The 55350-nt window shown below is 41.6% G+C and overlaps 2 protein-coding genes across 6 annotated transcripts; one reads left to right on the top strand and one right to left on the bottom strand.

The window, feature by feature from the left end:
* Window positions 1–564: 564 nt before the first annotated feature.
* On the bottom strand, window positions 565–35418 carry psd2 (pleckstrin and Sec7 domain containing 2). 3 transcript variants are annotated; one of them, XM_041047617.1, is made up of 15 exons: window positions 34769–35418; window positions 26274–26818; window positions 24379–25149; window positions 10290–10487; window positions 9898–9978; window positions 9039–9151; window positions 8064–8122; window positions 6340–6429; window positions 6132–6175; window positions 5821–6011; window positions 5622–5692; window positions 4962–5119; window positions 4593–4737; window positions 4096–4239; window positions 565–3637 (listed from the first exon to the last, which is right to left on the bottom strand). In XM_041047617.1, the coding sequence occupies exons 2-15, from the start codon at window positions 26735–26737 to the stop codon at window positions 3407–3409; spliced, it is 2760 nt and encodes a 919-aa protein (XP_040903551.1). In that variant the 5' UTR covers window positions 26738–26818; window positions 34769–35418; the 3' UTR covers window positions 565–3406. The 3 variants fall into 3 exon arrangements, with proteins under 3 accessions (XP_040903551.1, XP_040903549.1, XP_040903552.1); XM_041047615.1 differs by having other exon boundaries at window positions 9000–9151; XM_041047618.1 differs by having other exon boundaries at window positions 3406–3637; window positions 4103–4239; window positions 9000–9151.
* A 10717-nt stretch (window positions 35419–46135) lies between these two features.
* On the top strand, window positions 46136–55136 carry zgc:92242 (uncharacterized protein LOC436899 homolog). Of its 3 annotated transcripts, none has more exons than XM_041047621.1 (6): window positions 46136–46296; window positions 48060–48516; window positions 50654–50771; window positions 51553–51658; window positions 51762–51993; window positions 52659–55136. In XM_041047621.1, the coding sequence occupies exons 2-6, from the start codon at window positions 48336–48338 to the stop codon at window positions 52823–52825; spliced, it is 804 nt and encodes a 267-aa protein (XP_040903555.1). In that variant the 5' UTR covers window positions 46136–46296; window positions 48060–48335; the 3' UTR covers window positions 52826–55136. The 3 variants fall into 3 exon arrangements, with proteins under 3 accessions (XP_040903555.1, XP_040903553.1, XP_040903554.1); XM_041047619.1 differs by having other exon boundaries at window positions 46140–46296; window positions 51553–51664; XM_041047620.1 differs by having other exon boundaries at window positions 46140–46296; window positions 48063–48516; window positions 51553–51664.
* Window positions 55137–55350: the final 214 nt, after the last annotated feature.

A 55350-nucleotide genomic window follows, 5' to 3' on the forward strand; every position in this document is an offset into this window, starting at 1 on the left:
AGGCTGTGGGATGCATCAGCAGTCAGTATCATGACATAAGTTTACAAACGCAATCAGCATTTCTCAGATGCAGTTGCTCAACTTCTGCAACGTTTACTGATGCAGGGGAAACACTGGAAGACACCTGAGGGCAAGATTTCAGTGGTAGAGCAGGCAGTGCCTTTAAAATTTAGATTTGATCAATGGGGCAATAAAACAGCCCTGTGTTACACTATAATGCTGCTCAATCCACTGTTTTGCAAAATAAACGAATGCTATACCAATAAATATATATTTATAGCACTTTAGGAGTCTGGTATAATATCACAACATGTAGAGTTTTGTATAATGTGTCACAGAGCAGACCCTCATGCAGTATTTAGGAGTTAATATAGTTGATGATCAGTTATCATAAAAGACCTGTTTTGCGAATCCTGCTTCCTGGCTTGGATTGCAGCTGCCTGCTGGCTTACATACGGTAAAGGTGAACTATATAAGAACAATATAATCTACACATTATCAGAGATGTCATTGACACCCAGATTTTTTTTAGTTGACATTCTTAATAAATCACAACCACAGTCATCTGTATAAAAGCTTACTTTATGAAGCACAGACTAAATATTCAGTAAATATGTCCTTTACATAGTATGAGCATCCTGTCAAAAAACAGTTCAGATATACAAACAAAAAGATCCATTGCTGACATCAAAGTGCCGAAGTTGTCATTTTTTAAATAAAACATAACAATCAACAATTTTTTTTTTTTTGTCACAATCCTATATTACAGCACAGGCCTACCCTAGGACATTGGGAAACTATGGTTAGCACAACAGCCAAAGTGACTATAAGGGGAAGTCTCCCTGTAAGAAAGCAGTTTTATCCTATCAATACAGCTTTATAAAATGGTACTTCCTCTCTCAAAACTCAGCTCTGTTTCAGCATTTTGGTCTGTACAAGGATCCAGTTCCAGGATTCCAGCTGTGATTCCAGGTTCCCAGCCAAGTCTCAAAAGGATCTCAGATCCCATCAGTCACTATTGACATACAGTACGAAGCAGCAGAAGCGCTGTGCCCAGAGCCGAAGATATGATTATTCTTACTGTCGATCCGCAGCTCCGCTTATGTCAACATGCTTCTGAGCCACACTGAGGCTGAGTGAGGGGGGTCACTAAGCTCACTGATCTACAGTTGTGTCATAAGCAAATTATGTAGAAAGAGGAAAGTTGTGTGTGTGTGCGTGTGTGTGTGTGTTTGGGCAGGTAAGGATCAATTAAGGTGCTCACAAATAGCAGTACCACCACCCCTCCCACCACATCCCCATTTCCTCAGAACATTACACAAGTCCTCCTTCCATGATAAACAGGCTTAATATATTGTGTTCCTCTGTTTGGAAAAATGTGTGCTGGATGTCCGTGTTACCTGTTCTTGGCTGGCAGAGACGGTCTTACTTAGAAAACCAAACCAGTCTCTTCTTCTTAGAAAACAAGTCTCCCCTCCTCCTCCTCCACCATGTGGAGGGTGTTTTGATGGCTACTCTGCTGGTGCAGTTGTTTTGCTGCTGCTCCCCTCTCCTTTCCACTACGCTGACAGGTTTCTTGACTTTAGTACACTAAGCCTGAGCAGTCCTGCTGCTACACTGTCCAATCAGCCAGTCTCTGTCTAAGATTGGCCAGGGCCTGGTTTCCCAAAAACATCTCCATTTGATGGGAATGACTGCAGCACAAGGAATACACTAGCACTGGTAAAAGCCCAACACAAGGCCAGACAAGCTATAATAGGTCCATGTAACATGTTTTAAAGGAGAGAAGGGATCAGTTAGACTTTCTGTTTAAGAGGTGAATGTAGAGCTGATGCTGATGATGCCTTTGAGAGATCCAGGCCTGATTGTGATGGCAGTCTTATTCAGCAGAAGGCCATTGGATTGTTTCTCACCAAACATGCTCAATAAATTCTTCATACAAAGACATGACCCTGCTATATTTACTTCTTCCTGTTGCCTACAGCTTCTACATCTCAACTGGAACCACTTTAAAAAGCATACTGCTGCACGCACACAGTCACACACACACAAATGCATGTGCACACATGCATACCAGCTGACCCACTCATCCTGTATACCTCCCACCCACACCTTCCTGTTCTGCCCTTCATTTCAATCTTCAGAAACCTCACATCCAACCATATACTGTTACGATTCAGCTCTATCAGCGCAGCGCACTCTGTCATGACACAAGAAGAGTAGTTTGTGGGATAAATGGCACAGTGCTTTCATTCAGTCACATACTGTTATCCTTGTTTTTTTTGTTGTTGTTTTTTTTGTTTTTGTTTTAGCTGTTAAAAACGAACAGAATAATTGAATACATGTCAGTATTTGGAGAAGCGGCAGCTCAAAATTCACAGACGCAGACTTGTGATCTCTCTGACGAGTGAGTGTTAAACACTCTCAAAATCCCTCAACAGCTAGTGTTGAGGTGCCCTTGAGTAAGGCACTCAACCTCCAGTTTCTCTGGCGGAGCAGCTCAGTTAACAGTTAAAACCATGGTTCCACTTGGCAGCTCCTTTATGCATGGGAATACAATATGTGTAACTGTATGAATGTCAAGAAGGAAATTGCTGAAAAAGAGCATGTCCACTCTGGGTAAAGCCTCCCTGGGGCGAATACAGGATAATTAAATAAATAAATAAATATGCTATACATGGCAGGGACTTGATCCTTCTGAGAAGTTCTGTTGAGAGTTTCTGTAACTCCAGGACAGATATGTTGTATCTTCAAACTCCATCCACACTGTAGGTCCATACACATGCCTGTGAGCGGCTGGGTGTGTTCGTGTGAGTGGAAAAAAATAAAAAATAAAAAAATAGGCCATAATGCTACAGTAGTACCATCTCCACCGTGTCCACCTCAGTCGCTGTCCGGCAAAGACAGGACAGAGAGGACAAAGGCAAAGCAGCCTGTGTCTCTTTCTTTGTTCTCTTTCTGGCCTTAAACTAATACATTATAAGTTACTCAAACTTCGTAACTTCGTAACTCAAAACAATTTTCAACTAAAGACAACTGCATTGCTCTGAGTTTTCAAAATAATACTGATGATGTCGTGATCACAGTTATGATCATTTTAATGTGCAATAATAAAAGTTCAAAGAACTGAGGTTTGGGTATCAAGGGCGGGCTCTTCATCCTTTTCATCTATTGCTCAAGGACAGAAACTTATCACCAGGGATGATAAATTCTGGGAAGGATAGTGATGAACATTTCTCCTGTTGCTGCCTAGTCTCTTACTGTAAGTACAACAGGAGGAATGGAGGAGCCCAAAACACAAAACACTAACAAAAAAAAAAAAAAAAACCCAGTAAGGAGTTGGAGGATTAAGCTAGTTTGGCTAGGAGGGATGTTGCTTTGTGGGCTGTGGTGTCTGGCCCTCCCCTCAGCTCCTCTGTCCTGGGGCAGTGCATTCAGCGGCCCTCCCGTTCAGCCCGCCGTGAGCCTGGCTGATGGACGGGGAGGACTGTGTCTTGCGGAGGTGGCACTCGCGGCCGGCCAGTCCTCCCTCCATTATCAGGCCACCCATCACGCTCGCCTCAATCTTCTCAAGGTCGTCCGTCTCAGCACGGATTTTGGCCTGCAGGAGGCTGATGTACGTCTCATACCTGGTCTTCTGCTCAGAGAGGGACAGACAAGGCAGAAATGGGGGTGTTGAGACAAAAAGACTAAAAGAAGGTGAATCAAGAGTCAGAACAAGGAGAGCAGTGGCCTGATCTGAACTGGTTAATATGCTGTTATATACTTTGTTTAACTGAGGTATTTATATAAAGACTGACAGTTTCAGAGACTTAAAAACATAAGGCGCATCTATTATGATGCTGCGAATAATGAAATGTTCACATTCATGTGATTTTAAGTTTCACACTAGATTTTAAATCTAATTTTTCTACATTTCTACACATCTAGTTTAAGAAAATAATACTAAAACAGAATATATGCGTGTACAAAAGAACATATATGAAGAGAAAACAGCGTACACAGGCCACTGGTCATGATTCCTGGTCTCTTAGCTGATTTCTGCTTAAAAAAAAATAAATAAAAAGAACATAAAAATGTGTTCAAAGCTTGTACCTCGTACGTTAGGTAGTGCTCTTTGAGCCGGTACTCCTCCCACTCGCGGCTTTTGGGGTCGACTGAGGGCGGGTTTTTCCGGTGCTCCTCCAGCTCCAGGCTCATCTGCTTCAGCTTGCTCTCGTGACTCAGCAGCTGCTCCTCCTGCACCAATCACAGCACCGACAAAAACCGGAAGACCACCAAAACAGCCAATCAGATACGAGCAGACACAAATAGAATATGTAAAATTCGAGGTCGTACTGCGTAGAGGCTTTTAATGCAGAGGGAATGTGCATGCTGCTGTGATATACTCTATGCCGGGGAGACACACAATCCAAAACATAATTTGTAATTAGATATTGATTGTAGTATTGATAATAATATAGTTCTCGAGGCCAGCAAAATATAAACAAGAAGAGTGTGATAGCTGCTCTTAGTCCTAATGTAAATCCTCATTTGTCTGTGTGTGTGTGTGTTGTGTATGTGTGTGTGTGTGTGTGTGCGTGTGTGTGAACCTGGTTGAGCCTGGTGGATGAGGATGGCAGGATGGGCCGACAGAATTTCTTCATGGAACCGATGGCAGCGGGGAAGGCCGGGGCTGAGAACAGCGCCGCCACCAGGTTTATTCGGAAGATCCAAGACATCATCTCCTCCTCACTCCTGGAGGGAGAGGGGGAGAGGGAGAGAAGAATGAGAGGCAGGTAAACGGAGGAGCTGAGATCAGAGGATGGCAATCACTTGAGTGCAGTTTCTTTTTCCTGTAGTTTTGCCGCACTCACACAGGTTCTGGACATTGTGTGGTAGTGATATTCAGAAGTATCTGTCTATAGTCCTACAACTCTGAGTTGTAATATTTTTCAGTGTGATGGACCGGAGCCACTCACGGGGCTTGCAGCAGATAGACTCGCCAGTCTGAGGTTTTGAGCTTCAGTACATTGGCTCTCTTGCTGTAGTCGGTGGCACGAGTGGCTAAAGCGTGGTGGATCCGCACTGCATTTTTCAGGTCCACCTCTGAAATGTCAGCGTCGGGCTTGTACTCATCCTAGGTGAGCAATAAAAAAAAAATATATAACAAGAAAACAGCTGTAGGTCATACATTTTGGAACCTGCACATGTAATGATTCAGTTTTTATTTAGAAGACTGGCTTTTATTTGGAGTGTACCTACAAATGTCTGAATTCAGGTTAATAAAAAATGTAAAGTAAAAATGTTGTAGTGCTGGACACAGAAATAGAAGTTAATTCATTTAATACAGGTTGAACACTTCACAACCTAGCATGTGGTCAGTACAGGCTTCCTTCCAGGAGGGGGAGACAAACACACACTAGAGCAAGCATGCCTCATTTCCTCTCTTAATGCTCTCTATATCTCACTCCCTCTCAAACACAGACATGCACGCACACACACACACATGCACCCACACACACACACACACGCACACACATAAATACAGAGCAGAGCAGCTAGCAGCATCCACCACTGCTGTCACTGCGGTGGTGGATGTGTGTTTCTATGGTAACAGAGCAGAGGACGAGATGCGGTACCTTCTGGAGATACAAGATCATCCCCTTCAGAACCGCATAGAACTTCTTCCAACCGCGACGACCCCTCGGGGCTGGGACAGAGGAAAAAGCGAAGAGAAAAAACTTTTCTGTATATTTATTTTTTTAACAACAACTTTATTGGGAATTTGGAGACTAAAGTCAACCATGTGGATGTGAGTGTGTTTGTACACAAACTCACTGCGTTTGCCGTCCATGTCGGCATGGCTCTTGCGGGTCAGCACTCCGTGTTTGTAGGTGACGGCATTTAAGAGAATAGGAATTGCGATGAAAGGGTTACTGCCATCCGTTACCCTGGCAACACGTTTACTCCCGCCCTCACATTGCTCCTCCACCAGCTCTGACAGACTCTTCCTCAGCTCCTCCTCCTCACTGCAAACACACAAATACCCATTCAGATAAACCTAAGTAGCACGTATTCAAGGGTACTCACTTCTAAAACCTTGCATACCTCAAATATTTTTCCTTTTGATAAAGAAAATGCATACTCACACTGCCCACTCCAGCTTCTCGTTCTTGATAGAGTTATACAAGACCTGTGTGGGCAAGAAAAAAAAGGAGAGAAACTGTGAATTTTATTTCTTTTCTTTTTTTTTGACTATGTAAAGACAAACTTCATTCTATGGCTGAGGAAAAAAAACACAAAGTTCAAGGTGACAGATTTTGCTCCAGCTGTACGCTCTCAGGAAGAGATCAGTACCTTTAATAAGTCTTTGGGAAAGTCTTTGCCATTGTTGAGGCCATCTAGATTACTGATAAACTGCTGACAAGACATCTTCTTTCCAATGTTCTGAGGAGAGGACAAACCAACACACAGACACAGACAGAAATAAATAAATTAAACAATCAGTTCGAGTTTAAGATGAAATTTCACCCATATTAAAACGTTTAGCCTTGATTTTATTGTATGTGTGTGTGTGGAGCCAGATTGATTGATTTTGCTTGGCTCAGTATTCACAGAGGTTGACAGATTCACAAGCAGTTGATGATTTTAACCCACTTGTCTGCTCTAACATGGATGCAGTTTTGCAACCATCCACTGAGTGGCGCTGTTATGTTGCTGGAGGTCTACTATTAGCTGTGGTGAGTGAGGTTCTACCTCAAGTGTGAGAGTGAGTGAGTAGAGGCCAACCACACCTTTCAATGTGTTGTAATCTCTATAATACATCATTAGAGGATGAAAACGAACAAGTAGTTTATTTATTACTGCCTCTTTCTGCATGAGTCAGCTGTGTAACATAAACAAATACAGATGTGTAACAAATTGTTTTGACTCAATGCTGTTACAATTTTGTTTTTGTTTTTTTTTGTGTGTGTGGCTTTTTATTCTCTTTTTACTGAGAAGGCCACAAAACAGAGAAGACAACCATGTTCTCTTTTCTAGGACGAGAACAAAAACAATCAGGATGGATTTAACATGCATCACAAGATGTTTTATGCTCCATTTATTCATAACATCCGCTTTATCACCACAAACAGGTGACATGATGTAGTTCACAGCCTCAGCCTCAACTATGCAGTTATACAAATGAATTTATACTTTCAAGCAGAGGTTGAAGGACAGTGTACTCTTATTGTATCAAAGCCTCATGTTGTAAAGGAGTAAAATAACTCATCATAAAATGATGATCACTTTGTTTTCATTTTAACTTTTATTTAGATTCCAATAATTAATTTAATTTTAATTAGAATAATATCAGCTGACTCAGCTACCCACCATTAAACAATATTTAAAAACCAAAATATATGTGACACTGAATGGTTGAAAATTAATTCAGGTTTATCCTATATTATGACATCAATTTTAAAAGTACTATTAGTTGACAAGCGGAGAAACAGATGTCCACGAGGACAGTGTTAGTACTATAAGCATACTTACCACCTGCAGGGGCAGAGACAGACCAGGGGACCAGATTTGGTTAGCGGGGGAAGGATATGAAAAGGAGGAAAAGGAAATTGAAAAGAGAGAAGGATATTAGTTAGAGGAGGGACATTCACTAGAAGTACTATTAGCAGGGACTCAGTCGAGTTGAGCAGGAGGGTTGAGGAAGAGCAAAAGCACATGACCTATGATACTGAAGTGTTATGTTGCCCACACCACAGTGCTCCAGTTTAAAAGTGAACAGATGAGACTATTCGAGGAGAGGAGAGACAGAAACAGGTCAGAAAGTAGGGCGTGGATGGGGGGGAGAGAGAGAGAGAGAGAGAGAGAGAGAGAGAGAGAGAGAAAGAGAGAGAGAGAGAGAGAGAGAGAGAAGGGTAGACAGAAAGGCCGGGAAAGAACAGGGAATATATACAGAAAAGAAGGTGTGAATGGAGACATGCCATTTCTGACGAAGAACTGTGTTTATACGTTGTTTTGCAGGAAGATTACAGGACTGGGAATCCTGCTGCATCAGTAAGATTAAGAACCTCAGTACGTACATGTCCGTGTAGATCGGTGTTGAGCAGCATGAGAGCGCAGGTCAATGTGTGGGCTCCATCTGCAACAGGACAATACACATGGCTGAGGTCAGCTAAATGTCATACTGCTCCTCTACACAGACACACACACACACACATATTCACAGGACTGCAATACCACACATTCCTTTATGGTAAATACAGACACAAATCACACACACACACACATCTGCAGAGCTGCATAGAACATCAGTGTTTCCCCTAAAAGTATTCAGCATGAAATTTCATGTACATATTTCACATATTCACAACTAAAGGTACAACACAGCTGCCGGGGGCTTTCATTAAACAAAGAAGACCACACTACACACACTCACAAACAAATACAGACACGCACAGTTGATGACACCGTTTAGCAGTTCAACATGAGCGAGTGTGTGTGCTGCAGCTGGTCGAATCACTAGGCAGTAGCGGCAAATGGCAACGAGGTAGAGCTACGTACCTGTCCGAACACCTTTTACTTAGCTAACTTAACTAATGTAGCTTCTTAAAGTAGCAGGAAGTCCGGCCATCTGAGCCTCCAGGGCTGTTCAGTTTCACAAGCTTGGTAAATTAACACACATGACAAGGCGGACATGAACAACCCTAACTATAATGATTCTAAGGTCTTTTTAAGCTATTAGTTAACCAGCGCACATAAATATGGGTCCAGCGTTGTGCACTCATGAACGCAAGCTGAAAAATATCCTGGAGGAAACACTGAACATGAAGTCTGTGTCATCACTAACACCCTACACGCTAAAACTAAAGCTGGTGCTGTAATTTGAAGTGATTCAGCATTTGCATTTCTATCAGTTACATTTTAAGGTATAGCTTCAAGTTTAGCATTGCAACATAGATAGCATATGGTGTAACTTTATACAACTGTTACAACTTTATAATGTTGTGCCTCTTTACCATCTTTGTGATCACCATCACCACCCTCACGGCTCTGACCTTCAGAGGTGAGTGTCTGTGGGTTGCAGTGGCAGAAGCGTCTGGAGAAATGGACCAGGACCCTCTCTCTCTCCTGGGTCTCTCCCATCAGTGGAAAAGCCTTTAAGAAGTTCCTGTCACACATAAACAACACCAAAAGGTCAACGGGTGATCGAATGTCTCCCAGTAATGCATCTCTGAAAAACATACGATTTAATCTGGCAGCAAAACAGGATTTGTGGAGGAATGCATCTAACAGCTGTGTTGGACAGCTTTTTGTGTGACATGTGACATGTGAATATGTGACCTTGGATTCTTAGAAACTGTGGTTTTTCACATTTTTTTCATTTTTATAACATTTCACAGACTAAACTGTTAATTGAATAATCAACAAAGAATCTTCAGGAACATTAAAACTCCCTCTACCAATTTTAAAATTAAGTTGAAGAAACAAACACTGATTGAAAGAGTTCATCTGCAGTCAGATTAATGCAGGAAACTACAGTAACTTCATTACACTGTTTAGACGTACAACCGTCTAAACAGTAACAAAACGTAAGATTAAAACAATACCCAAATACATGCAGGACCTTAAGTATGCTAGATGTTACTTTTCAACAACAGCATGCTAATCAAGCCCAGCCTTAGCTGAGGAGCCTGCACTGAAGGCAGCAGTTTGAGACAGCAACATGTCAGGTACAAGGCAGTGATTTACTCCGCAGCTGTCAGCTACACTGGCTAACTGTGCTCACCACGACAGCTTGATTAGCACAAAGTTAATTCCTTGTGAAGAGGGAAAGTGAAGTGCGCTCATACGCACGCATGTGTATGGATGTCTACATCACACACTCATCGCTTCCAAGTGCTGACTGTGCATTACCTCAGGGCTCGATCCAACGACAGGCCGGAGAAATCAAAGAAACTCAGGTACTCTGATGCCACCAGCTGGCTGAACTCGTTACTGCAAGGAGAGAGAGAGAGAGAGAGAGAGAGAGAGACAGAAAGAGAGCATCAGCACATCAACGTGGCACTGAGGAGGAATGAATGTGTTACATAAATGTTTTCTTGACACCGTGGTATTAGAGAATGCTTTTCTCTTCATAGTTCAACCATATGCTGACCGTGTGCTTATACATCAATCATCTGTCAGTGTACATGGGATCAATGCATACCTATTGTCTTTGTGTGTCATACATGAACAATGTAAACACGTTTTCCTGTTTCAGGTGAATTATCGTTCCATTAGCAGCGTGTGTGTGTGTGCTTGCTCACTTCTTGCCCAGGTGTCTGGCCACATCACAGCGTTTGAAGCCCTCGAGGTGATAGAGGCGCTTGGCCAGCCTCTTGGCGGCCTCACAGTCGGCTCGGCAGCCATTGGCCAGAGTGTCGGTGCTGCCGCGCTCCAAACGCTCCAGACTGCCCAAATCACACTCCTCTGAGTCAGACAGCACGTCTGTGAGGTTGGCATCGCTGGGGAGGGGAACATACGCACACGCACATGTGCACACAAACATACAAACACACATACACACACACACAAGCAGGTGCCCACATTAATGAATGGAGCACATGTCTGTAGTCGCTCGCCCACTCACTAAAAACTAGACAGAGGAAACCGAACTGCTGAGCATGAAACTCAATTACATAAACATATGTTCACATACACACAAACAAAAGTCAAATGAGGTTTAAACGACTTGTTTTGACACTGACCCACTTTCACTGTCACTTAATGTCCTACTTTAATGCAGTGGATCTGAAGGCTGATTATAAAGCTGCAGCAGATTTCACCTGCCCCAATCTCTTCTAAAAAGCTCCACTAATCTCAGACTGTTAACCTCTAACATAATTTGAATCAAAGTACTGTGAAATAAAAACTAATAGCTTCATTCTGCTCTTCTCCTACTTCAGATAAATGTCGCTGAGAAGTTAGTTAGAAAAGTGAGTTTTTCATTTTTAAGGTCCCTAAAGAGATAGTGAGCAGGTAATCCTCTCTCTCTGGCCTCATACGCTCCATACATTTGCCCCTGAGCAAAGCAGCCAATCCTCAACAGAGCCTGTAAACTGTCCATCTCATGCTCACTGTCTATCACTAGACAGTCTGTCCCAGCTGTGAATGGGTGTATCTGTGTGAGTATGAAGAAGGGTGTTTCTCTAGAAGACTGAATGTATTCACCCCACAGGAGTAGTCAGGGTTGAGAAAAAAAATAAACTAAGTTGCCAGAGAGTTGAAGACACGAGAGTGAACACGCAGCTTCCATTACCAAGTAATGACTTGCACAGTCTGCATAAATGACAGATGTTCTCGAACACTTCATGCCTTGTTTGAAGTTATAATGCCTCACTTTGACGGTATGACAGTTCTCATAGCAATGACTCAAGCTGAAATACATTAAATAAGCTGTTTAAATACACTTAAGTAAAAGCTATTTGTGATGATTATGAAAACAGCTTCCATTCAGGCTCTTTTCTGCTTGACTAGATTTTCACTAGCTGCTATACATTTTGTTTAAAAGCACTTTTTAACACCAGCAGAAAATCATTTGTATCCACTTGCAATATTACTGAGTGAGAATAATGCTGACTTGAAGTGGTACTGCAGCGATTTAGAAAATGGATCTTCACTAAATTGGGGGACTAAAAAGAGACAGGTGAAAAAAACTGAAGCAGCAGAGGCTGACGTGTTCTCACTTTTAGTTCCTAGTATGGGTCACACCTCAAAAAAATACTGGAGCCTACATTTCCCATAACTCTTGGCCATCTTTTGTTATGACCCTACCTCACTAGAAAATGCCAACATCTTTTAAATCCTGAGCTCATAGTTTGTAACACAAGCTTTCTGTTGTAAATTTGAAGCCTCAAGTTTCCGAGTCTGAGTTTAAGCCTGCTGATATCTTCAGGGTTAAACTCAGACTCAGTGCGGAGCCACTGAATGCATTATACAGCTGTTTTCACTGGCTGAGCAGTACTTCTCCTGGCAAGTATACTAATCTTCATGTTAAAATTGGTGAAGTGGCCCTTTGGTGTAGAAAGATAAGGCCATCACTGCAGACTAGTGTCACTTAAGGACACAGTTTGATGAACTGTAACCTCACACTCCCCGTAACAGTTTAAGTGCCATCAACAGAAGAGAGAGAGTAAATGTAGAGTATTAATTAGTGCCCTACTTATTTATTTATCAGGTAGTTTGATTAAGATATTGAGCTGTACCCACTGCACTGCACTGCACTGCATGCTCTGAAAATTGCTACACACCAGAGTCAATCAGTGGGAAGTTAATTAGCCTTTTTATTGGACTTTTAATGCCCAGCGCAGATGGTTTGTTTTTAATTACAAGTGTAAATTATGTTTTGTGACTTTTATTGCTTCACTTTCTTGTGAAACATGCCACTTTTTTATGCTACACTGATCAATGGTATTTTTGATTTAAATATCCTCGTAACAGTGTCCATAACACATTCATCCCAGTCAATCCCTGGAGAAAACAAACAGTTAATAATGTCCAGTTCTGTAAAAAAACAAAAACTGTTTGCATGCTATTCTTGTGCATATTTGCAAATGAATGCGCTTTCTCTGGAAAGCACATTCTCATTTACCTCCATCAGGCTAAAGGGCATTTCTCCATTTCCTGTCTTGTGTGCGCATCTGCATGGCAACGTCAGCGTTCTCAGCAGATGATTCAGATGTTTTTTTGCATAATCTGATCAGCCCAATTGCATTACCCTCACAAATTCAATACATTACGGGCTGTTGTTATAAGTGATTTGGTGGTTACCATGGACACAGCGGAAGCCAAGTGTCCTGTGCTGCAAGAAGAAGAATGATAGTAAACGACCTTAAGGCTGCCTATTACGGACTGATATAAAAAAAACAAAAGCTGCAAATACACAAAAACACAATGAACGGCCAGTTTTCGTTGCCAGGAGTCAGTCCCCTGCCTTCACATGCTGAATGGCTGACTATGCACTACACCCCTACAGCTGACCTCTCCAAAGGGCCCCTGATTTTCCTGCTCCAGGCAAGGTTACTTTCCTGTCTCAGCTGATTCATTAGGCTCTTAGAACGGCTCTTCATCTGGCCCCTGACCTTGGAACAATTTGCCCTGGGAGACCCTACAACGAGCTACTGCCCTCAACAACACAGTTCCCAGGGTCACAGAGACACATAAACCCCTCAACCGTGATAAGGTTAGTCAGGCAAACTCCTCCACTTTATTGTGGCGGAGTAGCACTACCAAGAATGACAACGAGACTGAAGTTACAGTCGAGTGAAAGTTGTTTCATTCACAGTGTGCCCCAGCTTATCCTTAGGGACAGGGTGGGGGGCTTGCATATCCGGAAAGAGTAAAATCACTGATCTTTCATGTGGAGAAGTAGCCAACTGAGATGGTTTGAACATCTGATTAGATGCTTCCTGTGCAGCTCCCTCCAGAGGTATTCTGGACACGTCCAACAGGGAGGAGAAGCCTGGGCAGACTCAATATATGCTTAGTGGACTACATATGCCACCTAATCCAGGAAAATCGCAGGATCCCCTTTGAGACTCAGACAAGTGGTTGAAAAATGAAAGAACTGATAGATAGGAATATATTTATATATATATATATAACACACATTAACACAAATGCATATTGAGTCACACGAAATAAAACGAGTCTGTTAAACCATCAAAACAATATCTAGCTGTGTATTTGCAGTGAAATTGCTCTCGCTTGTCTGACCATATTAATTCACTAGACTCAGAGACACCTCATAAATCATTCAAAGCTTGTATCAGTCATGAGGCTAAAATGATGCCGGGCTCCCTGAGCGAAATACTGTCTGGCAATAACAAAACAAACACACACACCCACCCAAACACACAAACGCAAAATAATTGTATGAGAGACACAATACGAAGTGTCAGATATCCAGTGCAGGCCTTTTGAGACACTTGGCGTTACTGAGGGCCAAGTGGCACACAGTAAACCTATTTGTCTATCCAAAGGCACAACTCTGTATCCTCAGGCCACACATACTGGCTCACTCACTGTGACCCGCCACTCAGTCTGCGTGTGCGAGTGTGTCAGAGATAGGAAGCATGATGGTGCATGCCAGTGACTCACATGCTAATCTTTTTGGCTGTTCCCTGCCCACACCTACAAGGTGTGCCCGCATGAAAAGTGTGTGGGACAAGGGGAGGGTCTTAATGACATCTTCTGTGAGGGTAATCAACAATTATGGGATTAACTGGATGATGAAATTCTGTTATTTCACAGACATTTCCTTTATTTTCTTATATATCCGTAGCTAAGCAAGTTACAGTGCACATTCTTTAGAAACACATGCACAGAGGAGCTATGTGTGCATTTGTATGTCAGTCATGTTATCTGCTGGGGCTTGTAGATAGAATCTCTGCAAAAGAAAAAAAAAAAAGAAAAGCCTGTTGCAACACTGAACTTATGAAAAACAAGCAATTCAGTGTTTGTTGACCATCAGTGAAAGCCACAAAAACTGACGCTTTAACTGAAGGTCAACAAACACTGAATCCAACAAAGTCAACTAAAGTCATGATGAGTAAATTGCTGTCTCATACTGCTGGCCAGTTCAAAATACAAGTCAATTATGAAAACAACAGCTTGGAGAGACTAGGCATCTTTTCAGTTGAGTATTGCTACAAAGCCTTATTTAATACCTCTATTAGAGTTCAAACAGTAATTGACAAATAGATTAGCTGCTCAACAGAAGATTAATCAGGAATTATTCTGATTTCAATTTCAATCGATTAATCATTTGAGTCATTTGTCAAGCAGAGCTGACCAAAAGAAAAAAAAAATATCCCTGGATTCAGGTTTGTTTATACTTTTCTCCACTTTATGTCATCATAAGCTGAATGTCTTTGCTTGTTGGAGGACAGTTGGTCAGACATAAGCCATTTAAAGACATGTCCTTGCGCTCTGGAGACTTGTGATGGACATTTATCACTATTATATGATATCACTATCATATAGACATTTTATGAGCTGATTAATCAAAAGAAATAATTTAGTGACAATGAAAATAATGGTTAGTTGCAGTCCTAACCTCTGTCTCAAATTCTGAATCACTGAAGGGAGTGATGGCTGATTCTTGAAAAATAACAATCCCATAACTCATTATCACATGCAATCCCTGATTAAGATGTGATGGACATTTATAGTAAAATTCTTTTAAATTCTCTTGAAATCCACAACAGTGATTACCAAGCACTTTCAGTCCTTACTGGGATATGTCACATAAGATTTACAAAAAAAAACAAACAAACAAACAAACAAAAAAAAAACAGTTTAACTTACTTTTATCCAAATTTTACCACCATAGATAAGTCCCTACAGGAATATTATAGAAGTACTACAGTGATTTTGGACAGGGTAAAGTTACACTTCAGCTACCTCACTATTTCCACTTTGCCACGCAGCATTACATTTAAGTTCCCACCCATTTGGAAGTAAAAGCTTAAATCAAGCTCTGGTCTAAAGAAATGTTAAACTTACAGGAGATGCAGCAAAAAGTCGAAGTGAACATCATATTCCTCTTTCCACATCGTCTCTCGGATCTTGGAAATCAGCGGTTAAAGGCGCGCTAAGGTCCGACCGCCTCATCATCCAGCAGTCGGTAAAATCTGCATCGGTCCGGTTTGTTGTTTAACTTCCAGCCAAATCTTATTCCTTCGAAGCGGAACTCAGCTGATTTATAATTACAGCCTATACGGTTGGATAAATCCGAGTGTTGTGTTATTCCACCATGGTGTCAAGACGCAGGGAGTGTGTTTAGAGTTTTTTTTTTCCTTGAAGTTCTCGGCCGTCTGAACGCTCCACAGAGGAGAGGATGTTGGGGGCGGAGCAAACGACTAGGCAGACTTTTCCTGATGAATTAGACTGTTCCTAGTGGTGGCTTTACAATGGCCCTGTGTGTCCCAGCCAACACAACTTCCTGTGCATTAAAGCGAAGGGCTGTGAGCCAGCAGATCAGTTCAATATCAGCAGGACGTCCTGTATTTGGACTCTTCAAGATCACTAAGCAGGCTGATTTCCATTATGTAGCCACTGCATGTTATTGATGTACATTCCTCTAATGTATTGCTTCAATATGACCCAAGAACTACAGGTACAAGACAGGGTAAAGCTACCTTACACCTTACTATTACCCCCAAAACAACAGTGGACCCTATTTTGCAAGAGTTTAGTACTAAATATATTCTTAATGTCAAAATAGGTCTTGAGCTAAATTGTTACGGGGCAGGATGTAAATGGTAAAAAAAAAGCATCAATATATTTAGTCGCTGACTCACCATCGATGTAAATGATGTAGAGCAATTTAAAGGTACACAGAGATAAAAAATATGTTATATCACTCTATGTGATGGAATATGGCCCCATGGCAGACACACACATACACACAGATTTTTATAATACACACTGACACATCCCTGCATGCTAACCTCAGCATCTGAATCCCTCCTTCCTCTTTCTGATCTAGTGGAAAGAAGAACAATAGAAAAAGCAGAGGACGCAGAGACGGCTGTAGGGTCAAAAGTACAAAATTCAGTGGTAGAGAGGTAGATGAAAACGGAGACAATGTTTGATTGGTATTTGAACAGACCTGCACTGAGACATTCACTGTAACCTGATTCAAAACCTGCAGATTATTAGGAACAGACAGAAACAATGACTAAATTTCCTTGACGATAACAACAACACAGCACTGGGACCAGAATACGTCTTTGGACCAAAAATCCACTGCTGGACGCTGGTCACACGTCAGCTTTTTTTGAGCAGCTCACTGCCATGACTCATGGATAACTTTTATCATTTACACACGGTTTATTTTTTATTACAGACAGCCGAATTTATGAAACCTGTTTTAGCACAGATGTGATGTTCTCATAGCAGCCAACACTGGGGAAAAACTGATTCTGTTTTTGCAGTTAGCCAGAAGAGGATACACAAGACAAATGTTATGTGGAGCCTATTAAAAGAAGTCCTTATTTTACACTCCTCTGTTAGTCAGCCATGCTTTCATAATGCCAAAGTTAGAGTTAAAAAGAAGTTGAGGCGGCCATCCAGATGTGCATTTTGCTGCATCCTAGAGACCAAAAAACTCAAAACAAAAAAGGTCACACAAGACAATTCATTACAGCAACAGTCATTTCTATCCACACATGATGGAAAGATGTAGTGTCATTGAAACCTTCTGTCACAGTTCACCTCCTGTGTATGTAATCCCTGCACATCATGAATCATCCTTTAAGTCTTTGTAATGGATATTTATGACATTAATTGACAAATTAAGAGTTGACAGATTGCCATTAGCATTTCCTTTTAATCCCTTATAAGGTGCCGCCTCACATAACATCACACTTCCTTAAAACTTAATCCACAGAATAACCTACTGTATTACTCAAACTAATATTACAACTCGACCAGCTAACCTGGGGAAAGAGTAAATTAGTTATTAATTCAAATTACAAGATTGTAATTGTTTGTGTTACTTCTAACTGTAATATCCACAGCCAATATCAGTCACTACTGGTGTGTATAATTAATATCTACAAACCTGAAATATGTTATGGATAACGCTACAGACTTGAAGGCTGTCAAATTAAAAAAGAGATTACACACTGTCAGCTAAATTACTGTATCTTTAAATGGCTTTTCCAACTGGAGTAATAATAGGTGATTCCCTCACTGATTGATTAGTGTTGGAATTTAGTCAAATCTACAATAACTAAAATCACATCAGTATAGGATAACCCCAAAATGGACAGTGATACCAAATATAACAGCAGAAGTCATTTCCAAAACTATATATGTGATTTCATTATTCTTATACCAGCACTAACGGCTCTACCTTTAAACCAGATAACACCAATCTCATAAAAAAAAAACAGTTTCTTTACAGGCACAATACTGTGGTATGGTTTGTTTTCTCTGTCTCTGTCTCCTTCTGGCACACACACAATCGCACACAATCACACAAACACACACACATACACACACCCAAGGCCCAAAAAACACCTACTCAGCGGCAGACAATGAACAATGGTGACCTCTTTCGGCTGGGTGAGACTAATTGTGTTCAGGTGTGGGATTGTTTTTGGTGAAACACTGAACACAACAACAACTTCATCTGACAACAACCAGAGAACAACGCCTGTCTTAAAATCAGCTACAGATTCATACAGAGGAACAACAAACGCCAAAAAAAACGTCACAAATGGTTTACAGAGCGTGGTTCGACTTCCACTGAACACATTTAGGAAGTGTTGACAGACGCCTCAGGGGAGTGAAGCCTGTGGTAAGAAGAACCTCATTCAGCCAAAACAGTCATTGGTACAGTGAGATAGTGGGATGTGTCATAAAACATAGAGTCGAGCTATAAATAGACAGGGATAAATCTGTCAGTGCTGAAATGATTCGGTTAGTGTGTGTGTGTGTGTGTCGGTGGTGAGAGGGTGAAAAAGAGAATTTGTATGTATTACTGCTTGTGTTGCAGAAAGTGCCTATGTGTCTATGTGTGTGTGTGTGTGCATGTGTGTGTGTGTGTGTCTATATCACTGCCTGAGTGAGAGCCAGGAAAGGATAATCTGCAGGATGTTTCAGCAGTGTTATAGAACCACGCTGAGGGTTTTATTCCCAAAGTGACATCCTGAAAGATGTGTGTGTGTGTGTGTGTGTGTGTGTGTGTGTGTGTGTGTGTGTGCATATATGAGTGTGTGAGAGAGAGAGAGAGAAACAGGAAGAGAGAAAGATAGATATGTAGAGCTCCCATTTCTGTCATTGACTGAGCATTAGGAGGTTCAGGCGTCGTGCACATTTTTGTTTACGCACGCATGCTGCTGGCCCATGCGTCCTCTTTTGTGTGTCTGTGTGCATTTCTGCACTCGACAGTGTATATGAAAGAGATTAGTCCACACGGCAGAGCTGCTTCTCTGATATGGAAACAACTGCGCCTGGCTTTTATCTGCTCTGCTTGGGCTTAGATCTGGTAGGCTCACGAGCTATGGGGAGGAACATACACTCACAGCATGTTTCCCACACAGATACACATAAAAGCGCATGCATGCATGCAAATGTGCAGCCAGAGACACACACACACATATATATATATATGTGTGTGTGTGTGTGTGTGTGTGGCCTGCATAGATGTACAGATATATGGTATACTTCCCATACAGTGACTTTTGAATATTAGTTTGTGTTTTGATGTGAGTCTAAAGAGGCGTACAGTATCTGTGACAGTCTGTCTCCTTTCTTTTTAAGCATTTCTCTGTGTGTGCTTGTTTGTGTGCCTGGATGCTACACCACAGGTTGCATTATCACATATGCAGTATTCAACTAGTTGGCTCCACTGGGTGGATCTAGCTGGCTATGTAAAGTGGTAAGCAGCTGGACAGATAGAAAGACCGATAGACAGAGTGTGTTTTGAGCGGCTTCTATGTATTAAGGTCAAACTTCAACCTCAATGAAGGTCCCACAGGGCACAGAGGGACACAACTCCTGTAAAGTAACAGACTGATTGACTGACTAACCAAATAAAGATGTGACTGACAGTCTCATTTAAAATGCTACCTGACTGACTTACTAACAGGCTGACAAACTACACGATGTACAGACTGAAGTGCCTGAGAATTAACGAGCAGGTTTGCTGATTAAGAGCTTTGCACTACAGCAGCATCACTGACTGTTTGAGAGGAAGCCTTCACCTCTTATGCCATGACTACAGCATCTGCAATGCTTGCCAGTGTTTTCTATATCCCTGTGGCCAGCTGCCTGCTCTATGTCCTTCAACCATTGATGTCAGAATAATCGCAAGTAGCAGGAAAAGGATCTACCGGGAGATTTTGGCTGAGGTAAGATTAGGTTTCGTCTCTCCACCCAGGGCCTCATCAAAGCTCTGTCAGTTATGAAGGTTGAAGCCTGAACTTTGGGGAGAGTGTGCATGCACTAAGGCTGTAAGAAAATATTAATGCAAGGTTTGAAAGACGTCTCCATCAATTAATATATCAAGATTTCTTTTTGTTGGTTCACTACATATTGACTACTGTTTATACATCTACACAGTATAAAATGAGCTCACAATAATAATTATAACTGAAGTAGCACATGGAAACTAATTCTGTTACATTCATGAACAACTGATTTATGAGTCACTAACACAATTTCTGCAGCATTTCGAGACACATATTGTGATCCAACTGCTCCATGCTGCATGCCAATGTTTTCCTGAAAAGACACACTTCTCTCTGTCTCTTCCACTGTTTTGTCACCAATAATAAACACTCTTGCCATGTGGCCATGCTCAGAGCTGTGAATCCTGCGAGCAAACCATTTTTGATCATAGACTCTAATGTATCTGCATATCCAGTGTAATAATGGCATCAAACACAGGCTGTAGTCCTGCAAGCAGTGTGGCTCTAAAGACGGCAGGGTTGGTCTGCTGGTCCCCCGGGTTTGTCCAGATTGAAATACTGGATGGATTACTGTGAAATTTGGTTCTCACATACAAGTAAGTAGTACTGTAGTAACTTTGGTGATGCCTTAGCTTTTCACCCAGTGCCATCATCTGATCAAAATTTGACTTTATCCAACTGTTTAGTTTACATCTGAATATCTCCAAAACTAATGACATTAGCATCAGATGCTCAGAGGTAACTGCAAATGTAGTTAGCATACCAAACTTTTAGCTAAACTAAAATTTTGAAAATGGTAAAAGTCCAATCTCCTGAACATCAGCATGTTAGCAGTGTCTTTATGAGCATGTTAGGTTCTAAAGCCAACATGTGAAACCTGGGAAATGCTGTGCAAAAACACCACAGAAATAATTACTTAGCAGTCGCACCAAAAATGGAGACACTGTTCAGAAGAAAATAAAAACTCAACATTCTTTTTAATGACAGAAATTCTTGTTGACAGACAAACTAATGGACTGAGTGACCCAGAAACTAACTAAATGTCTGCCATGTTGACTGACTGACTGATTAACTTGCCATTTTGTTATCCACTGCTCTGCAGCTGCTCTGTCCTGCAGTGAAAAAGACTAGACGTCCATGACGCCAAAGGTGCCAAAATGTCTAACTGTGCCAATTCTGTGGCTACTCACTGACAAGAACGGAGGCAGGCAGAGAAGAGGAATGAAAGATAAGGTGCTGCAGCAGGAGAGCTGTATAAGGGAAACAGAAGAGGAGGTGATGCAAAAAAGAGAGGGGGAGGACAGCGAAGGGGGCAACGGGAGACGAGATAGAGTGAGATGAGACAGATAAAGTGGAGAAATGAATAGAGAGGCAGGAGGTAAGATGAAGCAAACAAAGAGATGGAGTGACAGACAGTGAAGGAATGAAAAAGATGAAACATGAGGAAGAACACGTACCCTCTCACATGGATGAGATAATGTACATGGATAGTAGACATTTAGTGGAAAAACAGCATAGCAGGCAGCTTTTATAGCTTGTATAAATTATCATTTTGCATTGACACACACTTGTTTTATGGACGCTGTGAATCATAAACAGCTTTTAAGATGTGAATTTTAAAATACAATACCCTGCCTGTCTACTCACTATTAGCTATGCATTGTTAGAGTCCTTGAAAAGAAGAAAAAACTTCCAATAGTGCTGTGCTGTTTTCATTATTAGCATTTTTAGCCATGCTGCTTCAAGCTACATCAATTCAATTGGGCTGAAAAGTAATATTTTAAAATTACACCCTCTCCCTCTAGAGAATATTACTACAAGACAAACTCAGTGTTCGAAGTAATGGCTTTTACCTCCTTTGACTTGTACTACAATTGCTAATGCTTCTGACTAAAAAAATCAAGTTAAATGGATTAACTGGATACTGTGTGTCCTTAAAACTTACAACTATCCCTTTAAGGCTGACTAGCAGATGTATCCACTCTAGATTTAAGTGCTCAAATGTCTGGCAAGCTGGCCAGTACAGAGTAATAATCGCTCACTTACATACACACACACACACACACATGCTCACATTCATTCTGAGACCCTGCTGGGCAGAGGAAAGCTGAAGACGATGATGTCATGACATAAACAATAGCTCATTCAGCTTGGCGCTGGTGGTCAGGAAGCAAGACCGTGCTTAAAGGACAACATCTGTAGCCTGGGGGGAGAAAAAGAGAGAGGAAAGAGAAGGAGGGCTGACATCCAAACTCCTCCATTCACCTTAAAACTGAGCTGTGGAAGCACTAGGAGAGTCTGAGAACAAATCCCAGGAGTTATCTGAACACATCATGTCAGAGGTCTGTGCTTCTCTTTGGCATTCAAGTAGGTTTGTAACCGCAGAAACTGTGCAGGAGGGCAGCGCTGGAGAACAAGCCACATGGAAGTATGTGAGCCAGCCAGGCAGACCTATAGCTGCAGTTCAGATTACATGGCTTTTCCCATATGGTTCCAGTTACCACCTCCACCTTCAGTGGCTCGGCACTGTCTTCTTCAACCCTCTTTAGTGCTATTAAGATAATTAAATGTAAGAAAGTAGAGTTGGCTGTTGCTGTTTTCCCACAATTCATTGGGGTCTTCGCAAATGATGGATAGAGTGAACGATGTAGTGATCACAGTGTAAAATCTCAGCAGTCATAAATATCAGCTGGCTATCTGAGACAAAGTGAACACCACTCCTGCTGTTCAGTTCAGTGATGATTCATTATACTGACAGGCACCGTGTATCTTATTTCTATACAGCTGCATGCATTTGAAGTGTTAATCTCCCATATGAAACCACCACACCAGTCCAAATACATAAATATAATAATAAATAATAATAATAAATAATAAATAATAAATATAAAAATACAGTTTCTGTTCTAAGAAGGCCTACATTCATGCATAAAGCTTTTTCAGTGAGGCAGAACTGAGGTTATCAATTCCTACCGTGCAAATATGCTTTAAAAAAAAATGGTTGAATAAAGCAAATACCTCAGAGACAATGTGCAGGTCTGCTTCTTGTGTGTGAGTTTACCAGGCTCTCAGTCACTACCAACATGGGAAAGAGCTGTTTCATTTCAAATTCAACAGTCCAGCTTAAACAGCCCCACTGGCTCCATAAAAATGCACAAGATCTCCTGTTTGCTTGCTGCTGTTGAAGTCTGTATGTAGTGTTCCTGCTGAGGAGCACAAAGGGTATCCAACCGTGTACAATAACTGTTTCTCTTTTCTCCTTTCACACACATGTGAAGGATTTTAAGCTGAGTAACATGAGCCTAGAATGTTTTTTTCACCTGTACCAGTGTAACACTTTATGCTGGTTGGTTGGGTAGATGGGCAAACATTAGTCTGACAACGGACTTTGCATGTATGGACAAATTACTTTGAACAGCCAGACATCCATCTCCACCCCCAACCAACCACCCTGCTCCCTCTCTCAGGGCTCACAGCCAGGTCTCACCATGTTCACGCCACCTGCTGGTTAAGCCAAGGTCACAGCACATAACAGCACTAACACTTCAAGACAACATCTTGATAGCTACACAAAGCTTCCACTACCTGTCTGCAGCAGGGGCACACACACTGGAATCTGTCATCAGTAACCTGAACATCTGTCCAGATTTAGAATAACTATAACAAATATGCAAAAGCAGTTAACTTTATATCTAAGAATGTGTGTATTTCATGTCTATTCTACATCTACAGTTGAATCGGTTTTGTTAGTGTTTCATTATGAAAGTGGGATGCTAAATTTACAATGAGATTCCTTCATGATTAAAACAAAGATATATAGTTATATTCACATTAAAGTCCAGTCCAGTTGTGTTTCAAGCACAAAGCCTGGAGCCCAATTTGGATGTTATCAAGTGAACAACACAGAAAAATGAATAACTATCTAAATCACCATGCTGCTGACATCAAAATATACCAAGCTGCTTGTCTAACAGTGAAAAGATTGCTTGACAAATTGTCCAGATGAAGTTCACTGGAAGACATAATGGAACCATCTAAATGAGAGTCTGGAATGAGAAAACTGCCTAATTGCTTTGTATTACTAATTTGAAAAGAAGAAGATGCATGATTCACAATGTTCAAAGTATCCCAAGGTACATTAACTGTAATAGACAGAATAGACTTTTTTTCATATCCAGGCTCCTGTTAGGTGCCTTGTAAAAAAACTAAGAGCAACTGATGTTATTTCAGTCCAATCAGGTTTGGAAACTGGTTGGAGTTATATTTATATACTGTGACACTGCAACACCATATCTTCCTATAAAGGCTTAAAGAAATGACAGAAACTGCACCAATTTTCACCAGGACTGTCTAATTCATCTCAAAACTCCAGCAGTCAATATGTAAACATACTGTAGGGGCTTAAATAACCTAAAATAGCCTTCCTCCTTACCTGACAGAATTTATCATGGCTCCACAAACGTCCATGGCTCCCTGGGAGTCTGCATGGTATCCATTAGGGATGGCCCAGCGTCCAGGCTGACTCAGCACAAACTCTGACCTGCTCCCTGGTATGGTGGTCCTCAGAGGGCTTCCTCCTGCTCCAGCAACAGCTCCAGCTCCATGGACAGTGCTATCCCCTGCTTTCGCATCATCGCCTGGGGTGTCTGGTCCAGCCTCAGCCCCTTCTTGTTCTTGTACAGTTGCCAGCTCCAGCTCCAAAGGTTCAGGACCCTGTAACAGCGCCCTCTGTTGGATGAGAGGGGTCAGTGGCGCCTCAAAGCTCACACAGCTGTCAGTCTCATCTGTGAGTGACAGCACATCCAGGGAGTCCAGGCTGCTGTAGCAGGTCCCGCCCCTCAGCAGGGCAGACTCTACGATGCGCTCGAATGTGGAGCTGAAGCCGTCTTTGTTGTCCACCCTACCTTTCTCCCTCTCTTCCTCCAGCTCCCTTTCCTCTTCCTCCTCTTCTTCCTCCTGAACAGCAACCTGCTCAACAATCTGCTCGAACACCGAGCTGAAACTGTCCTGGTTTTCTCTCCCGTCTTCCTCTTTCTGGACCTCTTCCTCCTCTTCCTCTACCTCCGTATCGGCCTGTTCAACAGTCGTCTCAAAGTTAGAGCTGAAAGCGTCCAAGTGTGTAAGACTCCCCCCTCCATCTCCGTCCTCGTCCTCCTCACCAGCCTCATCCTCATCTTCATTCCCACCTATACCATTTGCCAGTCTATACCAACAGGAACAAAAGGACAGTGTGAAATTATATTTAGCACATGACTTAAACATACAGCAGTTACATTGTTGAGATAGGCACGAATATAAAGAAGATATTCACTGCTGAAATCAGTTTTCATTCAGAAATATGCACAATGGGCAAATATTTCAGCTTGAATAGCCATACTGACAATTGAAGCAAGATGAAAGATGAAAAAGCACTGACCAATTTACTACTTTGTGAATAGCTGGGAGCTCGTGTCCCCTCCACTATTTTATCCCTTTTATTTCAGAGAATGTGAATCTGTTGTAGTGCTCTGAGTTTGCTGCTGATGGACAGAAATAACCCATAAAATTTGTTTTATCAAAGACTGATGTAAAACAGCTTCTTCTACATAACTGTATTTTTGATTTGGTGTATTTATGTATAAAAAAAAACAATAAAAAAAGAATGACCAATAGGTTACTCACATCTACTGTTATCGTAAATCTAAATTTAGCAAACCACTAATTACCAGATGTTTTTCTGCCACATTTTGAACTGTGTATGTGTGTGTATGCGTGTTTGTTTGTGTGTGTGTCTCTTTTTGAAGCAGTTAGAAAATTGGTTGCTGGGTCTTCCCACTCTTTAGACCATTAGAAGAATTAGACCATTTTCTGTTTGTTTTCCTTTCAGCTCATTTTGTTGAGGCTCTTTGCCCATTCATTTTGTAAAATGCGGGTGAAGCACATTAGAATAATTATGTACCACAGAACCACACTGAGAAAACAATATACCATTAAAAACAGTGGCAATCTATTTATGATATCAGTGGAAAACAAAAACAGTCTGCCCAACCACAAAAGCCTTTCTTTGGTTATTATAAAAAGTAAGCTTTAAGAAAGCTGTATGTGTGTGTTAATGCATGAGTGTTTCTAATTCTCTTTGTCAAGATAAAAGCTAATAAATTGTTGATTAACAGCACAAGTGAGACTCATTTGTAAGGCTCTGACGGGTAAAGGAGTCTTGGCAGTTTTAGTTTTATATTACACTTTTGACACCCAAAGGTTAAAAGAAGTAGTCACGCAATTTTCACACCCTAACAGTGATATGTGTCTCGACAGAGTACAACAGTAAATCTGATTTAGTGAACTAACCGCCCAGTCTGTTGAGGGTGAGCTGTCTCCACCGTGGACGGCTGCATCTCTTCATTTTCCATCCCCTCCTCTTCCTCTTTCATCTCCACCTCCTCATGTGCTGCCTCCTCCCCCGTAGAGCTTACCTCCACATTCATACATCCTTCTCCTCTTGTGCCTTCCATCTCTCCCTCCACCCCTCCGTCTGTCTGTTCATCTTCATTTCCACTGCCATCTACCTTCTCCTCTTTCAACTCCCTCCCCTCTCCCTCCCCATGTGTCTGCGCCTCCTCGTCTCCCTCTCTGATCTCTTCTTGTTGTTTCGCCTCCTCTGTCTCGTCCTTTGCCCCTGCCCCCAGCTTGTCCTGCTCTGCCTGGCTGTGGGTCTCTGTGGGCGGCTCAGTGGTGGCGGTGTTGGTTGTACAGGGCTCCACGGGGTTCTCTGGTGGGGTGGGAGAGGGCAGAGCTTGCCCCTCCTGGGTCATGGTGCTCTTCGCTGAGGGAGGGGGCTGTCCACTCTGGCCAGAGATGAGGGCCAGATCTTCAGATCAGCAACCAGGGAAGACCTGCAGACGGAAAAAAAAACAGAGAGAAAGAGAAGAATGTCAGCATGAAATGAAGATGAAGAACCAAATTTAAATGAAAGGGAGAAGAGGAAGTCTTATAAAATGAGTATATTAACTACGGCAGATACTGATACAGTCATCTGATTACTTCTAGTCTTAATTGTGAGTCACAGAGGTGACCTTCAACAAAAGAACAGCTGTGTATACGTGTGTAATGCAACGTGTTTCTAGCATGTTACAGAAAAAGAGAGATGCTTATGTCTGGAATGCTCTGTCCTCTGCACCAGATGATCCCAAACCACCTCTGAAAGGAGGGCAGGAAAAGGTAGATAAAGTAGAAAGCAGAGGAGGCACACAGGCTGGCAGGCACTGAGAGAGATTTGTTTAATAAAGCCCAACAGATTCCTGTCAAAATGATCCTGCTGGCTCATCCGCTCTCTGTCTGTGTGCAGATTTCACAGCTGAATAACTAACTATCTGTTTCCAGCTCTGTTGTGACTGTGCTTTGTGTCAATGCAAGATAGTAACCTAAGATTTGAACATGTATCCTAATGGTCTACTGTGACTCTCACTTGCACTGGTGGCTGAGGAGCTGAGACCTCTGTACATCAGGTCTTCCTCTATCCTTACTGAGGCTCAAGGGCAAGTGCTAATGAGCAGCTCTTAATTATGGTTCTGCAGAGCTGGTTATATGTGAGTTAATGCTGGCTTTTGATATATTATTCTTTTTCAGAAAAATAAGACAGATTTTTTAAGTGAGGATAAAAGTGAAAATCTTTTTTTAGTTACTGTCTGATGAAGTGTGAAGAATTTGATGTGTAAAATGATTATCTGTGTAATTATTGACAGAAAATTCACCAAGAATTTAAATAACCAATTAATCGTTTTAGATTTTGGCAAGCAAAACTGTAAAAGATTGATTGGTTCCAGCTTCTCAAATATGAGGATTTACAGTTGGACTGTTGGTCGAATTCGTTTTGGGACCTAGGAAACTGTGATTAGCATTTTCACTATTTTTCAAATAATAATAAAAAAACAGAGATTAACTGATTATTTAATGGTATAGATGATATGGTTAAAATCAAAGTCCTTGTCATAGTAATATGAAGGTATGTCTCATTATCATAAAGATATGACAGAGATACATGGCACAGAAAGGAAAATGCATGAGAAATAAAATAGAAAATATTCCAGTTGGTTGCGACTGAAAGTTTTTTCTTAATCTTGCAAACAGCAGCTGGCAAAACAAGGCATTTCAACACAAGCTGTTCTGGTCCATTAGTAGCTGTTTTGAATGAGTCATATAATCGTCAAGATCAAGAATGAACTTTTAATCTCATCTTCTAAGCCAACATGGACAAAAAGTCCTTATACTGTTCAGAAAAATGGAAATGTCTATAACTCCATGACAAATGGGCAAACGGCTTCATCTGCCGAGGAAGACTGTGTGATACGGGCAAAAGCTTCAGAACAGCTATCAATGGACTTTGTGGTGAGATTGTTTTACCTGTTCCAGCTGATGCTGCACTGTTAATCATTACATCACACAAAACTCATCACACACCTTAAACAAAAACTTAAACAAGACTAACTAACAATTTGGACAACACAATTTTATAAAACAATAATATCATCAGGCTAAAATTTCTAAAAAAAACACTTTTTTTTAAAATTCTTCAATAATTCAGGTAAATACAGTGTGTATGTGTGTGGGTATTATTACAGTTAGTTTTAATTTGGCATCAGTTAAAGTAAAATGAAATTAGCACAACCAATGACACATTTTATAAAGCTGCGTCGGTGGAGTACATGTTTTGGATTCTGTCTTTGTTGCAGAGTGCAGCCAGGAAGCAGCCCTGTCTGCCGGATCCAAACAATGTCCTTAGACACACTAGAGCTCTGCTCTGCTGAATCATCCGCGGCAGGGGCCTTACAGCACAACTGCAGTAAAATATTTACTGGGATTCAAAGCTTTTCCGATGGCATGCAGATGCAGGTAAGGACCTAGTTAGGCTGAAATGAACACGCCTGAATCCCGCCCACAAAACTCAGAGGTTTCTCAGGGTTTCTGCTTTATTTAGAGATCAAACTGTGCAGAAAAACCAGGATCATGGTGAAGAGAGCAAAGATTTGTGGCAAGATAGGATGTGAGCCAGATTTTTATCTATGATGTTGCAAGTGCTTTGACTTAGCCCCCGAGCAGGAGGACACCACAGGCCAACTAAATGTTTCATCAGAGGATGATGCAAATTATGCAGAACCCAAAAAATCAGACAAATTGCCTCTTTATTTCAAACTTGTCTCCTAATTACAGAGGATCTTTCCCTTTTTTAGGACTTTATGTTGTCAACCAGATGCAATGGTACTGTTGAGTTCCCAGCCTCAGTCCCTGTGGGAAAATGATATTGTAAAGCCGACAATAACAAAGGCAAGAATAAGCCAGCAAACACCTTGACTGAATAAGTGAAAACTGTCTTCAGTCACTGTTCTTCACAATACAAGTAAAGTTTTAAAAATACAGAACAACATCAGGGCTTGTGCCTCTAATCCGTCTCACTCTGGCTGCTGTTGAGAGTGTGATGATCCCAAAGGACGCTTTGACTGATCCCTCAATAAATTCTTTCTAAATCCATGATCCACGATTGGCCAACTCCTTGTTTCTCTTTTTTTTTTTTTTTTTTTTTTGAAGGAAGAAGCATGGGAATCACTGTAATTATCTATTAGTCACTAGGAATTTTGTTTTTGTGTATTCCATCTGTAGAGACATCAGTTACATGGCACCTCACAGAGTGGATCACATATATATGATTTATTAACTGCAGGATGACACTAAATTAAAGGTGCAACTCAGGAACTGGTAATCAATCTGAAAGATGTTTATGCATGAATCATACTGGTGTTAGGATCAGCTCTAATAATCCTAAACTCAGGAGCTGAATATCTGAAACACATTTCCACCTGAGCCTATGGCAGCTCGTATTGACGCACATGTACTAGACATATGCAAACAAGCACAATTTGCATCCATTTATGCGATTACACAAAGATGCATTTGCACATATTAACACGCAGGCAAATACACGCACACGCGCACGAACAAAACAGTGACACATCTCCATAAATGGAAACAGTGAACGGTTATGAAACCAGACACGAAAAGTGGGAATTCTCTCTCTCTCCCTCTCTCTGTCTCCAGTGTCCTGTTTTTCTCCCACTCTCTCCTCTTCATCTGTTCTACATTATGTTGTCTGCTATTTCACAGTCTAACTCTGCTCTCTCTCTTTTCTCTGTCTCAGCCTCTCATTTTGCAGTAACTGAGGTAAATGGGTCTTAGCCAGCAGAAAAAAAAAAGAAGACTGTAGAAGTGAGCAGCTCTGTGGATGCGACTGCTGAGGAGAGAGAGCAGATGTGCTCAGACACCCCACATGGATGATTGGAGAAAACACAGCCAATGATAGAGATGGGGTGTGTGTGTGTGTGTGTGTGCGCGTGTGTGTCTCTGAGTCTTTGTGTCCCTATGTATACAGTGGCTATCAGGAGAGACTTATTGCATTCTACTTTTGTCAGCAGAACGCTGGGGCTCTTAAGCCTTATCAATTTCCTTTAATGGTGATCGGACCATCTGCCAATCATGTGCAGAACACACAAACACAAACACACACACACATATATTGGAAATCATGCCCACCCAGGGATATAAACCACCAATCCAGCAAGGATGACATTGGATGAAAGGCCAAGTCACCATTAAATAGCTCTTCTCTGTCTCCGGTGCCTTTTATATCTCTCTCCAGCTTACTGCCTGTCTTTCTGTCTAACTCAGACACACACTGATACACACACAAATACACAGTGCAAAGAACACACAAAGACACGCATCGTGGTGTAATTTATTGATCACTGAGACACAGAGCCGCAGTCCACTGGGAATCTCCAGCGATAAGCACGACTGGTCTCTACAGGCAGCAGAGATGCCAAAGAAACACAGCTGAGGTGATCAGACTGGAAGCTTCGAAAATAAGGGAAAACACTTCTTCAGAGCGAGAATAGGACGTCCATCCAGCTGCTCACGTTTAGTATGATTCAAATTCAAATTGTGTGAGTTGGTTTGAACTATTACATGCAGCCAAACAGGTAACGTTGCTATGTCCAATTGTTAAAGTTCAGCAATTCAGCTACGACAATCAAAGTAGCTGAGGCCAAGATATCCTGACTTCTTATCCCTGTTAAGCTTAAAAAATACTTGCTCCTACATTTCCTATAATGCAACCAATTTTGTATATTAATTCAAATGATAATATGGGGCGGCCAAGTTGGAAAAGACGTCCATGTCAGCATCCTAGTTATAATTCTGAGTCAGAGATACCAGCAGAGATGTCTCACTCACTTGGTTCAGCTAATTTAAAGGAAGCTATACGCTGTTAGTTTGTGTCTGTTTTCACAAGCTGCTCCAAATACGTAACACAGCAGAAGGAGCTGATTTGGGCTATTAATATGATATGAAAACAAAACTAGCAGTGGGGGTAACCAGCTTGGAATAATGCATGAACTCTCCTGAGTTGGAATAACAGGAAGTTTGCTTTTCTTCCATCTGCGTTCAGCAGTGTTAGACCCTACCTGCCAGTTTAAAGTCCATGCCTTCCAAACTCCACAGCTTGTAATGCAGGTTTTTTTTTACCTTTTAAGAATTTACACTGTCCAGTTCCTGGTGACTTCATCAGGGTTATTTTCTCAGACTAAACACAGCTACTCCAGAATCACAGAACACAGTATACAGCTGTTTTCACAGGCTGAATAGTTGAATATTACTCGACTTGTAAACTGACCTTTATGTGTAAATCAGTGGAGTTTTCCTTTACACATTTAATACATAAAGATATAACAGCAACAACAACACCTTTCCTGTTCAAGTGGAGTCGCACCAAGGCCAGATGTTATTGGCAGTGACTGAATGTAAGACGGTGCAGTGGAGAGGATTACCCAGGATTCCCGAGAGTTTAACAAATGACAAAGCTACACAATAGCAAGGAAAATCAGGCTGCAGTTTTTCTGAAACAATATGACATGACTTTCAGTATCGCGATATGAAATTATTAAATTAGAGCCTTAACATTATATTATAGAGACTCATGTTCTGCACTGTAAAGCCTTAATCTCCTTAATCCTTAATCTCTATCTATCTATCTATCTATCTATCTATTACTCTGTCTTGCTAGTAAATCTTTTTGACAACACTACTCTACTGGGGCATCACTGCACCATCTTTTACTGGGTTTAAGTGGTGGAACAGGCAGCCAATTGACCACTTTAACTTGTCTGACCTCATTATGTTTGTAGTGCTGCCCGCATTCATTTTATACAGACACATCTGCGCAGCTCTTTTGTTTGTGCTGTGTGCCACCGTGAGGGTTTCTTACTGAAAGGCACCACCACAGTATTGACAAGTGGTGTGAAGGACGTAGCGTTGGTGCTTCACTGCAATCCCTGACATAGAGTTGATCGTCTCATCTTCTAGTAAAGTAAATGACTAAATTATCACATACTCTCTCTTATTTTGTCGATTTATTTTTTGAGACTATTTTACTACATTAGAAAATCTACAGCAGAGAAAGAGGAGAAATGATGGAGCTGCGAATAGGTTTCATACCTCACCAAAGATATCCTAACAGACACCTTAACCACTGAAGCCAGCTGGACAATGCTCTAAATACTTTTCATAAATTGCTCATTAGCAATCGAAATTCATTTATGAAGGTATCAGCTGAACACTGATGGAAGATAATCAGATCTGCATACTAAGGACACAGAAGAAAATCTCATCTCTTCATCCCTCCTCTGCTCTTCTGTCCATCAGAGAGACACTGCAATCTCATACTAGAAATGACCTACTGACCCTGTTCATAATATGAGGGCTGAGTGCAGCACTGGCACTGCAGCCCATACACACACACACACACACACACACACACACACACACACACACACACACACACACAGTGCAGATATAGAATCACCTTACAAAAATGCTGTTGTGTTACAAGCACAGATGCAGACAGAGAGGAAGAACAATCATTTCCTGGTTGTTAGCCTGAGACAGGAAAGCAGGGAAATATGGACTTGGAAGAAGTCCAGGGTGTTTTCCTAGCCTAGCCTGTCAGCCTACAAGTCACACCAGCATGACCACAGAGCCTCCAACTAGCCACACCAGCCTACTGGAGCGCAACAATCAGCCAGCTCCGCCAAATCACCCCAATATGTCACTTCTATGCTGTCAAGGTCAACCGTCCGTTCTCATTTTGTCACTCTAAACGCTTACATCTAAATACATGCTCGTAGTAATGTGGTGATTTATCTTGTTTTGAGATATTTCCTGGGGCACTTTCATTTTGTCATGCAAAGTCTTACATTATGACACACTCAGACAAACATAACATACCCTGTCTGGCCTCCGAATGATTTGCAAAACTGCACGTCATATACATTTTGAAACTTCAGTGTCAATTTAAATTAAATATTAATGTGTGTCACATGTCTGTAATACAATTAACATAATTTTTCAGGATAATTTGAATGTGTACAATGGTTTTCATTGGATTTTAAAAATGCTGCATCCCAAATGGTTTTGGTACTGTCCTTCTACATCAGCAGCACTGCTAATAAAGTCACTAAAGGGATAAAAAAAAAAGAGAAAGAGATAGACAGTTTGGTCTGGATCTGCTGCTGGTGTGTCTGGATGTCTGACACCTTGAGTTCAATTTGAGCATATTGGAGAGAGAGCTGCACTTTTGCCTGGGACAGCACACACTTGTATTGGGGGAATGAATTACAATGGATCTAGACTAGACATGTAAATGTCTATAATTAAGATAATAATGACTTTGCTTTCGGGATGAAAAATAAGCTGCTATCAAACACCTGTTTTAAAGAAGCCACCCACATCCCGAAACAGATAAGTCTCGACCCGAAGCTCTGTATTTCACTGCCAGAAAATCACGATACTTCTATAATATTCTTGTATACATGGGCTTAGATTGTGTGTGTGGTAATCCATGCTGGGTATATAGTGATCTTAATGCTGTTTATGGTATGTGCTATCAGTAAGTAATTCCCAGGGACTTAGAGTATTATTTGGCTCAGAAATGTACATAGGACACCCTTAAAAAGGTTACTATGTGCCTACTTCTCTTTCCAGAGTGTCTCTCAATACACTTAGAAAGACATAAATAAACAGTAGATAGACAGGGCTTATTGTCTCTCTCTCTCCTGTCTCTCTCTAGTCTATGTGTGTGTGTGTGTGTGTGTGTGTAAAAGAGAGAATGAGGGGGGAGAGTGAGAGAGCACAGCGCGAGACAGCCATGTTCTCCCAGCCTCCTCGAGCCAGTAACCATGACAACAGGATGGCTGGGAGACACGGTTCAAGCTCAATTGAGGCCGGTGTCTTTCTTTTCCTCCAAAATAGACCTTGGTCGCGTTTCAAGATCGACTTGTCCTCCTAAAAGCGTAAAGGAACCGCTTTTCTCTTCCTCTTCTCGGGGGACGGAAGGAGAGAGAGAAAAACACACACACACACACACACACACACACACACAGACACACACACCTCCATAAAATCCCACGGCCCGCACGGTGCATATCTGTGAGCCTATATTAGCTCCACAAACACTGCTGTCCTAAAGCCTGCCGGTGTGAGTAGGCTGCAGGCTGTGTGTGCATTTTTTTGGTGACAGATTAGCAAGAAAAACAGGACGCGGAACCTCAGCGCAGCCTCCATGAGAAAAGCTTTTGCTCGCCTCGCCAATAAACTAAAATACATGATATCCGAGCATGGGTTTCGTTAAGATTGACGGTTAAACGGACGTTTTTCAGCGTTAACACAGCCCCCCTAGCTTAAAATGGTAACACTTTAAACGTGTGTGCTAAAAAAATTAACGTAGCGTTTCTTTCACTCACCAGTGAAATGCTTCAGTCAGGGGATGAAAAGCGGAGTTTTGCAGCGGCGGTGGTCCTGTCTCCCCCTCTGTCTCTCCACATACACACCGGGGAATAACAGTGACAGACGGGCTTCTTTTTTCTCCCTCTCCACGCTGATCGTCCCCTCTCACCGGCATGCGCGTGCGACCGTTGTTAGCTGCCGCCGCCGACCGACCGAAGCTCGTGGTGTAGTCTCGCGCCTCCGCGCAGGCTGGTAGGGGCACGCGGGAGGTCCAGGCGGCGGAGAGCGATTACTGAGCGGACTGATGAATGGATGGATGAACGGGGGCGTCCTCCCCGTCTCCTCCTCTCTGTGGAGCCTCTGTGTGTTTGACTGGCAGCTGAGAAATCGTAATTCCGCTCCTCGGACCGCTTGGGAGCACCATCACTCTCCCGTGGTTAGCGCGCGGTGTGAGCAGGACGTGTCTCGAGGGCCTGTTGATATCAGACACTGTAGCCTGCAGTGAAGATTAGCACTGACAGTTGTGTTGACACAAGTCCGTCTCCTCTCTGACCACTGATTGTGAGCATTAGAATATCTTTAAAACCACTTATTCTTTAAGTTTATCAGAGGAACTGATGCAGACTGTGCTGTGTTTCCCAGACCGAGGTCCAGGGAAACAGACATCACCTGGGGAGGGTTCCAGTTTGTCCTCAGACAGCTAGGTTTAGCCAATATTTTTTCACCAGATACCAGCATTGGGAACATGTCTTGTTGGGGGGAAGACCAGAAAAACACAGCATGCAGATGATTTACAGACAGTCAAATAGTGCTGTCCAAGGTCTAAAGTCCTGCAGCTGTCATATTCTGGATTGGTCATGCTGTAGTTTGGTTTAGAGAGGAATTTGCAAATGTGCAGATGTGTGCAAAGGGAAAAAATGATCCATGAAACAGTCAATATCCTGCTTGTATAGACTAGTAGTCAACTATGCTCTATAAAACAGTTAAATGAAGCCAAAGCTAACTGGACATAAAGGAGAGTTCATGCTTCATGCTCAAAAGCTGTAACAAACTTAACTTACAATATGATGGCAGTTATGATGGAAGCAGTTTCAGATATGGGGGCTTAGATTTAATTTAAATTCTACATTGTATTATCACAGCACATTGCCTTGACCTTTGACCTGCTGGTTGCCATCCACTTTTAATACTGATGTTCTAGGAATGAAAGTCACTGCTATAGGCAGTGATTGCTGGCTGGGATAGCAAAACAAGAAATATACTGACATAAAATATACTGATGACACAACTGTTTCACAAAAAGTTTGTTTCTGAGGATATTGTTATTTGCAAGCAATTGAAGAGTTGTCGCCTCTGACCACAGAGGACACTCTGTATTTTCTGCTGATCTTTGTCAGTTCCTCTTTTCTAAAAAGGTGCTAGTCAGTCTGGAGGAGACTGTCAATACTTATTCCTTTGTGGCAGGACTATAATTACAGCCTATCCAAAAGAGAAATACCACTAATTAAACCACTGTTAAGAAGACAATCAGTAATGTAGGCTGGAGGACAAAGATGAATAGCTTTCAGTATTAGCTGACATTTAAAAAAAAAAAACTGAAACAAACTTTGCCATGCTATTAATAGACTGTACATGCTTTTGTGTGCCTATATTCATATGCACAGTATATGTGTTTCTGCCTGCTTGTCTCTCTGTCAAACTAAGGAACTGCTGCTTGCTTAAGTACTAGAAAGATAAAAACACTGTGATAGACAAGTATTGGTTTGAAATCTCTGATTGTGGGGTTGAAAAGACAATAATGTCTGCCCTAAGCTTGTGATGATGGCACAATGTTTAGTCTGTCAAAGGGTAGAAGATAATATGAAATGTTAAAATCCTTGACTTTACTGACGGATGAGCAGTTCATGTTCTCTGCCAGCAAAGACTGTAAATTAGCTTCTGTCCACTGTGACCTTGACAAAGCACAGAGGACATTTCTGCTATTGTACGAACACATGCCCACCACCCATTTTTCACCCCTCTTCAACCTGCTCTTTCACCCTCGCTCACCTTCCATGTGTAAACCAGTAAAATCAACCCAAGAACCAGTTTCAACCATTTGTATTGTCTGTAAAACAGTGCACTACAGTGCTTTGAGAATACCTTCTTAATGGTACACCTCAAGGTCATGAGAAGAACAACAGCAGCAGTATACAGTCACACATATGGCTCTGCCCTGTCCACTGCCAAAATTTTACAATGTTTTCTTCAGGGATCTTGAACACAGCCATTTAAACGTATAACAGTTCCAAGCTTTAATTTAACATCTGCATGGACTGAGAACCTCAGCCTCCAATCCAGTGATCTCCAGTGATCAATACCACATTAGAAGGAGACAGAGGAAGGGGGGGAGTGGCTGAAAAGAGATAAGGAGAGAAGAGGAAAAGGGAAGAAGGGGAATTAAGAGGAAGAGAGAGATTCATAAAGCAAGATGATGTGGACAGAACAAAAGAGGCTGGTTTGTGTTTGAAGACAAGGGGAGGAGAAGGTTAGTGAGGCGAGGCCCACAGCTAGGCAGGTAGAGGGGGGTTATGCAAGGAGAGAGATGGGGAGGGGAAGGGAAGAAGGGGGGAGCAGAGGGTTGAAGATGACAAAGAGAGTTCAGAGGATGCACAGATGACCAGAGAGAGTGGTGGAAATAGTTTGGGGGAAACCCACTGCAGACGCAATGTCAATCCTAATTACTAATTCATTAACCTGCCCAACTCCCTTCCCCCTCTGTAGCCACACACACACACACACACACACACACACACACACACACACACACACACACACACACACACACACACACACACACACACACAAACACACACACACGCACTCATTGCTCCCTCTTCTGTCCCTCCTCCGTGTCCCATGAGAAGCAGAGCGATGGATGGATAGAGAAATGAAGAGGTGTGTCTGCAGCTAAGTGACAGCTGCAGGGCCATGATGGCGGCAACGTGTTGGGAACACTGGAAATCCCTGATGTGACAATGGGAGGGGGGGAGGAAACTGGTGAGGAGAAAAGCTAACAGCTTGCATTTTGGTCTGTTTGGGTGGGTGGTCTCCTCTGATGGTGCGCATAAGTATGTTAATGTGCACGGCTGTGGTGTCAGAATATGCGTACGTACGTGTGCAATGATGCACACATTTATCTGTGTGTGTATGTGTGTGTTTTAATGTGCAACCACGAGTAACGTGTAATGGCTTGAGAAGTGAGTGTGTGTATGTGTGTGTGTGTGACTGTGCATTAGCATATGAAATGAAAGCAGGTAGAGGGGAAAATAAATCAATATGCTGATATTGGTGTGCTCAAGTAATAACATTGTGAGTGTAATCAAAGCAAGGGGGAGGTGCTAGACAGAGTGATGGTGTTTGTCTTCAGCCTCAGACTCTGTGAGTGTGTGTTTGTGCGTAGGTGACAGAAGTGCACACATACATGTTCGCCTCCACAAACACACATACACACACACACACCAAAGCCTCCTGCAGCATTCCTCTGCACATGCTCACACATTCAGCTCAATATGAAGATAGAGATACAAATGTGCACACACAAGGAAATGCATTGATGCACCCAAGCGTGCACGTACAAACACACACACACAAAAAGAGGAGGCAGTGCTGCTGACTGAGGTGAAATTATATAGAGAAATCCTCCAAACGAGCATCGATCCACAGAGTTTACAGCGTTGGCTCGGTCTTCCACACCAGGGCAAACAACAGGGAGCTCTATGAGACAGCTGGGACACACACACACACACACAAGCAGGGGGCATTGCAGGCCCACATACATATACCACAGACACACACTGCAGAATGTTTGTGCACATGATGTGGTCCTTTGATTTTGATCAGAGAAGTTCACAGCAGAATGTGCTTTAGAGTGTAAAAGCATGTGTGCATCTCTGATTTTTGATATTTAATTCATGTGTGTGTGTGTGTGTGTGTGTGTGTGTGTGTGTGTGTGTGTGTGTGTGTGTGTGTGTGTGTGTGTGTGTGAACATAAACGGGAAGAGTCGCTTCAGAATCTTTACCAGCTGTTTCACTGATCTCAAACCAAACCTCCCACAACATTTGAGAAGCTTCTTATAAACTGTTTATTCAATAAAACTGAATAAATCATTTAAAAATCCCGTTTTGCAGGAATGATAAGAGATGTTTACAGTGCAATGTTTAAAGAAAGTAAGTAGGAGTCCCGGCAAACTTGTTTTCTGCCTATGCTATGTATTAAGAGCAATATCCAGCAGAGATGTTTGGACGGACTGGAGAAAAATAGCTTGTCTTCAAGTTGACTTAAACTTAAATCCAGTATAATCAATATTTTTTATACTATATCTTATCTTTCAATGATTGTTTTAGTTTTCTGGACCACAACGTTACTATTTGGATATGGTGACCAGAGTGGAGCATTTAGCATCCATAGAAATATATATTTCTTTCAGGATTTGCTGGAGCAAAACAGAACTAAAAGGTGAGTAAGTATGTGTCCTACATTTGCCAAGTGACCAGAAACACAACTCCAAATGAATGATAATGTTGCTCCTTATCTGCTCCTTCTAATGTGTATTCTGTTAATTTATTAGATTTGGGAAAGGCTGAGCACCATGAGACACACATTTTAGCACTGGGGCATCATCAGTACCATAACAACCTTGTTCTACATCATTTATCTGTGTCTGGTCTCGCCTGAATGTAACAGATTCAGTAAAAAGCAAAGAAAAGAATCACTCCTACCTTCACGCTGGACATCATTATTGGGCTGCACGGCTTTGTGCTGGACTCCAGTGATTCCCTTGACTACCTCATCAGCATTCATTACCACTGGAGAGGAGGGGGACAAGACATGTCAGCACTTGTGTGTGTGTGAAAATGTGTCAGTGTGTGTGTGTGTGGCTCTCATCTGGGTCATTATATCCACAGGCATGAAAAAGCGGGTTACAATGACACACATCCCTCCACGTGACAGAGGCAAATACAGTGGGGGAGGGTCTTCATATGAGCATCAGTCACTTCCACCTGTGACCACTGGTCCTTAACGCTGAGCTGAAAAATGGAGGTAACAGAAAAGATACTGTGTGTGTGTGTGTGTGTCTATCTATATGAAATGAAATTGACAATGAAGAATTGATTGTCACCAGATTCCACAAAATTTCCCCAGAGAAACAAGAAAAAAAAAAGTGTAGACACATACTTGCGCACATTTATGGAGAAGCCCATTCTGTTGTTATTTGTGATCACGTGTGTGCATGTGTGTGTGTGTGAGAGAGAGAGAGAAAGACAGCCAGACAGACAAAAAAAGGAAAACACTGGCGACCTTGCCAACATGGTGACAGAATGTGCCATGTGTGTTAGAGACACTCTCTGGTTGTGTGTACGTATGTGTGTGTCAACTGTGAGTCTGCTGGGCAGCCAGGTCAACAGACAGACTGGTCACCACAGCAACAATGCCCCACTTGGCCCCTCTATGCCAAGTTGTAAATACAGAAAAAAAATATGGAAGTCCAAATGTCCCTGAAATCACAAGGCAGTTGAAAAGCTGCAGGAAGGCAGCACGTTGACACCCAGAAGGAGTCAGTCTCCTGTTCCACTGGTGAATCTATGTGAGTGTTTTCCCCTGATGAAGGATGACATTACAGTATGTGAACCAACTCACAGTCAAATTGCCTAATATTCAAGAAGTATACTGTGAGGTTTTTCCAAAAAGAAAACAACATACAAGTTTCATCTCACTTATTCAAAGTTGCTTAAAATTTAAGATCACACTCAGAAAATAAGTGAATAAAATCATGAAACAGAAGCAGCTCCTGTATAAATACGATTGTGTGTGGTGTGTACATAGGTGCCAAAATGAAATCCATGAGTGTTTTCCCATCACTTCATATTTCAGAAAGATGGTCTCAGCCAGTATTCATATATTCTGCATGTGTTCTTCATTTACACACAACTGTACAAACTCTGGCCTGCCGGGCACTGCTACTGGCTAATAGTCAAATACTCAAGCCTTAGGCAGTGCAGGCAGCTGTCTTGATAATATCCAACCATAATAAATCCTGATTACAGTAAAACATATTTTGATTAGATGCAAGAATGTTAGAACAACATCTTCTATTGCTGTACGTGTCTAATTATGACAGCCTATGTGGAATAATGATGTTAGAGTCAACTGTAAACTCTTTCAAATTTGTTATGCAAATCATGCTAAAATAGCCAACAAACGATATCATGGTAGCGTGTTACACCAACCATCCAGCACAGCTTGTTCTGCCCGTTCAATTACTTTGGGGACTGCAGTAATACTTCTTTGTGGTCTGTTTAACCACATGCATCTCTCGTGTGAATCCACGCTAATGCACATCCTCTTCACAGAGCAGACTCCATGTCAGTGGAGTCGATGCATTAAACATGGGGCGGTTGAGTGGAGAACATGTTGGAATACCAACAGTTTTGCCATGGACAATTTGCCTGACCATGTTGCTGAATCAGGCCAACAATAGTATGATGGGAAGTATAATGTTGAGGTTGAATGAGAAAATTGGCATCCACAGCTGTTAATGTCATTTGAGATGTGTTGAAATTCTTTAACTTTGTATTTTAGATAAAACTTTAAAAGATGAATGTTGACACTGCAACAAGACAGATTATGCAAATTTAGTCTCCGCAGAGAACAGAGACTTATTGGCAGTCTCTTCTCTTTTTCTGTCTTACGATGCAAGTTCGATTTTAGAGGTCAAAGGTCATGAAGAATGTTGTTGACAGTGTATTATTGGTGACTCCTCTGAAAACTGACTCGTGAGCACGGCCTGGGTAACCTAATTATTGACCAATATCTAAACTTTCCTGTCTGTCAAATATCTGGTAATCACTGGGAAATAACAAGCTCAAAGTGTTTCTCTCAAAATATTCCTCCACAGTCTGGTTTCAGACCTATACATAGTACCATCTCTTGTAAACAGTTTGTTTCTTGTATGGACAAAAGGAAGCACTGTGCTGTGGTTTTCAGTAACTTAACAAAAGCTTTTAATGCAGTTTTCAAAATCAAATTTCTGAAAGATTTCAGCGTCAAAGTCAGAAATATCCAATCAGAGTTTTTACCTGGAAAGGTGTTTCACAATGATCAGTTCTGGGCCCTTTGACTGAGAGGACACTGTTCTTTATTGTTCTGCTGACTCGGTTGAGAACCAACCTTTTACTGCTCTTCAAAGTGCACTTGCCAACCTTGAACTGGTACTTAATGCAAACTAAACAAAGTTCATGCTTTTTTTGTAGATCAAGAGATATTGATTTTAAGAGAGATATTGATTTTATCCTCACTGAATACTGAGAGAGTCACTGAGTGTAAATATCTAAGTATTTGGCTTCGTGAATCCTGCACGGTTAAACATCATATTGAAAATCTCATCACTAAACTGCGGTAAAAAAAAAGTTTTTGTACAGAAACAGACCCAGCTTGTCTTTGAATTTTAGGAAGAGGATGGTTGAGGCAGTCTTTCTTTCAGTCCTGGATTATGGTGATATGATCTACAGTCATGGTGTTGTTTCCACTCTCAAACCCCCAGACACAGTTTATCGTTCTGCCCTCAGATTCATTACCGGAGATCCCTTTGACATTCACCATTGCATTCTGTATAACAAAGCTGGTTGGTCTCTCTGGTGCAGAGGAGTGAGAAACACTTACATGTTTTCATCCCTAAATCCCTCATTGGACATTTTCCACTGTATATAACATTTAGCTGGACTGGACCACAGGACCCTACCAAACTGTCTCATGCTTCAAGTCCTGTGGATTTATTCGTTTTTGAGCCAAACACATTCACATTCTTAAAATCAACACTTTCACTGCCACTGGACAATTCAAGATGATGATCTCACAGGGACCCACTACAAAACTTCCACAGCCACCATTTTAGTTTATATTAATCAGTCAATCAAAGTACCACAAGGTCATAATGTCCATACACTGAATATTTGGGGCCTCTGGCCCAGTGACATTCACTGCACCACCAAACTCTCAGATTTCCTTTCAATCATCTTTCAGACTAAATTTTTTTAGGGTTGTCTCTTCATTACAGCAGAAACAACACAAATTATTATAATAATTAGATTTCACATGCAATCTAATACAAATGTAACAATGAGGTAAATATTAGACTTTTGTACATACAGAGAATTCATTGCTTCTATTCAATGGTTTTTATTAATTTAATCAACACCTTTGGTTAAACTGTACTTTCAATTATAAGATGTGTTAATTGAGACCGTTTATAAGAACTGATATCCTGACTTTAAATTGTTCAAAATTGTTTACAACTGTTTGAATACTGATAATAAGTAAATAAAACATATTTATTTTTGTAGTATGACCATAAATACCATTTTATGTCGATGCCTAACCAGGTTTTTTTACATTAAAAACGTGGGAATCCCTTCCTGTGCTATTCCCTTGATGTTTTATCTTTCTCCAGCAGAGGATGCTGTTCATGCATAGTCACCTCATGTCTAATCCTCAGCACGTGGATTCAGATGTGGTGATGCGGTGATAAAGCGTTGGTTAGAGTCTTTGGGGCTTTCCCAAGGTGTGTCCTGAAAAGGAAATACAAAGGTAAGAACGTGACATGGACAAATCATTTGCTGCCAGTGGAAAAATATTTCCTGTTACTATATAATTCCTGTTAAAGGCTACATTGGAATTTGAAAGGTGTGGCCTCAGGTTGATTAGAAAGAGATTAAATGTACAAACTGTGACCACATCCGCTATGTGCACAATGAAGTAATAACATGCAGACACACACACAAATATCCAGATAGCTAACCCACCTTTCCCGCCATATGAAGATCACTGTTTTGTTTTGCCCTGGCAGACCTGACTCTGACCCCAGAGAAAGAACAGAGATTGTGTGTTTGCTTACGTTTGCATCCTCTTCCTTTTATCTTTTTGAGGATCAAATTTCCTCAGGATACTTTTACAATAAGGAAAGAGTAAGTGAATATAACAAAAAGTCCTCACTTTTACCAGCGTACTGTAAATCTGGGTTATTCCCAAACAGAAATGACCCCGGTTACACCAGGAGTTACTGTTAGAATTAGGTCTAGTAAGGTGCACATTAACTTTAAATTCGGACCTGAGGTTAGATGTTACTTTTAGAACTTAAATTGAGTCTGTTTTAAGTCTGGAGTTCATCTTAGCTGTGTGTATTCATGGGTCTGTGGGTGCAGACCTTGAGCTTTCTAACCTGATACCAGTGACAAACAGAGAGACAAACAAACCGATATCTGGTATCACTGCAACACTGGTTTTGGTGGAAACCCAGATGATTATAGCTGTGGTTTCATTTTGCGTAATGCTGAGTGTAGCTGGAGTTCAGGGTAAATTTGACTGAACTGATGATAGATGGTCGTTTTCATTCCTACTGAGAAAAAACATGAGTCTGAACGTTTCATGTTTTGGTTTTTTTTTTTTTTTATCTTAAGACAATGAATTACTAAATAAAATAATGAATTGATTCCTACTCCCTCTTATGCATCTCAAAATGTAAATATACTTACTAAATATGATTTTTTAAAAATTTTATCATTTTGATTTGATCTGGTGCTCACAGGATCATAACTAACATAACAGTGATGAAGCTGTGATTTAGAGGAAGAGATTGTCATTGAAATGACTATTTATACAAACGTGTTAATTATGTTTTTATACACTTTTAGAAATGAAATGTTTTATTTGTTCGGGAATAAACTGCAAGCTTGTCAGGGTTGCGTGGGAGCTGGAGCCTATCCCAGCTGACTATGGGTGAGGTACACCCTGGACTGGTCACCAGTCAATCGCAGGGCTGACACACAAAGACAGACAACCACTCACACAATTTAGAGTAGCCAATTAACCTAACCCATGTTTTTGGGATTGTGGGAGGAAGCCGGAGTACCCGGAGAGAACCCACGCAGGCACAGGGAGAACATGAAAACTCCACACAGAAGAGCCCAGGGGGTTCGAACCTGGAACTCTCTTGCTGTGAGGCGACAGTGCTAACCACTGCACCACCGTGCTGCGCAAGCTTGTAGCATTATCAGACATGACTAAGTCAGTTTGCTGATATAATTACTCGGTAATACTGTTACTGGTCCATAATCTCTGCACAATATACGAGGAAGTTTCCTAAAAGAAAAACAACTCTGTAACTTAGTTGTGCTTATAGAGAAAATAGCGCAGCCTAACCAAGAGTCTTTTAGTCACAGTGGACATAAGGTCGACTGTAATTTGTCTACAGGTAAGCATATGATTCAGCAAATATGGAAAATAATAATAATTATAAATTAATTATAAATTACAGATCTGTAAAACAAAATTATTACCGTCTTTTATACTGGTGCTACTATTACATTATGTTTTGTCGTTTACCATCCTCATGTTGTGTGGCTGTCACTTGGCCACAGTGCTAGCTGCTCAGCTGAAGGTCCATAGTCTTATTTGTTACCTTCGCTTGTTGTGTGCTGCAAATATCAAGTACCTACTAAACCAGAATAACAGAAAATACAAGTGAATGAAGCGCAACTAACATTTACAGCGAGATTTTATTTACTGTAAACACTCCCTGTAGGTCACACCCACATAAACCCAGACAGGCCAGTAAAATCAGGAGACAGGTTAGTCATCCTCATATGAACTGAATACACTTGTATGATATTATTAGCCATAATTACTCAGAGGCACATGGTTGACATTTACACCATCCAACTGGACTCATCTGATCTGGCACCATGAGGCGGAGCCAGCACTAAACAATGACTGCTGGCATGATGAGTGTGTCAACAACCTGTTGACGGAAAACTCCTGTGAAATAAATATCCAGGTTTCATCCTGCACATGTGGAGTTGTGATTAATGGCTTCATACAAAAGCCAGCAGGACTTCCTAGAGGAAGCAAAAGAAAGAGGAGGGGGTAAACACAGCTTCTCAGAGGCTGTCAGTCAGATAAAATTAAAACGGTAGACACAGAAAAGATTCACTCCCATTTCCCATGCTGCTACATATGGAAAGGTTACAGAGCCTGTCAGGGGAAATTAAATTCCTTGTGTCCTTGAATGTAGTGAAATGTCACAAGGGAGCAGATTAGAAAGATTAAGATATGAAATTATTTATACAAAAGACAGAGTTTGGATATGCATAGGGAAATATTCTTACTAGTTATGATTATGATATTAGTTATTTTGTGTCTTTGTGGCATTGCAGGAATGTAAACAGGGGAAAAGGAGACAAGGACAGAAGAGGAGGAGGAGGAAAGGGAAGGAGGAAGGAGGGGAGGAAAAAAAAATGCTGTGATCCGTCAGTCCGTCCTACTCCCATTCAGTACAAATACAACAGAGCAGAGCTGAGCCTGCATACCACTGCTGCTGACGGCTGATCTGATCCCACACAAAGGCACACTCTCACACTCTCTCACGTCACACACTCATCACACCACACTCACAGAAGAACAGAAACTCCAGACCAGTGCAGGGAGATGCAACCGGCTGGCAGCCGCTGAGTAAGTCCACTTTCCCTCCTCTTCCTTCCTTCTGTCTGTCTGTCCTTTGTTGCGTTTGCCATTCTACGGCCTGTCTAGGTCCATTTATCTCTCGCACTCTCCTCTGTCGCTGTGAAATGACCAGTGTTTTCTCAGACTGAGGGACTTTTCAGACTTTTCTCTCAGTATGCCGTGCACATACCTTTCCCCTCCACTCGCTGCTTTTCTTTCTTTTCTCTGCATGTGAGCGGAGGAAAGAGGCAAATCCCGGACTTATTTGCATGTTGGCACAGAGCCACAGCTGGATACTTTGCCTTTACACGTGTGTGTGTGTGTGAGAATAACGGAATCGTAGTGCATTGATCTGCTATATGTTAATTTTGTCCTTGTGCGATGTTGATTTTCTGAAGTGTGCGTGTGCGGGTTGTTATTCTCTCTGATAAGTTTTCCATGTTTAAGTCTGGATTTGAATAATTCTTTTGTGTGTCTGTGCCCGAGTTCTAACAGTGTACAGTTAATTAGCCGAGCTGTGATGCAGATTTGAGACTGTTGTTGTATAGAAAGCTTGAGCAATTTGCCACAGAGAAGGTTGTTTTCTAGCAAATCTTGTCAGGTCCAGTTTATTTGTAATGCTCTCAATCACAGACGCTCAAAGGGCTTCACAGCTTCTGCATAATGAAAGAAGGAATAAAAGACGCTTCTCCTTCCATCTTCAGACAAGTTCAGCTCAGTTGACAGATGAATGGACACTGGTTCTAAGACAAATAAGAAAATTAAGCTGTGTATATTTTTAAAATCTAAATGAATTCAAACTACAGCTTAGTGTTTGGCTAGTTTTACTATTAGAAGTAGGTTAGAAACAGTGAACTGAAAACTTGCCATTTTATCTTGTCTCTGTTTTAGAGATTTAGGAGCTGCTGTGTTTTTAATACAACAGCATAATTCATTGTAAAGTATCCTTATAATATGTATTTCTAATATTTTCACCAATTTGAATTCAGTCTGACATCAGCTGTCAGGTTTAGTGTGTCTCTGTGGTTCGTCTGTGGGGACATATGGCCGCACCTAAAACATTAACTTTAAAGCTGATGTTTCACCTCTGTCAACGTGTTATGCTTTACTGGAACAGTACGCTGCCCTCAAGCAGAGATTGGTCAACCGTTATCACAGACACAAAGCCGATTGGCTGTCGCTCAGCAGTTCACTGTTTCAAATCTCTCCCCAGTGTGTACAAGGCGGCGGCTGCTTTTATACAGCCTGTTTACACACAGTTTCAGGTGAGGGCCGTTTTCTGGGATTTTGCTCTTGAGGACTTCCTGAGTGAGTTCTAAGTAACTGGACAGGCTCCTGATGGCTATCAGAGTCACGTGTGCTGATAAGGTGCTAAAAACAGTCAGAGCTGGTGTTTGTATGTTTGTGTCTAAGAAATAGAGACAGAAAAAGCTACTGCTGATGCAGATATTGGACAGAACTATGTGTGTCTATATGTGTGCATGTGTGTTGACATACTGAACCTGCCCGTTTGCCTTTCAGTGTTTGAAAGCACAGCGGCGTTCTCGCTGCCTACTGTATACAGAGTAAACACTGCATACACACACACACACACACACACACACATTACGGTTGGCATTTTGCCTTATTTGCTTTGGGCCTATTGTGTTCTGCCAGCCAGAACAGGATTGAATGGAGGGGAACAAAACAATACAGTAGATATAATCTCTCCCTCTCTCCCCCTCTCCCCCCCCCCCCCCCCCTCTCTCTCTCTCTCTCACTAAAAATTACAGCAGCAACCTTCAGAGCCCAGTTGATCTGGACACACTGCACCTTTACCTCCAGAGAGCCCGAGACACTCCTGCTGCACAGAGGAAGGACACTACGTTGACCTCCAGCAGTTACCAGACTGTACCTGATCCCACATCCTTCACAGAAAAGGGAACCTGACTCTGAGTGGAGCAAGAAAAAAACGGGAGCGATCACACTCCACCACTGAAACAAGACCCACTGGATAGAGAGACAGAGGGACTCACGGACATCTCGGGCAACGGGGGAACAGAGGCAGGATGCTGGCTAAAATCCTCGAGGATATGTGGGTGGAGCCGGACGTGCTGGAGGCCCTCAGTGAGGAGCAGAAGAGGATCCTGTTCCTGAAGATGAGAGAGGAGCAGGTGCGCCGCTGGAGAGAGAGGGAGGAGAGGGAGGCGAGGGAAGGAGGAGACAACAACAACAACAGGCCAAAGAAAGGTAGAGTTTGAACTGGTTAAACTGGCAAGATGCACCGCTACATAGAACAATTAAGTCTCACTCCATTACACTAGAGACCGAGTTTGATTTCCAGTAAAGCAAAAAAGAAAAACACAGACCGACACAGACACGTGTTTTTGTAGCAGGAAGGAACAAGGGTTCTGGGAAATGAGGCATTTATTTTGACGGTAACAGTGACACAGCTCACAATGACACATGAGTTCAATGTTGATGTACGGCCTCAGTACGTGAAAAATCTGTGTTTACAGCTGTGTTTAGTCCACACACAGTTACCACACACATTTTTAAAAAGTCCACATGCAGAGTTCTACTTTTCCTTTAGCTTAGTTTCATACAGCCGGTCATCATCAGGCCCTTCCTATAACTAATTAATGTTGAGCAGAAATCTTGCAAACACTGAGTGCACATGAGTAATGAAACACAGATACACAAGCGGTGTAGTAACACCTCCTCTGGTTACCAATCTCATTAATGTGTTTGGATTACACCCAAACAAATATGGTCCAGGGCCTTCTCAGTGCTCTGTCAGTAGCCCATGACTCCCTCTGCTCCACCTTTCTGTCTTACTCATTTCATCCACCCGTCCTCCATTTACGGTGTTAACCTGACTCACTGAGACCCTATCTCCTCCACTGGTTCACCTGCACAATGAGATTGTGTGTGTGTGTAATACTGTGTGAGTGTGTGTGACAGACAGCTTCTATCACCGCTGGTCGATTCGTTCTACAGGCGCAGCCACGCTTTAAACCACATATTAAGTTACCGCCTTTGTTTACCCAATCTCTGCTGTGTCACCTGAGAGGCGACTGAGTGTGTGTTGTCTGTGTGTTTTTGTTACACAACATCCAGTTAGGCGTCTTTCTTTGTTCACTGTCCTGTTGTTAGGAAAAGCAGTCCTTATGTGTGCACACAGATATATGATTCTCACACAAATACACACTTAAACACGTGGCAACGAAGATTCCCAGTATTTAATTTGTAGGTGTGGTGGTAATAATAAGAGACGCCTCAGTTCAGTGACAGAAACAGCTAGTACGTCTGGTTATCACAGTTATAACTCAGTGAGGTGACTGTGTGAACATAAAGGTGTGTTGACAGACAGTGACTTATGTCAGAAATGGTCTTTTGTCAGGTGACGTCACAGTGAGACGGCCACACAGTGTTCCCTTATGTGCTGTGCGGCAGCGCACAAACGCAAGTCATTCTCCAAAATATGAACAAGAGACAGAGCTGCCTTTGTTGTTGGGTTTCTGAGATATTTGTGAAGTCAGTTCACAGTGAGGAGGTGATTGTTTCAGTCGCCTCTCAAAGTGTCTGTTCTTTAGGTCTAACGTAGCTTTCAAAGGGTGAATCTACACTGAATTACAGTTGGCAAAAAAAAAAAAAAAAAGAACGCTGATGCATAGCTAAATTTTGAAGCCACGCCCCAACTGGTGATGTCATGGCAGGTGTTTCACCTTTATCAGGTACTGTACTGTCATGGAAAACACTTCTCATCACACATTGGGGAGCAGGGTTTATTTTTGCCTAATGTGTCACGATGAGATAACAACTAAGAATAACTTCTTTTATTCCCGGATGGAAATGTAATGGAACAAAAGTGTGTTGTGTTTGGAATTTATTTTGGAAGATTAGCTAACAAAAAAGATATACAGGATTATTAGAGAATGTATTAATTTATGATTAATTAAAAATTAGAAAATATAAATTGATGTTGGCTTGATACATTTTTTTGTTAAAAAAGGTTGTTACTGTTTTTTGTTTACTACTTTTCCCCTTTTGTAATGATTTCAAATTCTTTCAACACGCTTTAACAGAGTTCTGCCATGAATAATGTTTTGCAGTGGCACACAATGAAAAGAGAGGAAAAAGATGTTGAAAGGACAAAGGACTGGTGAAAAAGAGTGGGAGAGAAAGAGGGCACATGGAAAAGAGTTTAACAGGAATAGAGGACAAAGTCCACTGCCATTGTGTGGGATTTCCCAAGCCTAATACTTATAAGACAGCACCACCTTCTGGATAAAAGCCAGCATAACAATTTATTTGCCATTCTCTGCCACCAGACTCTGACCATGAACTTACCCATTGTGTTCTTTCTTTTCTTTTTCCCCTCCAGCCTCCAGTAAACACGTGAAGTGGCTGCTCGGTCGGGACGGAGATGTGAGCGTCAGCGTAATCGGAGAGGTGGACGAATTCAGGTCCTCCAAACTCCTGCAGAGCCTCATGAGCAACAGGTAGACACAAAAATCAAAGCAAAATTTTACACGGTGTCGCTGACTGACTGACACTTTGGGTGTTTTTGGTTTAGACTTAAAGATAAAGGAGTTTAAAAGTAGACTCTGTGACGACAGTATGTGTCACCATTTAAAAAAAACAAGGTAAAGAAAATAAAAGAGACTGCTAATGATTTAACAAAATGTACATAACATTAGATACTGGAAACACCTCCACTGTGTCCTTTTAATTTTTCATAGAAAAAAAAACAGGGTCGTTCATGTGGTTTAATCTGTAAAATAATTTTCCCAAAAGAATTTGAATGAATCAACATGGTCCAGAGTAAATCCCTTCCACTGTGTATGCAGCTCTGGCCGAACCAAACAAATTCAAAGAGTGAATGTTTTGCACACAGAAAATAAATAAAGTTTATTTTCATTGTATTTCTGTGTATTTTTAACATGATATAAAAAGATATTTTATAAGAGCGCATTTTTTTTTTAGTGATGGACTGATGTCCATTCTGCTTTGTCCGATCAGTTCATCTGCAACATGTTTCTGAAGCAACACATATTTAACATCCACAGGTTTCTGTTGCCTTGATGAAGCCCTCAGACAGCTCGACAGATTACATAACTCTGATTGGCTTTGATAAGATAAACAGTGAACTGAAGAGTTTCAGTCAGCCTGCCGTCTCCTCGTCCCAATTTGATTATAGAATATATTTAACTGGAGGATTGATTCAAAGGTTGGGGTGGCTCCGTGTCTGTGGGACTAAAAATGGAGGTCTTTGTCTTCCAGACTCCACAGTGATAATATGAATGGCATCCAGACAGTGGACTTGCTGCCAGGAAGAGAGGCCCGAGAGCTTGGCTTTAAAGAAGAGATCCAGCTGCCCCTCACAGATGTTAGCGTGAGTTCATGTGTTTGTTTGTGGGTCTGAAGTTGGGACAGTGAAATGACCTGTGTATTAGAGTCTTACCAACAAATTGTGCCCCACTTACATTCAGGATTACCCAGCTTCACCGAACGACCAGTCGTCTGAGGAGGACATGGACTCCTGCAGCGCTGATGACGACCTGAAGGACCCCGCGGAGGACAGCGACAGTGAATCAGGCAGCAGCTCAGACAATCTCAGCGACTGGGCTCCTCTCTATAGGCCCCATCTCAGTAGCCATGGCAACCGGCCGCCGCTCAAAGCCCAGCTGTCAGACACAGAGAGAGCCGACCCGCAAGACAGAGGTGAGAAAACAAGAGAGGATAGAAGAGGTGGAGAGAAACCTGATTTAAGTCTTTTTGCATTAAAATATGAAAGTCCTGATTCTAATAGAAATCTGTAAAAGGTAGAAACACAGTGCACACTGCAAATATAAGCCAAGAGAAACAAAACATTTTTCAAAAGAAAGGATAAGATAAGGTACTATCAACATTACAGATCCCATGCAAGGAAACGGAAGTGTCACAGCAGCAGAACTATAAGAACAGAGGCACTGAATGTATAGGTAACTTTAAAAACTAGAATACTTTATACATTAAGAACATCTAGTACACACAAAATAAGACATGGAAAAACAAACAAAGATAGAAGGCAGAAAACAGTATGCACAAACAGTAGTAAATGTATTATTTATGCAGAAGGAAGTGCAAATCAGCAAAAAAATGGAAAAACACAAGTTCAAGAAGTTCAGAATTGTACTTAGGTACATACTTTCATCATGTATAAGTCTACCTGCTGTGTACTATATACATCCAAATTTAGCAAGTTTAAACTGAAAGATTAAATGTCCTACTTCAGTTGAAGGTTTTAAAAAAACCCATGGAGTTATCTGAAAAATACATTGCGTGCTTTAAAATTTGTCCTTTTTTTCTTCACTAGTAAAAAATTGACTTCGTTCTTTCCTTTTCAGAGATTGTGTGTGGTGAGCAGAAAAAGTCAGAATACAGAGGTCGCGTAGCGCAGCTCAGGAAGGCCTTCACAGATGATCTTCACAGCACAACACCTGCCTACACCAAACCTCCTATACCTGCCAAACCGGCTCATCTACAGAAACGAAGCACACCCCTGATCCGTTAGGACTCCAGGTGTATCCACCGTGCTACAAGACAACACTTGACCCCAGATAGGCAGAGCCTGCCGTACTGTACATACTGTGTAACAAACCCTGTCCAGATACAATGGTTCAGTTACACACTGTTGGACCAGGCTGAGGCCCCATACATGAGAAGAAGAAAGTCCTTACTTGAACCTGAGCAGTGAACTGAGACACTTTGTTAGGACTCAGCTCCAGGGCCGACCCACAGACAGAGGAACGTCTGGGTGGGGGTGGGGGTGGAGAAGCCAAAGTCAACCTGAATGATAAAATGAAGCAGCTTTGATGTTGCTGGGTTCAAATGCGCTCACTTAGCTTTTGTGATTGACAGGCAGCCGCAGAGTGAGATGTCCATAGAGACGCACACACAGACTATTCACTAGTGTGTGTGTGTTAAAAGTTGAAAAAAAAACACTGTGCTTCGCTTTTAATAGAGTTTATAGAAAACCAAAACATTAATTTGAGAAAATAATGTTTGTTTCTTCTGTACTGTTGAAAAGGCTGAAATTGTTTTGTCAGTGTAACTTGTCATCGTGCTGTTTTAACACCGCAGACTTTGTTGACAACATCTTCATCCATCATCTCAGCAGTCAGCAGTCACATTGGTGCAGGGGTTTGTGGACAAAATAAAAAGACTGAATTCGTGGTGAATGATAAACGGATAACGGATCTATCTTGTGCCTTTATAGTGAGAGTACATGTATCTCAGAACACATTACAATCCCTCACATTCAGCCGTGAGCACACATTAACACACATTCACCAATTAAACCACTGACCAGCTCTTCGGGAACATCTGGGCTTCAGTGTCCTGGTCATGAAGAAATCAAACCACCAACTGGCCAATTGCCAAATGACTTGCTTCATACTAATACTATGTGCCTCCTGGAACATGAATCATCTTTAACAATCTGCTTTCTATACAATTTCCATTCTTCTTTATGTGAGCGAGTGAACAGAATATAATGGTGTCACTGCTACAACTATGATTTAGCTTTTTGGACATTTTAATATTGTTTTTTAACATTTATTTTTTTGGATACTGTAGAATTTGGGATTTGAAAAGAGTAACTTTGAGGATAAAAAGCTGACTGGTGACTTCTTTTTTCCCTTTTTTTTTTATTAGCATGCTAAGACATTAAACTAAGATGATGAGTGTGGCAAAAATGATACCTGCTAAACATCAACATGTTAGCATTGTCATTGTGAACGTGTTAGCATTTTCTTGTTGGCTTTTAGCCCAATGCACCAAGAACAGCCTCACAGAGCTGCTAGTGTGGCGGCAGCCCTGATATTTTGTGGATCAAAAATAATTTGACTAAGTAAGATAAACTTTGACCTTGTAGATTCAGTGTTCACCTTAGAGACAGAGAAAGTTGTCAAAATAAATTCTTAACATTAGGTCCACTTACATTATCTTAATGTTTTCTTTAAAATCAAGCGACCAAAAGTTCATACTTTGGTCTCCAAAGATTACTGATACTGAAGTCCACAACATGTGGCTGAAAGTTCTGGAAACCAAGGAAGTGTACTTTGTGTCGAGCATTTTGGGTCAAACATCGTATTTAATATTTGGTTGCAAATTCTTTGAAGTCAGTGACTTTCTTTTTCTGTCTACAAACCACAGACTTCAACAGACACTTCCATTGTTGGCATCTTCGTGCCTTGTTTGTTTTGGGGTCTTTTTGCCTTTGGTCTGGTCCTCAACAAATGAAACACATGATCATTTGGGCTGTGGTCAGCTGACAGAATGTGGTCAGGTGACTGACTTGGCCAGGCAAGAAAAATGAACTTTTCTGGCCCTTAAAACCTGCTATGCTTAGGATGACCTGCATAGTCATAAAATTGAAGGGAGTGTGTATAAAAAGCGCTTCAGTTCCTATTCTGGTCAGCTGGTTTGGATGGGAACAACCCTCAAACACTCCTACAGCTCTGAGTCAGCACTTTAACCCCATGCTTTTTGTTTCATTTCGGTGATGTGCTGGAGGACAGGTCTAAAAACAACGAACAATCAGATATAAGAACGTGCAGAAAACACAAAGTCATTCTTGTAAGAACATGTGTTACTATGAGAGATGTTACAGGGCTTCATTTTTAAGGTTTGGTGTGTTTGAGCTGCAGTTACTACCTAACTGTTTGGTCACATGATCCCTTTACTTGGTCACTAATTCATTGCCTTCCTCTTCTCCTGCTGAGACTTTGACTTTTGTATTTTACCCTCTCTTTGTACTTGTATATGTACTTAATGGGTCTTATGTGTCCGTTGTTGGTGTGATAAAGAACAAAGTGATGAAACTGAAAGACTGGCTTTATTTTGTTGTGGGATTTTTTTTGTGCTTTTAACAAAGTTGTGTCTGTTGGTAGCATGCATCCAGTTGGGGTAGGTAGGGTTGCTGACAGAGGTAAACACAAAGAAGTTGTTGATAGTGGTCACTTAAACAATGATTATCTATTCAACGGGATGCATCAGAAAACAGCCCATCAGAGATCAAACACAGAGCACAGAAAG

The sequence above is a fragment of the Toxotes jaculatrix genome, chromosome 10 (genome assembly GCF_017976425.1).
Source record: "Toxotes jaculatrix isolate fToxJac2 chromosome 10, fToxJac2.pri, whole genome shotgun sequence".
NCBI classification, from domain to species: Eukaryota; Metazoa; Chordata; class Actinopteri; family Toxotidae; genus Toxotes; species Toxotes jaculatrix.

Excerpts from the sequence above, each read along its gene's own strand:
- psd2 (XM_041047615.1), bottom strand. The coding sequence starts at position 26,737 with ATGACCCAGGAGGGGCAAGCTCTGCCCTCTCCCACCCCACCAGAGAAC. Across the intron at positions 8,123-8,999 it reads TGATGGTGATCACAAAGATG|ATGGAGCCCACACATTGACC; the intron begins GTAAAGAGGCAC and ends GTCCTGTTGCAG. Across the intron at positions 5,693-5,820 it reads CGACATGGACGGCAAACGCA|CCCCGAGGGGTCGTCGCGGT; the intron begins GTGAGTTTGTGT and ends CCTCTGTCCCAG.
- zgc:92242 (XM_041047619.1), top strand. The coding sequence starts at position 48,336 with ATGCTGGCTAAAATCCTCGAGGATATGTGGGTGGAGCCGGACGTGCTG. Across the intron at positions 51,665-51,761 it reads TGCCCCTCACAGATGTTAGC|GATTACCCAGCTTCACCGAA; the intron begins GTGAGTTCATGT and ends ACTTACATTCAG. Across the intron at positions 51,994-52,658 it reads AGCCGACCCGCAAGACAGAG|AGATTGTGTGTGGTGAGCAG; the intron begins GTGAGAAAACAA and ends TTTCCTTTTCAG.